The sequence below is a fragment of the Bolinopsis microptera genome, chromosome 2 (assembly GCF_026151205.1).
Source record: "Bolinopsis microptera isolate Bmic1 chromosome 2, MBARI_Bmic_1.0, whole genome shotgun sequence".
NCBI classification, from domain to species: Eukaryota; Metazoa; Ctenophora; class Tentaculata; order Lobata; family Bolinopsidae; genus Bolinopsis; species Bolinopsis microptera.
The window spans coordinates 18958955-19030076 of record NC_087073.1 but is presented as its reverse complement, the minus strand read 5'-3'; the positions used below and the strand labels follow the sequence as shown (position 1 = coordinate 19030076).

The following is a 71122-nucleotide window of genomic DNA, read 5'->3' as shown; positions in this document are numbered from 1 at the left end:
ATGTTAGAGTAAGGGTATGGAAATTCGCTCTTGTTTCGCCAACGTATCCGTGAATCGTTTCGTCGCTTTTACAACAACGACTTCCACTGCAACTATGTCTACACAGAGGTCAAACTAAAATAAAGGGTTAATATGTAGTCAGGTTTTCGTACTGTAAACAGTAGACTGTCGACCAGCCGTTTCGCCTCGACGAGACCTTCGAGAGTACTGTGACTGAAAATAGAGAGAAAAAGTGTGAGCAGAATCATCCGAACTGCACCTGGAGTTGGGATATACTTGAGTGAAAGAATGCATGACCTTGCATGTTGGGTGGACTGAACTTCTATCAATTAAGTCTGATTGAAAGGAAAGGGGTAAAATGATGATTTGGTAATGAGATGCAGGGTACCTACTTTATCTGGATGAAAAGTGGCTCTTTTTGTTCCCTGCCCGTTTCTGGTTCCAGATTTCCAGATAGCGTACCCCTCATTATTATCTGGAAAAGAGAGTGGATCAAGAAATGGTAACTTCCTTGAGTGTGGCGATCCAGTGGCGTAACGTTGCCTGTTGGCGCCCCCCTGCCGAATAAAGCGCCCCCCTGTTGGCGCCCCCTCCCCTTTTGGTGCCCCTCCCTAAAATTGAACAAATTAGGTGATTTTAAAGAATACGCCGGTAAAATCTCTAAAAAAGTGTGTATCTAGAGCAAAACGCGCAGTTTTGCTAGTACTTTAGTTAAGTTTTCGAAATTGTCCCACATTCAAACGACGATTTGGCGCCCCCCTAAGACGGCGCCCCCCTGCACAGCGGGGTCAGCAGGGCCTTTCGTTACGCCACTGTGGCGATCACAAATTTACAACCACGTTATTCAGGCGCTAAAAGATAACAAATCTACACCGCGCGTAAAAATAACTTTTGTGAGAGCTGCTAAAAAAAGCAGAATCTATGTAAAATTTGCGTCACGCGTCCCACAAGTGTATGCATCACTCTGTGACCGGGTCAGAAGAGTGCACTTACCCTCGCTTGTGTTGTCTTGACTATGTGCCCAATAAACTGCCCGTTTGGCCCCTCTATTTCCTGTTTAATGTTCCAAGGTAGAGGCTGGTCTTCCATATCGCAGTATACTTTTTCAACAAACGGAACCTGAAATAAAACGATGTCACAGTAATACGTGGGTTTATAAAGGAAAAAGACCACAAAATCACAAGTTACAATGGAATACATTATAAAGTTTGAGATTCCACAGACCGTCGATTCCTCGAGATCCCTAGCGCAAATTTCCAACAAGATAGGATCAGGGTATTTTTCCAGCTGGAATCCCTTTGATCCGGATGGAACTTGATTTTGTTTAAGTACTGCCAACACATAGTGTATTGCTTTCTCTGTGCAGCTCCAATCTTTGTTCACAGCTTAAAGAAAACGGTTGTTAACAAATATCCTGATACATTTTCTTATCCACATTGTAAACCAGGCTAAATTGTGTTTCAAGATAGTTAATACGAAGTACATACCAGAGATGTGGATGTAAAGTGGCCGTTCTAACTTAGTCATAATGTCAGTCTGCCTGTGCCTAGGAATGTATCTGCCCCGGGTTACCAGCGTTGTGCCCGTCCACTGTCCGATCTGAGGAGGGTTAGATGTCAGTTGAAAGGATAGTCCCGACTGATTCACATTCAAGTTCAAAGAAAGTACTGAAAACAGCCAGACTCTAAAATGTGTACCTGATCCTGAATGTTGCTCTTCAATATGAAGCCTCGGTTGTCAAGATCATTTATTTCTATCTCTGCACTGTGTACTACTGGCATTTGCTGCTGTTTTGGTACTGTCTTCTGAAAATATACTCGTATAATAACTAAAAACCTGTAAAGCTGTAATTTACCTTATACTTAAGGCCAGAGGGGGGGGGGGGTAAAATTGGTTTTTCCAGTTTTCACATATTTGATCAGAGCTGCTAGAGACAAACAAGAAGAAAAAAACCGGACCGAAATCTGACCTTGCGTTTTTAAGATATCGCGCGCCAAATATTATACATTTATCACATGCCTTCTCATGCGATATCAAAACTTTCGCCCACGAGGCTTGCCGAGATAGCGAAAGTTTCGATATTTCCCGAGGCTTGCCGAGGGTTATATCGACATTTTCAATCACGAGGCTTGCCGAGTTTTGAAAATGTTGATATCGCATGAGAAGGCATGTGATTAATGTTTTATCACACTTTCTTTGGAGCCAAATTTGGCCGGGAAAGCAGAATTTGATCAAACGTTAGTTATAAATCTCACCAAAGCAAACTAGACATGTCGAACTTATTTATGTTTATAATGTCCAAGCTATATATAGCTCTCGATCATGAGTTAGTATTTCAGATATCGAAGATACAATACGTACAATTAAGATCTCACGTGCTCATCACATTTATGACACAGTGAATGCTGTATGCCGCGCCCAATTTGCTTTATACAGATAAGTGATACGTAGTGCATTGAATATTAATATATTTATCGAGAATGGGACTTGTACTTATTGGCGTCTAGAATATTCCGCCACGAGCGCGTTTGATACGTAATTATTACATCCTGCAAATCAATCGATGTTTGGTGATTCTAATACTTTATTTCTATTAGATATTTTTGGAGTCATAAAAACTGTAGATGTATGATGTATAGAACATCCGTTGATTCTACATCACAGTCCTTATCGTATAATCTGTATCTGCGATAAGGTGAAAGAATTTCCTAGTTCTTGTATTTGAATAGAGCTGTGGGCTATTTATCAGTCCACATTATACACTACACACCCTAATTTACATGAACAATATCATCGTCCGTCTTGATTCTTGATTGTCTGTTATTTCAGAATGATTTAATCAATGCAATTTGTAATCGTTGACTTAGAATTTTATCGAGTATAGTAGCTACTTAGTTCTTAGTCAGTATTCATCTTTACTTGCCATTATTTGCCATTATCTGCTTCGCTAGAAATCATCTGAACTGGAAATTATCAGAACAGTTGTAATAATTAAATGTATCTCTTCAACATTTTAGAACGCAGTACTCCACCAGCCTATAACCACCCTGGTCATGGCCAGGTAGTTCACCCGTACTGTTACCAATATTGAATTGGTCTAAAGAATGGCAGCACATTAATCATCGGACCTGTTTGCCCCAGTGCCCAGACTGATTTATAACCAGATTAGCTGATTAAGTTACATCATTCGTCCCTTGATATATTTATATAGATAATATATTTTATAGGATGTTTTTATTGCACTTATTTGCACTAACTAAAATTCAAACTGGTCCTGGGATAGAATTTTCGCTCTTTATTGTACAGAATCTATAAATCTCTTTATCAGTCTGTTTATAGATCAGCCACGAATTTCGCAAGCTAATCTAGGCGAAACCGGTTTGGAAAAGCCAAGTATAATTTCTGCACAATTTCTATATGGAATATGGCTCAAAGAAGGGATCAGAGGGGTTAAAATTGAGGTCTGAAATGGCTGAAATCTGGCTTTGTTTTGTGTGTTTTCTTCGTTCGAATTAATCAAACATCGTTTAGTGTTTACTGTTTTTTGTGAGGGTGACTGTAGTTTGTTCTGACACTTCCTTTTTAATTTCAAGTAAGCGATTAAGGAAATTAATTAGCCTGATTGATTGTATCGCTGACAAGTACCAAAACTTTGTGCAACTTTTAAGTCTGCTTGTAAACTTTGATCTCGTTTTCAGTAACCTTAAGTCATTTAAGCTCGTACAAGCCAGGGAGTTTTTACTTAGTTTCATCATCCGAAGCCTAATTAGGCTTTGAACTATGAAGTGCAGTAAAAAAGGAACAGCTTGAAAAAGTTTTACAACAAAAAATTTTATTTCGCTTGACACATCTCAAACGCAAGGAAATATTTTTAAAACCAAGTATAAATATAAATTTTTCCTAATCCTGGAAAGATTATCTGATCATTGCATTTACGGTCATAGACTACTTCAGGTTGTTGATTTAAATCTTTATTTAAATCAGTACCTCACAGTAGTAGAACAGTTGTTGAGAGTGGGCTCCTTGTTCCTATGGGAATATCGGGCTCTCTCTGAGCAACTGATCGATATTTCATGCCCCCGGGTGAGAGCCAGTGCTCCCCATGGGGGCATGTAATATCAATTCTGCTTTCCTGCCAATTTTGGCTCGAAAGTGTGATAATAAGGTTTACATGTAATTACATGTAAAATTTTAACTTAAACTGTAAAAAGGTAAAAGTCCCTAAGTTGAGAAGACTGGCTACACCCAAGGCCTGAAACTTGGCACAGTTGTTCCTTGGGCTGTCACCCACAATTCTATTGTACAGAATTTTGATATTTGCCTCTGTTCTCGAAATATGAGGTTAACTTTACCCCAAATTCGACAATTTTTTGAAAAGTGTCGAATTTAGGGTAAAGTTAACCTCATATTTCGAGAACAGAGGCAAATATCAAAATTTTGTACGATAGAATTGTGGGTGACAGCCCAAGGAACAACTGTGCCAAGTTTCAGCTTCTGGGTGTGGCCAGTATTTTCAACCAAGGGACTTTTAACTTTCTACAGTTTAAGTTAAAGTTTTACATGTAATTACATGTAAACCTCAATATTTATCGCGCGATATCTTAAAAACGCAAGGTCAGATTTCGGTCTGGTTTTTTTCTTCTTGATCGTCTTCAGCAGCTCTGATCAAATATGTGAAAACTGGAAAAACAAATTTTACCCCCCCCCCCCCCCCCCTCTGGCCTTAACAATTGAAAACTTTTACTGGTTGATATCGTAAAAATAGAGATTTGTTTTTGGATTCACCTGCAAACAAAAATGTATTCTAATCACCTGATGTCCCTGTTTAGGTAACAAGACTTCTTGTTTTATAGGAACACCTTTAGCCAGGAGCTTTGCGTTTATCTCGGCAGCTTTCCGAGCAGCCATTTGGGCTGCCGCTTGTTTCGCTCGGCCCGACATTTTCTAATGGACCAGTGGTTAAATATCGAACGATTTTTGAAGCTAAATAAATATTATTAACTATTTTACCAGTGATTTAATGTCAAACCAATTTTTGAAGCTGGATAAATATCGGATTGTGGGTAACCGTGTGATTAATTTCCAAGTGAGACTTAAAAACTCAGTGAGAATGAAATCAAACACCTTTTAACCCGTGGCAATAAGTTAGAATAAAATGATATACGTAACGTAACCAACTAATAAATTAATGAAAATCGAAGCTGCAAAAAAAAATGCTAAATATTTTTAAAATCATATTTATATAATAAAACAGTGGACATGTCACATCTCTAAAACCCCTCCACCATAAATCTTAGTCAATTAAAGTACGTCGTGTAAGCCAAATACACGACAATACTATCGGGACATATAAAAACGGACTTAAAAATGTTTAAAAAGTGAACTAGGGGAGATACAATCGTGTCAATCTTCCGCCACTTTAATCTTCTTTGTTGTTATCTTTGCCTCTTTATTTTTCCTTTTTCTTTCTTTTCTCAAATTCTTCTTCTCCTCGTCAGTGGAAAGTGTAAAATATGATTTTCCATCAGATTTCTTCTCCTCAGGAATAGTAACTACAGCAGCAGGGGTTTTTTCTGTTCCACTTGGAATCTTGCCAGTAACAAACGGACAGTATCTTCTCTTGTGCCCGGGCTGCTGACACCTGACGAAAAAAAATATTAATAATAGTGTCATACAACTTATACAATAATAAAACATAAACCTACCACAGACTCGATTTGTACGTGTGGTTCACATGTTATAACAAGAGTATAATAAGAGTCACCAAACCAACGAAATGAATAATAAAATAATCAAATAAATACTAACCTGTGGCAGACAGATGGAGATTTACAGTGATGAACACTAGGACGACACCCCTCACACACGTCACAGTGAAGATAATGATCTCTAACACATCTCTCACACTTGACACAGTGCTTAGTGGTCCTGTTTATCGGAGGGCAACACCCACACTTGGTGCAGTGTATCACCTCTTTGGGTACCCCAGACTTGCACTTCTCGCATTCCTTATAGTTCTCATCTGGGAGGGTTATCTCAGATAGGGGCTGGTCAGTGTGGATCCTGACAGGAGATTTGGTGCTGTTGTTTTTCTTGAATACAGGATGGTTCTCATACTCCACCATGAAGTGGCACATCTTAAGAGTAGGCTGTACTTCTGTGATGTGCTTCGAAAGGAAATGAGGGAATATCCAGTAAACAACGATCTCAGCCTCCGGGTTTATTTCCTTAACCAAGGCTTTTAGTTGGTCTATATTGTTACTGATAACTCGTGCCAGCGCCCCAAAGGGAGGATCCAACACCAACGCCACTTTCTTCGACTTTTTCAAAAACATCCTCAGATACTTTTCTCCTTCCTCTTCGAAGAAGAAGTTAGAGGCCATATTGTAGTGCTGGAACACAGTTGGAGGGTAGAACTGAATGAACCTGTCATCTAGATCAAGTAGCATGGTCTTTGGTTTCTTTCCTGTACTAAATATCTCGTGGATACGAGGTGTCCCCAGACAAAGCAGATGAGAAAACTTCTTTTCGGTAATCAGTTTTGTGATGAAGTCAGTGGTTTCAGGTGCGAACAAATACTGAGCATTTCCTTCGTTGGCAGTAAGAGCGTTCATCAGAGTAGAGGGGTTTGTAACAGACTTGTAGTTGGTCCTCTCAAGAGTGTGATCGGTGTGCAACCCAGGCTCGTCTGGTTCAACAACAAAAATAGAGCAAGTCTGGCAGAACTGCATATTAGCTGCCGTTCTGATGGTCTGAACTCGGGCTGATCTCTCGGTGTTGCTCACGAACCACTTCCTTTTCTTTCTCTCTTCTTGGAATATATTCAATCGTTCTTCTAGCTTTGTTTTGGACCAAGGCTTATCCAACAAAACGTAAAGTGAGCAGTCTTTTCTGTTTCTATATGCACTGCAGGCAAAAAACTTCTTGTGTTCATCGTCTCCCTGAGCAAAGCGCTCAAAAAGCAAAGCTGGACCATGTACACAGTGAGGTGCGTCAGCAGGGGTCGGAAGGATTACTTCCACCCCAGTTCCCTCTCTGCCATGTTCTGCTTTTATATGCATACCTGATCAATATATTAGTTTTATTTTATCAGCAGCAAAAAAACCTAAATAAGAAGCTGACAAGGAATCATCACTTATTATAGCATTAAAATCGTTATTTTATACAGTGTAAACTGTAAACTGTAGTTTTATCTTATTTTGAAACGAATAGAAACGTTTAGTTTTAAAATCATCATTTAAGTATCTACATGTACACCAAAAATACTGTTGAAATATCAAATTATACGAAGTCAACAAAATCCAGCATATTCTATAAGGACATTGCCTGAAAATCAGGAGACATAGCAATAGAAGTTTCACCAATGACATTATCCCAATCTTCAAAGTTCTCGGATATTTTATATTGTCTGAACTCAGACTGAAATTCATTTGAACATTCCATATCTCTAAAATATGGCTGAATAAATTTTGAAGTTAAATTAAGTAAGCAGCTTTTAAAAGGATACTCCTCATTTCCAATCAACTGAGTTGAGGGAAGCAACATCCGGGAATTCCTCTCAATAACAGGGGAACACGCTACAATCTCGTACATATTAGTGAGCTTGTTGAACATTCTGAGAATGTGCTGATTGCAATGTTTTAAGGGATTCAGTTTACAATGAACTATGAGATGTAGATCTACCTTGTCGAGGAACATTTTGTATTCTGAAGAAGAGAAAATTTCTTTGTGTCGGTAACAAAACATGTAAAACAGAGACTGACAGGCAGCGTAGAAAGCTGTGTGATTACATTTTACTGAAATCTCATCATTGTTCGAGATGTAAGTGTGGCACCAGGTAGCAGTTGAGAGCATTATCTTCTTCAAATCGCCCTTCCCAACTGACGCTGACCGATTTGTAAAGCTTGCTAGATACATAATACCACTTTGTCGTATGATGGCTGGCTGGTTTCTATCAGCAAACACCGACCAAAAATAATCGAGCACCACCGTCTTGAGACTGGAATGAATGTTGAAAAAGTAGAATAAAATGAACGGCACATTTGGAGGAATGTGGGCTTTGAGAATGTGTGCATCGAACCCTAGAAGTAGGACCTTGCACCATCGCCCCACATTTTCCTCAGAAGTGTTGTCTCTCATGTACTGTAAAAACTGTGACAGAATCACGTCCAGTTTTTCCGTTATTTCATCATCAGATGACCTCTGGCTTTCCTCGAACGAAAAAAGTTCATCTTTCTCGACAGCAAATGGGGACCGGGATATGTCAACATCAATCTTTATCAATCTTTCGTTGATAGTCATGATGATATCATTGAAATAGGAGGGTATCAGTTCACCCAGTTTCAAAATGTTATTAATGTAAGCCTGATGATCCAGCAAGGGCTTGGATTTGTGAGGAAAGTTCGACAAGACTTTTTGCTGGATGAATTTCATGTAAGTGGGCATATTTTCAGAGATAAACTTAAGAAGCTCTAAATTTGTACCATGAATAATTATCTTCTCATCATTGTCAACAAGAGACAGATTTCTGATAGATCTATCAATAACCTTATTGGTATAGAAAGGCTGAGAACTGATCAACGAAATTAAAAACTGCTTAGTGATCCCCCGGAATTTGCCATCTAGTTTCTCCCACTGAAAACTGGTTATCTCTTGAAACACGTCCTCACAATCCTTATCAAACAGAGCTACCACCATGGTAAGATTCCGCAGTATTGCAAGGTACGTGTTCTTATCATCTGCTGAACCGCTCGTTTTGAGAAGGTAGAGAAAGGCACGGTAGTTTATATCTTTGACCTTTTTCTTGTCTTTGATTATTTGAGCCAGTCCCTCGGGTGAACAGTTGGCCAGGGTAAGTTTCTTGAGGACCACCGTGGACATGTTTCATTGGCTGACCCTGAACAGGTTTTATATTAGGCTTATAATAAGTGTGTTCTCTTATAAAGTTAGAGGCTATCAACAGAGCCGACAGGTTTACCGCGAACCCTAATTTGAATGGCTGATTCTTGAAACTCAATTTGCTTAATAACTACCATGTGTATCGTACCTCAACCTGTTTGCTGATAGTTGCATATATCATGAACATTGGGTTTGAAATTTATTACGGAATAATATGGCTAAAATTCGAATTCACGGTTTTCTATGAAGTTTAATGTTCAGCTACAGACTACAGTACTGAAGGCACCCCTGCAGATTTCGTCGATTTCAGGTGCCGTCGGCACCATAAAAATTAAAAGCAAACATAAATTTTTCCCCTAAAATCGAACGCTTTCTGCGCAAAGAATTGACCTCAACAGAAAAAAGTAAGTTACATGGCTTCAAATCCAAATTTGAACCAGAGATTTTTCACTTCCTCTCGATAAACTCAATTTTCAACCCAAAATAAAGTCTCAAAGGGATAAATTACTCAGGTCAGGATTGTAGGCAATGATTATGCCAAACCATACATTTTTGTAAATTCATTAAACTTTCAATTTAGCTTAAAACACCCTATTTCGCAAAATTTTTCCGGGGGGCTGCGCCCCCCTAGCCCTCGCCAATGGGGTCCGCCCCTTACCTGGACCCCGCTGGGGGCCGCGCCCCCAGACCCCTGCCACAGCTTGCAGCTTCGCTTGCCGACAGCCCCCCCCCCCCCCCCTCCAAAGAAAAATCCTGGCTACGTGCCTGAGCAAAATATAGGTTTAGGGCTTTTCAGATGATTTGGCTCCTCAACAGATACCGACGTACATAACGGTCAATATAATATGTAGTTTAGGTTTACCTGGCCAGTAGGTTACGAATGTGCCCGAGGAGGAAAAAAAAAGCAAACTTAAGAAAATTTCTCGGGAACTTAAAAGTTCACCTCAAAACGAAATCTGCACCTATGACTGAAGGGATAATATTGTCTGAATATTCATGAGTTTGAACTACCAATCAAGTTCATCTCAGCCATCTAATTTGCAGACATCAAATACGCAATATACGATTGTTACCACAACCGATCACATTATTGAATGAACTAAATACACACAGTGCCATGTATAAAACTTGCAGTATAATACAAGTATAATACTTGTTTAACACAGTCAAAGCTAACTTTAAATTCACAACACAAGCTTTGTTACACGACGACCACTAACAGTGATCATGATTTGATGTTCCAGCTCGAAAGTAGAAAAAGTAAGCACACTCCTGCTATATTCTTTAAATCTTCTCAAAATTCTCATAAATATTCTTATATCAGCTGCCTTCAGCTGGTATCATCAGCGGTGAAATATTACAGTTGTTATTCTCCCAGTTGTTTAAATGGTGAAAACTTTATTTAAAACTTGTTCAAGAAACACCAGTAGATTTATATTTGATAGTCAAGTCGGAAGTGTCGCTGAGGGTGGTGCCCTTGTCGAATATCTTGTTGAGTGTAGAGCTGACAAGCTTTGTGTGAGGACTCCGCTGTTTGGTCGTCTGGAGACACTGCGCTCTCTCTATATTCATCAGTCCTATCTTCTTAGATTTTAACTTGTGCAATACCTGAGACATGTGGCTCCTTAATTAATCATTAAATAAAATTTCCAAATATCGAATACCATCGTCGATCGTGTATGGTATTGTTGAAGATCTACGTTTTAAATAAAATTTGACAAGAAATGAAATTTGTAACCATGTTGTTATATGCGTACGTGTGCGGTGTGACTAGATAAGAAAAGCTGAGATGGTTAAAAATAATTATACATGACTTTAATATCGTTACTACTAACATCACTATTCACTATTTATATACAGTTAAATAGAAGCTCACCTGAATTAAATGTGGAATGGTGATGTTAGTTTTGCTGAGATTCCTCTCCTCACATATACAATCTGCCATCTTGTACGTTCTTTCGGAGTTCCTGGATACATTTATAATTTAACTTGGAGCCCATAACTACTTCTACTAATACTACTACTACTACTACTACTAGGACGGAACTAAGTCCGATCTACGCCAGATCACACCTCCACTTTATATCCATGTCCCGCATCGGGGTTTGCAGTTTAGAGTTTGTCCCAAATTCCTCATAATACTATGTATATTTCACAGTCAGCTGTAGTTTTGGGGATTTGGTTACAATGTTTTACGTGCTCCGTGATGAATGTTATTTTACATTGATCACGGATTTAAAGTTTCGTTTACACATCAAACAATCTTCTGACAATTAAGTGTGTTCCTGCACATGTTCAGTTATCAGGCTTGATATCCGTTGAACCAACAATAAAGTTTATAAATGTAATGACAGCAAGGTAGTCGTGCCAAACTGATGGTTCCTAGTATCTGATAAGAAGATATAAATAACGTTCTCACCACAATTTTATTATCTAATTTATTCGGAGCTTCACTTTTCATCACCCTACTCAATTTTAGACAGAATCCAAGACACTTAACTTATCTATACTTTGAAAAAGTTGGATGATAACCACATAATGTTTTGATAAATCTTATGGTCGAATGTTCTATTTCACTGCACTTCATCGAGTAGGCGATCCCATAGTAATGAAGGGGGATGACCTCTCAACCTTATCAGCCTGAGAAGAGGAGAATCTGTCTTAACAAGTGCCAACAAGATGCTATATAAGAACGAGCACTTGTTGACGGTAGCAATTTTGTTGCTAGAGCCAATCTGATTGACACTGTTTTGTGAAGTATAAACTTTTCCTCAAGTACAGTTATGTTGCGCCTGATCGTGGTTTTTGCATTTGCTTTGGTGATTAATATGGCCACAACTGAAGAGCATGATGAGGTCTGTGATTGCCTTCACTGCAGCCAATGCGACATTAATTTAAGTCATTATTCCCCGTAAATAGTGTTAAATAAATGCTACAAAATCCATGCATCCAGAATTTTACAGGCCATCTTTGGATGCTCTAATTTGTTAACTGCCTATTTAAAGGTATAACAAGTGGTATAATACATCTCCCCAGGAACTGTTGAACCGTGCGAGGCCGCCAAAAGAGGCCGAGGAGCTACAAGATTTGCTGGTTGTGTCTATACAAAACATTGTGTCTCTGAACGACCTCGTCACCCAACTTACCAACAAAATCGTTCAAGTCATGCTATCGTAAGTAGAACATCTTGGCAATACGTAGTTTTATCATTTAATCATGTATTCAGGTATTTATAATAATAAATAATAATAAAATTTGGTAGCTTAAACACAAACTCTAAGCCCAGTGGATAAACCACAAAACTTATGCTCTATTGTGTGAAACAAAGATACTACTACTAGATCAAGATAACTATCAAGGAGTGTATGCTAGGACATAAAAAGTTTTGGAACGAAGATGACATGCTTATGAAGCGAGCTAACAGTCTAATACTTTAATACACTATCATGAATTATTTTATATGCACAATGTTGGTTTGTAAAGCTTTAATAACGACTAAGTTGCAATATTATCAACAACAACAAAAATGATAACTATGTTTTTATCCCTACTCATATTGCAGTGTAGCTGAACGTAAAACGGAGATCGAGGTTTTGAAGAAGTCGCACTCGGAAGCCATTACTGAGCTGAGGAATAAGATCGATAATGTGGAAACAGAACAGAACTCAACACTGACAGCATTGGCTGATGATGTACGGGCAGTTACAGAACATTTCACCTCAACTGATGCTGCTATTGAAGAAGTCAAAGAGGATCTATCTCTGATGTCAAGGTATGTTGCCTTAGAGCCCAAGATATAGGTTGTGACAGTATACCACTGTGAACGAATGGAGTTTATATATAAGGAATAACACGTGCTTTAATCAATTGAATCTAATTTAATTCATGCTAGGAGAGTTCTGCAAAAATGCAGATGTATTGACGACTGATATATTGAAATATATTATTTTTAGGGAGGTTACAATTGTAAGTGCTGAGGATGGAGTGAAAGATCAGAGGTGTGCTAAAGTATGCGCAGGAACAACAGGTAAAGATATCATGTGAATATTTAGCTATTTGATAGATCATGAGGTACGAATTGGAACAAAAAAGTAGCAGTTGCAGTGTACGGCAAAAGCTATGTAAAATTAGGAGATCGTCTGAGAAGCAATTTACTGCATGATCTGATGAACAAATTTATTATATTTTTAACCAGGTAAGAAGACAACGAATTGGGTCAACTTCAGCTCAACTGGAATCTATACAGATGTGGATATGAGCGGGTGTGGTTTCGTCAGCATTCCCACAATCACAACATCCCTTGACGGAACAACTGCTCACTGGGACACTACTGGCAGCTCAGAAATCTACAGTAGCACACCCACCTCATTTCGGATATACATTAAAACTCCGAGCGCTGATCGGCGTGGCCGGGCTAATGAATATTCATGGAATATTGAGTGGGTTGCTGTTGGCTTTACTTGCTAGAGACAGTTTGCAAGAATGATAAAATGCTGTAACGACGAGCAATTGAGCTTCACAAGAAGGCAATTTAGACTATTTTAATATTTAATGCTAATATTTTTCACAACAATATGACTCTTATTATATGTTTCCTTACAAGTTACTATTATCTATCTTTTAGACGAACATAATTATACTGTAGCCATTAATTTCAGAAAAGAGGTTTTAATATTCAAGTCGATTGGACGATTGCTGAAGATCTTTATTAAAAATAATGATTCACTATTGTTTACTGTAGAAATAGTATTCTTTTTTTTTTCTTCAAATAACGACCTTGAATTATCAAAAGTTAAAAAAGAACGATAAAATATTAGCAAAAATGTAACTAACCGTTTACTAAGTACAATTAAACTGGGTAGTTGCTCAACACTATCAGTCGGATGTGGCTGGTTGAATCCAAAAGGAATGTTGTGCTCGTCCATGTGATATGCTTTGCATACCTTTGTGCAATCCGTCAGTATCTTCTGCATATACATCTGTGATTGAAAAGATTAAATCTAAGAATCGAGTTTGTAATGTATGCAATCAATTGTCATTAACAATAAGTTTACGTATTGACTGTGAAAGTCAAAATAATTATAAACCTAAGAGCTATTATATTAGTTAACAAGTTATGAAATTATCAACAACAACAAAAAAACTTGAAGAGTAGATAGTACTAACTAAGTTATTAGTAACTAAGCTGTTTTATTAGTCACTAAGATATGAAATTATCTAGAATAAACTAACTTGAAGAGCGCTCTTTATCAGAGGCACAACATCCATGCTGACGACATCTAGGTCATGTTCCCAGGCCCCTGTAAGACATCTGCTGGTTATGGTGTCTTCGTCTGGTAAAACTCTGTCTTGAACCGCCAGACCAGCCCTGCCAGGCAAAGCTCGAGCCTCAAGTGCTCTCTTTCTCACCAACATGTGTCCCTGATTCTCAACACAGGAACCGTTAATGTTGAGTGGTATACCTGTTAAAGTTAAATGAAATGGTAGGACTCATTAAAAAAAATCTAACACTTACATTCCAACAGCAATATTAATTACACGGGTGTTACCAGCCAATTACAGGAAACCGAAGGATTCAATTATACATTAGGCTGGTGACGGTTAAGGTAGTGTGTACCATACTTTCTTCGCCTGAGACTTCAATGCAATGGACAGCTCCCCATTTAACCCTCACACCCGATTTCTCGAGCACTCAGGATCCTTAGCTGAGCATAGACGACGCTCACCCCATGGCTAGAGACAGAGCGGGGAATCGAACCTGGTACCTCGTGAAATGCCAGGCCGATTTACCAACTGAGCCACTAAGCAAATAAATGTTCATTGTTGAATTCAGGCAACCGAAAAGAAATAGTTTGATGATACATTGATACACTATACAGTACCTAAATGCATTTCAATTTTTCAAAATTCAAACAGTAATTGTTCCTAGCGATCCAAGTTATATGATATTTAGAAGTTTTTTTTTTTTAATTTCATTTCGAAAAGGATAAATGGATATACGTAAACATGATTTTAAATTAAATTATCATACCTCTTTTAAACCCACGATGGGTCTGCTGACATTTTAACAACAAAGCCAATACAAACTCATTGTGGACATGAATATTTGTATCACCTAGCAGCTCTTTGGCTATCTTATTGAACTCATCTTTGCTTATCTGAAAGGATGAGGGGTTGTCCGAAAATTGGCTAAAATATAAATTTACTTGTTTTATCGAACTACATGTGATGCCATTAAAATAGGTAAATTTTTATTCACTTAAAAAAAAAACTTTTTTACTTTTTTACTAACAATAGAAAAGCTATGGAATAATATGAAATGCCATATCATTTTGATATAAGATCCTAGATGTGTATAATTGTCCTAGCTTTCAAAGTGTTGATATGATGCCAAATCCTACTACCATGGTCCATGTTACTTCTTAAAAAGCACTGAACTGGATCCTTTTCAGCAGAGCTTTAAAGGTACAAATTTCTTATGATATGCACTTGAACTGACTGCCAACTATTAAGCATCCGCCTATCATGTACTTACACAATTCCTCTTTGACTGCATCACATCCATGTCCGCTGATCCTTACAACAACATGAACAGACGCATTAACTATCTCAATGAATTACTTCTCAAACTGTCACTCAGAACTCCAAATTTCAAACTCTTTGAGAACATATGTTTCGGACTTCCTCACCTGTCACGTGACGGCTTACACCTGAACCACGCGGGGAAATCAGCAATGACTGACTGCTGGGTACACTGCATACTGCTAGCACTCGGCTTTAGACAAGGACCATTGCCACTACACCGTCAATTTATTAGTATAGTTGAAGAGTTTTACTGCAAATGAGTGTTGTAACAAGATATTATCATGTACTATGAGATATGAGCTAAACATCATTCTGAATAACATACCATGAGATATGAGCTAAATTTTATTCTGAACAACATACCACTTTTAATCCCAGAACTTAATTCTATGCTTGCCACAATCTCGCAACGAAACAAAAGAATTACCAAATCTAAGCAACTAATTCTCATCTTCATTTTGGAAAAATAAACATCGATAAAATCGCTTATCTTATCTTATCTTAGCTCAATTTTTCGTTATACAGTCCTTGATTAAACTTAAAAAACTTTAAACTTAAAAACTTAAACTTAAAAACTTAAAACCTCGCCACACAGCTGCGTTCTTCTTTATACATTGTACATTACACACTACACATTGTACATTACACAACTGACAGTAGACGACTAACACAACTGACAGTAGACGACTAACATTAGACTAACATTAGATTAGCGGTCGCCCCACCCTGTACAGTGTTTACATAATTTCGAAGTAAAAGTAAAGTTTTCTCATAGTTAAGAACAGAACAGTTAGAACAGCAGGAGGTAATTAACTGCAGGAGGTATTAAGGTATAGGTACAGGAAACTAGGAAATCACGGGCTGATTTACAAACAGGGCTGAGCAGTCCTCGCTAAACAGTCCTGATAGGATTACGTGCTATATTAATACTATACATCATATCATTTTATTTTTACTTTTACTTTTACTTTTACTTATTGTTCATCTATGAAACCATGTGCGAGTTATGTAGACCAGATCAGGCCAAACCACTGTGACAAATGTGAAAAACGGGTCCCAAAGAACCACCCTCATCTTTACTGTGCACTGTGCGAACGATTGAAACATTACAAATGTGAAAAGTTAACTAAATTAGAAGCCGATGAACTTGCTAAAACTTATTGGACCTGCTACGAATGCCTTAGTAGTATTTTGCCAATAAGAGCCTGCGATGAATGTATCTTAGATTCGCACAATACTTCAAAAAAATACAAGCAGCAATGTCACAGTTGTCTGGGCTGGTCTTACTCTTCAAGAAATGTGAGAGAGTGTGATTGGTGTGAACTAGCAGTACACAAGAAGTGTTATAGATATGAGCTAGGATGCGTCAAATGCTGCGTAGAAAACATACCTGGTTACAGCACTAGCAGTATAGATCTAAATGATGATTATAACTCCTCCTCAATCCGGCACACTTACAACCCTTACAATAAATCCAGCCTCATAAATTCAATTGGTAACCAAATAGAGGAACTTGAGCACGACTCCATGTATTGGAAAGATCTTAGTGAAATGCTAACAAGATGTGAGTACATTCAACAAGTCCATATCTCACCATCAAAAACCAATGAACTAAAGGTATTCTCATTAAACGTACGATCTTTACACAAAAACATAACTCATTTCCGTGAAGAAATTCACACGTATCTAAATTACGATATACTGAGTTTCAATGAAACAAACTGCGCTCTAAGTAAGCTACCTAACGGTATTAATGACATACTTCTAGAGGGATTTCATGAGCCGATAATACAGGAACCAGCACGTGCATCTGGCCGTGGGGGTGGACTGGTGTTATACGTAAATAGACAGGTATGTACAGAGGAGCAAATAGAACAGTACAGGCCAAACTTCAGCTGTGAGGAAGAAACAAGTGGTGAATTCCAATTTATAAAAATCCACAACTGCAAAGGTTTTAACAAGACCAAGCTACTAATCAATGTTTACCGCTCACCATTGCGTAATGTTGATAAGTTCATGAAACTGCTAGATAATGTACTTAGAAGCCTAGACAGGCACTCACGTAAACACATTTTATTCACGGGTGACTTCAATATTGATCTTATAAAATACGATAAGGACGTGCACAGTCAGAACCTTGTTGCAACTTTTGAAAACTACGGTTTCGTTCAAATGATTTCAAGGCCCACCAGAATTATAGACCACAGTGCAACACTCATAGACCACGTGTATTCTAATGACATCAAGAACACGGCAAGTTGTCAGGTGCTTACTCTACACGTATCAGACCACCTAGCCACCCTTACTACGCTTCTACTTGGGGACAGAGAGGGGCCATGCGGGAGGGTTACAAGTAAAAAACCAAGTATGAAACAGGCACGGAGATTTGGCGAAGCTAACAATGCTAAATTTCAAAGTTTGATCGAAAGTGAGGACTGGAGTGAAGTGAGTTTACACGAAAATTGTGAAGTACAGTACGAAAAATTTTGTGAGATTTACACCAAACATTATGATGAGGCATACCCCTTGAACAAATCCAGGCCGCGGCGTAAAAATGAACGAAGAGATCCAAAACCTTGGATTCTTCCCTGGCTAGAGGATGCGTGTGCGCGAAGGCATGAGCTCCACCACCTAAAAATTTCAACCAAGGCCAATGATGAAGGGTGATGAAGCGTATGAAAAAATTGAAAAATTCTGCAACAAGCACATTGACTTAGCTAAAGCAAAATATTATAAGAAATTTTTTGACGAGCATTGTGAGAACTCTAAAAAGCAATGGCAAATGATTAACACGCTGTTGAACAGGAAGTTGAAAGAAAAAAATTCTATAAAACTGAAAGGCGACGACGGATCTATTATCAGCAATGGCACCGATGTTGCAGCAAAATTTAACAACTACTTCTCAAATCTTCAAATATAGCTTCAAACATTAAAGCACAGATCAGTGCTAGACAAACTTTTGATCCTGGGGGTTTTAGTAGATATCTTAGGAACCCAACATCGAATTCGATGTATCTTAGGCCGGTAACACCAACTGAGGTGAGTGAGGTGATTCTAAAATTTAAGAATAAGTCAACACTGGATACCAAAATTGGGCCGATGAAAGTCGCAAACCATGATAGCAAGTTCACCGGTGTGATTTCTACTATCATAAACTCATCATTTACACAGGGCATATTTCCAACTGCTCTTAAAACTGCACGCGTAATCCCTATCCACAAGGGAGGTAGTAAGACAGATGTCACTAACTATAGACCCATATCTCTTCTTAGCTCATTCTCAAAAATTTACGAAAAGTTAATGCACACTAGAGTCATTGAATTTCTTGATAAAAACGGCTCTCTGTTCGAAAGCCAATACGGCTTTAGACCGGGGATGTCATGCGAGCATGCTATTCTTAATGCACAGAACTCTATCCTTCATTACCTTGGCAGGAAACAAATTGCAGTGCTCCTACTGTTAGACTACTCCAAAGCTGTCGACCTACTTGAACATAAAATTTTGCTTAAAAAACTGGAACACAACGGATTTAGAGGTATAGCACTAAGCTGGTTCGACTCCTATCTTCACGATCGTCATCAGTTCGTCACAGTCAACGGGGTTGATTCCAGTCCCAAGACGATCAATTATGGTATTCCTCAAGGCTCTATTCTGGGCCCCCTACTCTTCGTCATCTATATAAACGACCTCCCCGGAATCTCAGACCTGGCCAAGTTCATACTTTACGCCGATGATGCAAACATCATAGTCACGGGCCATAACGAGGAAGAAATTCAAAGTAAGCTCTCTATGATTGCAACACTTCTAGTGAATTAGGTAAGTAGCAACAGGCTTTCTTTAAACCTGAAGAAGACCCACTATAACGCTTAATGTGAAGCGTTTACTCTTCCCCCTCGGCAATTAATTAGAAAGTTAGATTAATGACAATAATTGCCAAATGACGTAGTAGATATAGATGTTCAATGTTGTAGAGTGATTTCAAGAGTAGTGGTCCACAGGGGTCCGGAAAAGCCGTACAGGCACTTGGGTCCTTATCCTTGTCACTAGTCCCAATTGGATTCACTTTACACAAAACATGAACGTTTACAATTTAGACGTACACATTGGCACAATATTTATTAGAAAGCAAACAGTATTAAATAATACGTGCGCCGCATAACAATTTATGCGTTTAGGGGCTGGAGTACGCGTGTTTACAGATTAATGAATTGTTGCATTGTAAATATTTAAAGTTGACGATATTTTATGATTTATTAGTAAATTTTTCAAAGCTGGCTTTGGACTTAGGTAAAATTATAACTTATTTATTTTAAAGAAAAAACCACGGATAGTTTTAAATTTACATAGTCGTACAACTATAATCAAGTTAATCCTGTTTTCAAGAATGCGCGGCTTTGGCGGCCAGTTATTGACTTGTACATAAAATTGAATTTTAAATAGAAATGTGAATGTATTAAAATTTAAAACTTTCAAAACGGAGGCTTATAAATATTATTATAGTATGATTGTAAAATAAAGGATAAAATTTTAAATTTGTTTCACTAAAAAAATTTGTTTCACTATATGGTCTTCAGTAACCGTAAAGTAGATTATTCCAAAATAAGTCTCAACATATCTGGAACAAACATTGAACGGGTTACTGAGGCACGGTTTCTGGGTGTTATAATTGATGAGAAACTAACATGGTGTAAACATATCACAGCGGTAAGATTAAAAATGAGTAGGTGCATAGGCATCATGTTCAAATTAAAACGACATCTGCCCCTAAAAGTGCGACTACAACTCTACCATAGTTTTATTGAGGCACATGTTAACTACTGCTCGTTAGCCTGGGTATTCGCGGCAAAATGTCACATTGAGACATTATTCCGTAGACAGAAGCAAGGAATGCGGATGGTTATGCCAGGATATGTAAATTACTTTTACAAAGACGGCAAATTGCCAGCTCACACCAGAGAAGCATTCTGCAAATTTGAGATTTTGACAATACACGGCATCATCGTAAAGAATGCGCTTACATTTATGCACCGCATGAAGCACTTTCCTAACACAGTACCTGTATCAATTAGAAACTTGTTTCCAGATAACATACCCACGCATGGTTCAAATCATGAGAACAGTAGCGAATGGCTAGATACGTACAATAACCAATGTTTCAAAGCATCCATCTTTTTTAAAGGACCTTTACTAGCTCTAACAGACACCAACAAGAACATCACGTCCCTACCTAGCTTATTTTCAATAAATATTTACAAATCGAACGCAAAACGCGTGCTTCTTGAGCAACAGTCAACACTAGCTAACTCAGAGGACAGCTGGCCAGCATTTCTGCTACACAACGTACCTGGTTTGAGGAAGTCCAATAGATGAGGGATGATTGAGTAATACAGCGACCAATAATCGCTAAATCATGACATCATATCATAACATAACATAACATAGGACGACAGCAAACACACAATAAACGAGCAGTAATAAACAACGTTCGCTTAATGGTCTGACATATCTCAGCATATTTTTCACTGCCAAAGCGCTGATAACAGCAAGCCTTACCCCACTCCGCGCGGCTTTTTAATGCACAAAATCTTAAAGATAATTCTCGCGATAAAATTTTCATTGTCACGCTTGAAAATTTCTAGAAATTAGAATAGCCGTATATTATAACAAACTATAGCAAGCAGAATTAAGAAATAAAAAGTTCTGGGACTTAAGTGGTACAAATAAAACGAAAGGCATGCTAATCATGCTCACGTACTGTAATGTGTCGAGAGTTTTCTTTAAAATTTTTACTATTTGACAAAATAATTGATCTTTTTAGTGTGAGTGTGATTTCAACTTTGAGTTTGAAAATATTTTGAAACGACTTTCGATATTATTGATTATTATATTTAATAAACTGTCTCAAAGCCCTTAGAGGTGGCTCTATACGGGTCTTTACAACAACAACAACATTATTCCGAAAGTCTGTTCAGTCTAGTACCTGATTTTTATACCACAGTCTGGTGGTTTTCCAATATCGCTGACTGTTTGATCCAAGAATATTTTCAAGGTTTTCTTTCGGCTGAACCAAACTTATATCAGAAAAGGTCATAACCTATAAGAGAAGAGTTATAATATAATTTTATTTGAAAATTCAATCAATTCCTACACATATGAGAATCAAGCGTTATATTTCAATCGTTATGCAAATTCAATGAAACAAGAAATTAACAATGAAATAATTGCAAAATTACATTGATATTATTTTGATGTTAAACTAAATTAAACCAGTATTTTAATACTTTCAACACTACTATATAACAAATAATTTGAGGACCCCGAAACTCCTGAGTTACATATCTTACAAGATTTTTCATCTGTCTCCATCTTCCCAAAAGAATGGTAGACTCCGATCAAAGCTCAGGGGGGCTGGACTCCTCAAATAATGTCTTACAGGGGCAACATGACAACAATGGTAATGATAATGACAATGATGATAGTGCCAGCCCCCAGCCCCCTTGTATTGTTGTGAACGATCTACGTATGTTAGCTGCTGATGGAATCTGCAGAAACTGCTCGTCCGATACTAAAGGAGAAGTGTTATGTTGTTATGGGGGGGGGGTGTCATGTCCGTCTATGTCCGCCTATGTCCTGTCCTTTTTGGATTCTATGAGACAACAGACGTGTTTTTTGGGACATTAGCGGACACGGACGGACATTGGCGGACTCGGACGGACATTGGCGGACTCGGACGGACATTGGCGGACTCGGACGGACATTGGCGGACTCGGACGGACATTGGCGGACTCGGACGGACATTGGCGGACCCGGACGGACATTGGCGGACTTGAATGGACATTGGTGGACATTAGCGGACATTTGTGGACATTAGCGGACAAACATTTTGAGGACTGAACAGTACTGAAGAGTACTGAAGAGTACTGAGGAGGATGGCTGAGGAGGATGGCTGAGGAGGATGGCTGAGGAGGATGACTGAGGAGGATGACTGAGGAGGATGACTTAGAGGGAGGAGGAGGAGGAGGAGGAGGACCCATAAGGAGGACCTAGGAGGAGGAGGACCCAGAAGGAGGACCTAGGAGGAGGAGGAGGAGAACTGAGGAGGATGACTGAGGAGGAGGAGGACTCAGGAGGAGGACTGAGGAGGACTGAGAAGGAGGAGGACTGAGGAGGATGGCTGAGGAGGATGGCTGAGGAGGATGACTGAGAGGGAGGAGGAGGAAGAGGAGGAAGAGGACTGAGGAGGAGGAGGAGAAGGATGACCCAGGAGGAGGAGGACCCAGGAGGAGAAGGACCCAGGAGGAGGACCCAGGAAAAGGCCCCAGGAGGAGGAGGAGGACTGGGGAGGAGGAGAACTGTTGAGGACTGATGAGGAGGACTGAGGACGAGGAGGAAGAGTAGGAGGAGGACTGAGGAGGGGAGGAGGAAGAGGACTGGGGAGGATCAGGAAGACCCAGGAGGACCCAGGAGGAGGAGGAGGAGGAGGACCCAGGAGGAGGAGGAGGACTGAGGAGGACTGACGAGGAGGACTGACGATGACTGAGAAGGAGGAGGACTGAGGAGGACTGAGGAGTACTGAGGAGGATGGCTGAGGAGGATGGCTGGGGAGGATGGCTGAGGAGGATGACTTAGGAGGATGACTGAGAGGGAGGAGGAGGAGGACTCAGGAGGAGGACTCAGAAGGAAGAGGAGGAGGACTCAGGAGGAGGACTTAGGAGAAATGAGAAGGAGGACTGAGGAGAACTGAGGAGGAGGAGGAGGAGGAGGACTGAATAGGAGGAGGAGAAGGAGGGGGACTGGGAGAGGACTGGGGAGGAGGAGGACTGATGAGAAGGATGAGGAGGAGGACCCAGGAGGAGGACTGAGGACCCAGGAGGAAGAGGAGGAGGATGAAGAGGAGGAGGAGGACCCAGGAGGAGGAGGACTGAGGAGGAGGACTGAGGAGGACTGAGGAGGACTGAGGAGGATGGCTGAGGAGGATGACTGAGAGGGAAGAGGAGGAGGAGGAGGAGGAGGACTGAGAAGGAGGAGGAGGAGGAGGAGGACTGAATAGGAGGAGGAGGATGGAGGACTGAGGAGAAGGATGAGGAGGAGGACTGAGGACTGAGGAGGAGAGGAGGAGGATGAAGAGGAGGAGGAGGACCCAGGAGGAGGACCCAGGAGGAGGACTCAGGAGGAGGAGGAGGACCCAGGAGGAGGAGGACTGTTGAGGACTGATGAGGAGGACTGAGGACTGAGGAGTAGGAGGGGACATTAGCGGACACGGACGGACATTGGCGGACTCGGACGGACATTGGAGAACTCGGACGGACATTGGCGGACTCGGACGGACATTGGCGGACCCGGACGGACATTGGCGGACTTGGATGGACATTGGTGGACATTAGCGGACATTGGTGGACATTAGCGGACAAACATTTCAAGGACTGAAGAGTACTGAAGAGTACTGAAGAGTACTGAGGAGGATGGCTGAGAAAGATGGCTGAGAAGGATGGCTGAGGAGGATGACTGAGGAGGATGACTGAGGAGGATGACTGAGAGGGAGGAGGAGGAGGAGGAGGAGGAGGACCCAGAAGGAGGACCTAGGAGGAGGAGGACCCAGAAGGAGGACCTAGGAGGAGGAGGAGGAGAACTGAGGAGGATGACTGAGGAGGAGGAGGACTCAGGAGGAGGACTGAGGAGGACTGAGAAGGAGGAGGACTGAGGAGGATGGCTGAGGAGGATGACTGAGAGGGAGGAGGAGGAGGAAGAGGAGGAAGAGGACTGAGGAGGAGGAGGAGAAGGATGACCCAGGAGGAGGAGGACCCAGGAGGAGAAGGACCCAGGAGGAGGACCCAGGAAAAGGCCCCAGGAGGAGGAGGAGGACTGGGGAGGAGGAGAACTGTTGAGGACTGATGAGGAGGACTGAGGACGAGGAGGAAGACTGAGGAGGACTGAGGAGTACTGAGGAGGATGGCTGAGGAGGATGGCTGGGGAGGATGGCTGAGGAGGATGACTGAGGAGGATGACTGAGAGGGAGGAGGAGGAGGACTCAGGAGGAGGACTCAGAAGGAAGAGGAGGAGGACTCAGGAGGAGGACTGAGGAGAACTGAGGAGGAGGAGGAGGAGAACTGAATAGGAGGAGAAGAAGGAGGGGGACTGGGAGAGGACTGGGAGAGGACTGGGGAGGAGGAGGACTGAGGACTGAGGAGGAAGAGGAGGAGAATGAAGAGTAGGAGGAGGACCCAGGAGGAGGACCCAGGAGGAGGACTCAGGAGGAGGAGGAGGACTGGGGAGGAGGAGGACTGTTGAGGACTGATGAGGAGGACTGAGGACGAGGAGGAGGAGTAGGAGGAGGACTGAGGAGGGGAGGAGGAAGAGGACTGAGGAAGATCAGGAAGACCCAGGGGGAGGAGGAGGAAGAGTAGGAGGAAGAAGCATCTAAATGTTATTTCCATTTTTGTCCGTTTTTGTCCATTTTTGTCCGTTTTTGTCCGCTCTATTTTTTGTCCGTTTTGAAAATATAGAGGTACCGAACGGACAAAAACATGATCCCCCTATAACAGCAAAAATTGAACATTTTATTTAGCATTTAGGTGTCCATTAATGTCCGCCTATGTCCGCCTATGTCCGCCTATGTCCGTCTATGTCCGCCTATGTCCGCCTATGTCCTGTCCTTTTTGGATTCTATGAGACAAGCGGACATAGACGGACGTGACACCCCCCCCCCCTGTTATGAATGTAAGAGCAATTTTCACGCTACTTGTTATGAAATGAAGGACAATAGACGTGTTAACTTTACTGATAATGTATGCTCTCCGTCCTTACTGAAATCTTTCAATGCTAACACTGAATCAAAACAGAAAAGTAAACGTTTTGGAAATTTCCTCTTCCATTGTGACTCTTGTGTTACATTAGAAAACCTGAGAAACGCTGCTGATTTAAAAACCCATGTGCACACCCTTGAAACCAAAATGTCAAAACTAGATGCTGACATAGTCACCATAAAAAATCTCTTGTTAAATCCTGCCACTTTTCATGGGTTAAGTATGGCAGCAGAAAACAGTTCTACATCACCGACCCTCCCTCCAGTTAATAGTATCCCTGAACATGGCGTCCACAGTAGCGTCATTGAAAATCCCTGGTGTGACAGCAACAGAGTAGAAAAACTGAGACACCCAGCTTCAGTAATAGTCTCTGATGCAGGAGAAAAAGTTCCATTATCTGACCTAAAAACTATTATCACAGAAAATAACATTTTTGTAGATAATACCTTCGAAAACAAGAAAGGTGAGACAGTTATCACTACATCTAGTCAAGCTGATCGAACAAAGCTAGTTAATTCTATCTCCAAAAAATTTCCCCATTCTGCTCTCAAGCAACCTATAAACAAATTGCCTACGATATCCATCTCAGGGATTAGAGATGAAATCACACCTGATGATCTCTTTGAAACCATTATGAAACTTTACCCTGACATCAAGTCCCTCATTGATTCTGGTGAGACATTCTCTGTACTCTCAGTGCGCAAACAAAGAAATCATCAAACAGAGAAACCACTGTTCCAAGCTTCTGTTAGAGTGAGCAATGCCATACGGAAGTTGATAGAAAATCGTGACAATTTCCTATCAATAAGACTGTACCGCTGCAAGGTATATGATCACTTTTACATCAAACGATGTAATAAATGCCAAAAGTGTTATATATTGTATTATTACTATAATTCATATTGTTATATTTACTAATCATATTTACTAATCAATGAACTTCCCTAGCCTCTTATGGCTAGTTCCAAATAGACTGTTCCTTGTTATATCAACTGGCGACGAGATGGCAAACAAGTTGGAGAACCTGTCACTAATGGCGGACGTGAAAAGTTGGTTAGAAAGGTTTGATTTTCACGCCCTGGCCAATTCTTGGATGGGGACAGTGCCGGACCTAGCAGAAGACAGCAGTAACGCAGCAGAGCGAACCTTGATCATAAAAAAGAATGTAGCGGTGTTCATATCTAAATGTGATGCTGAAATATTCAAGCTTTTAAAAGCTTTGTGTGCGCCGGAGAATGTAGCTGACTCGAACCATCCTAGACTGAGGAAGTTGTTATTGGACCACCTGGCACCGGCACCTACTAAATTCGCTCAAAGGCACAAATTTAGGAGTGGACGTCAGCAGTCAGATGAGTCTGGAGCCAGCTTTATATCAAGATTAAGGTCACTGGCAAATGAGTGTGAATTTGGCACAAACTATAACGAAGCTTTGCTAGATCAGATTCTGTGCGGTCTGAAGGACGAGAAACTGGTATCGGAACTGTTGGTCAAAACAGATTTGGATCTGGAAACAGCCATAAGAGAAGCGCTCAACAGAGAGCAAGCTCAGAAAGAGGCTCAAGGAATGCATGGTAGTATGTCTGCCACAGTGAACAGTGTTAAGTATAGTAAACATCCAACATTCAAGAGAACAGTAAATAACCCTTATCTGAAGAAGGGGGAGTCATCTCAAATGGACAAAAAACAATATCAGCCGGAAAATCGGGACTCAAACAACAAATCAAAAACCAAGTGTAAGAAGTGTGGTTTAAGGGGTCATGAGGCTGATAAATGTGAGGTGAGATGTTACAAATGTTCGGGACTTGGGCACATCAGTAGCAAGTGTAGGAATAATTGGAACAAGCGAGATGTCAACAATGTAGACAGCGATGCAGAACTACAAGAGTTTGACGACAACTGCAACAGCATTCTCGACGAGGAGTTTTATGGGCTTCAGTGTAACTTCATAGAAGTTAATGAGCGATCACAGTTGCATGATAATTGTTCCATAATTGTAAATTCTTTGGGGATTTGTACGATTTCTCGGTTGCATGAAAATATTGCTGATTCCAAGTTTAAATTGAATAGTGCTGAATCTACTTCTAATTCCGATAAATTGATTTATGATGTAAACCAGTTGGAAGGTAAACCGACAGTTGATGTATTGATTAACGGTAAAATCTTAAATATGGAATTTGATTCTGGTTCGGCGGTATCTGTTGTCAGTAAACGTGTCTTAGTGTCCTGTGGTTTGTCAAGTTTAACATTACAACCCAGCCCAGTGGAATAAATTTTAAATATGACTAGGAATCCATTTTGGGAAGAAAAAAAGGCTATATATTTTTCGGCCGCTTTGCGGCCGACTTGTCACTGGTCAGCTCTTCTCCCAGGTCAAGATTAGTTTGAAATGCTTAGCGTATCCATTAGAATAATTACCGGATGAATATGCAATTGCAAATTTTGAAATTAAATAAAAAATTTCTGAGAATTCTTTAATTTATTTGAAACGCAAGGAAATATTTTTTAAAAGAAGTATAGACCCTAGCCCACAGACATCTGCATACTATTCTTCATACTAACTCGGTAGATCGAGTTCAAAGATTTGACTCTCATCAGCATGATGAATGATTCGCTACTCTGAAAGTGGCCCATCGACCTTGTGTCGATATTTATGGCCTGACTTTGGATCTGAAGCTTGCTTCTGCCAGGTTAGATACAATATTGGACAATAAACAATGATAAACTTCGGACTTAAAGCGGGATAGGGATGTATAATGGAGGGGGTTGTCTGCACTGTACTCTAGATGATCTAGGATGTGAAGCTTGCTTAAGCCTAGAACACACGAGTTCCCCTGATATAGTAGCAATGGCTAGATTCACTTCCTTCCCACTTGCACTGTTGTTGACTTGTAGCTACAATATTAAATTGATTCGTGGAAATCGGTCTCGGATGTGAAGCTTCCTTAAGCGCCAAACCCTGAGAATACTGTATTACTCGAACTTCGAGAATTTTCTAAATGAATCTAGACTAAAGGAGCCAACTTGAATCCATAAAATTTTGAATGCTACATTTTAAAATACCGCTCTATATTTACACCGTTCACCAGTTAATATGGCTGGGAGGATTGGGAGGATTCATATTAGATTGTCGATTGTTTAAGATTAACTTGATATTTTAGCGTATCAGAGCTGAAATTTTGCATGACTATTTCAAATGACTATTTTACATGACTATTTTTTCATATTCCGGGATGTTGAGGAAGGAGGAATGGATAGCTCGCGTTTTCTGCGCGTTTTTTGGTGTCTGAATGCGCAAAAAATAGTCAAGCAATCTTATAGGTAAGAAATAGTCATGGAATCTAGGAATGCGCTCGATTCGAACTTCGAGTCGATAAAATGATGTAACATCGCGTTAGCCCTGAGAGCGACCAATTTTGATTTAATTTTAAATTAATGTGAATATTTTTTCCACAAGAATCTTTTTTTACCGGTTATCAACAAATTTTGACTAGGTGTTAAATTCCTGGACGCCTGACTATTTGCCACTGGGCAACCCAGCAGGAAAACACTGAGAGTGGCTAGTGGACAGCAGGTGATCGTGGATGGCTATGCAGTGGTGGATGTGACAATGAATGGTAAAAAAGTTCCGGACTTGCACTTGTATGTAGCCGAGGATTTCCCAACTTTGTTAGGGAGACCCTGGATAACAAAGTTCTGTGGTGAGAACTGGCTAGACAAGCTGCTAAGTACCAGGTTGGTCAACCGTTTGGCAATTGAGACAACCCAGCGTTCTGAAGATTCTCAGCAGGTGAACAACTGTGAGAAATGTGCAGGTAGCGACGGTAGAGGGGGACCAATGATGCAAACTGATGGGACCAACGTGAAGAATGATTTAAAACTGAATGATGACTGTACCAGAGTGGATCAGTGCAGAAGTTTGGAGGAGCTCAAACTGAGTGATGTGTTCAAATCGGGACTTGGACTAGTGAAGGATGTGGAGGCGAGTTTGGTCCTGCGAGACGACTCCAAGCCTATAATGTTGAAGGCTAGAAACCTGCCGTATGCCTTGAGACACAAAGTTGAGGATGAACTTAACTCAATGGTTGAAAGCGGTATCCTGTCCAAAGTAGATGATAGCCCGTGGGGGACTCCTCTAGTTCCAGTAAAGAAAGACGGAGGTGAGTCTGTTCGAATATGTGGAGACTACAAGTCAACGTTGAACAAGTGTGTGAGCACCCGACAGTACCCTTTGCCCACAGCGGAAGAGTGCTTTAATACAGTTCGGGGTGGCCTAAAGTTTTCAAAAGTGGACATCAAGAAAGCTTACAATAACATCCAGATTAGAGAGGAGGACCGAGTCTTGACGACACTTAACACACACAAAGGACTGTAACAATGGAATAGATTACCCTATGGTATCAGTAGTTCTGCAGCAATCTTTCAGTCAATAATGGATGATACCCTACGCGGTGTGCCGATGACTTGTTGCAGAATAGATGATATCCTAATATCGGGTAAAAATGACGAAGAGCACTTGATTAACCTGAACAGAGTGATTTCTCGCTTGGAGAGACGTGGATTCAAGTGCAAACTCGAGAAAACCTGCCTTATGGAGAAAGAAGTGATTTACTTGGGACACCGAGTATCAGCAGAAGGGATACAACCGGTACAGAGTAAAGTAGACAGTTTAAAGTTGGCTCCTGAACCCAAAAACGTGGACCAACTGGTCAGTTTTCTGGGTGCAGTGAACTACTATCGACGATATTTACCGAACCTGTCATCTGTTATTGCTCCCCTAGATAGGTTAAGAGCAAAGGGAGTGCCGTGGAAGTGGTCCAATGAGGAGCATGAAGCGTTCCAAAGTTTGAAGAACTTGTTGTGTTCTCGTCGTGTGTTGACATTCTACAACCCTAAGCTACCTCTGAAACTCGATACGGATGCGTCTAAATCTGGAATAGGAGCAGTATTATCTCACATAATGCCTAATGGAGAAGAACGCCCGATCGAGTATGTGTCACGAACCTTATCGTCTGCAGAAAGGAACTATGCACAAATGGACAAAGAAGCTTTGGCAATAGTATGGTCAATAAAGAGACTGCATATCTATCTCTATGGAAGGAGATTTAAACTGGTCACGGATCACAAAGCTTTAGTTCGAATCTTTGGAGACAAACCAATTCCAGATTACCTGAAATGTGAGGGAGAACTAGCATCTTTTTGGAGCAGGAGAGACGAGCTGACAGTGGAACTAGGCTGTGTGACCTGGGGAGCTCGAGTGGTCATCCCTGTAAAGTTGAGAGATACTGTGATACGTATATTACATTCGACCCACATTGGTATGTCAGGTATGAAGAGCTTAGCTCGTTCTTATGTATACTGGCCTCGTCTTGACACACAAATCGAGGATACTGCTCGGACGTGTGAGACGTGTGGCAAGTACGGTAAGAACCTACCCAAACTGGTAGATCATCCGTGGGCTAGAGCAACAGCACCATTCCAACGGGTCCATGTAGACTTTGCTGGGCCTTTCTTAGGCAGTATGTGGCTCTTACTGGTAGATGCTTATAGTAAATGGCCTGAAGTAATTCAGATGAATGCTAATACAACATCTAGAGCAACAATTTGTGCATTAAGATCGATATTTGCACGAACAGGTATTCCTATGACACTAGTATCCGACAATGGACCCCAGTTTGAGTCTGAGGAAATCGAGAGTTACCTACGCTCCAACGGAGTGAAACACGTCACAGTTCCGACCTATAGCCCAAAGTCAAACGGAATTTGTGAACGCTTGGTGCAAACCTTTAAAGGAGCTTTAAAGAAAATGAATGAGTCGAGTAAAGACGTGAGTAAAAATCTATATGATTTCCTGTTAACATATAGAAACACCCCGCATTCGTCTACTGGACAAACACCAGCAGTTTTAGCTTGGAACAGATCGCTGAGGTTTAGTCTACACCAGATAAAACCAGCCGACCACATGAAGGTTCAAGCTTTACAGACAGAGAAACTGCAAAAAGTCGTAGATGAGCAAAAAAAGACACGAGAATTTATGGAGAACCAACAAGTTTTTGTACGAATGGACAATCGAGGACCGTGGGTACAAGCTCGAGTGATCAAGAGATACGGTGATAACTCAAACAACTACGCAATCCAGCACGAAGGCAGAGTGGTTAAGAAACACGCAGATGTGCTAAAACCTAGATACTCACCGGTAATTAGTATGAAGAGAGATGATGTACCCGAGAGTCAAAGACGACGGTTGACAGAGGACGGGGACCGATATTTAATGATGAAGGGTCAAAAACTAAACGAGGTCCTGGAACGTAGACGACAGAGAGCGGAGTCACATATACCTGTTTCCGACCACATGACAACAAATGTTATTCCTCAGCAGTCAGCTCGATCAGCTTCACCTGTGGAGCAACCAGGTAGGTTAGTCCGTGAGTCCCAGTCGAGTCCGATTGTAAATAGTGAGTTAGTGTCTGGTTCGTCCGTGATTAGTAGCTCTAGCGTAGCGTCTAACAGTCCGTCTGTAGTCCGTCCGTCTGTAGCCAGACCAGATGAAAGGCCGAGTAGAAGGGCTAAGACTAATGCACTGATAAAGATGAAAGAGATGACGTAAAGGTATTTGAGCTAAAATATGTAATATTTTGGCCTTGTAATTGTAAATAATTTTTCGGACAGATGTTATATTAAGACATTATTTTTATCGTTACCGTTTTATAGATGTTATAATAAGACAGAGAAATAATTTTACAGTTTTTTTTACTTTAATGTTTATTGTGAACCGTTTGATAATGTGAGTTTTCAATATTTGAAATGTGGAGAGTAATAGTGACAGTCAACCGAGCGCCAAGTGAGGGCCGGTATTGGACTGGAAAGAATATGTATGTAACGTGCGGACGCCAAACAGTTCTTGACCGAACAAAAGCAATAGCGCTAAACATTTAGCGATTGACTTTTGGTCGCGCGCGCGCCGCAGACCAGGCGAGATCAGAACTGTTCGGTTAACCTAGCGAGGGGAATTGTTATATATTGTATTATTACTATAATTCATATTGTTATATTTACTAATCATATTTACTAATCAATGAACTTCCCTAGCCTCTTATGGCTAGTTCCAAATAGACTGTTCCTTGTTATATCAAAAAGTTTGGTCATTACTCAGCCCAATGCAAAGCATCTAACCATGTCTGTGCTCATTGTACTGAAGATCATGAAACTAACTCATGTACAAATAAAGACACAAATTCATTCCATCCCTCCTGTGTAAACTGTAAAAATTCTAAGAGAACTGATGAGCAATACACTCACTCAGCCACAGACAGATCATGCCCAGCGTATATCTCTGAACAGCACAAGCTTAAAAGCAATCAATCTCATATTACACCCACAAAAACTGGTGAAGAACAAGACTGGAGTTAAGAACCTAAGCATGAGATGTGCAAGCTGGAATGTTCGCTCTCTTAATAACAAAGTTGACCATGTTATGAACTTTTTAGAAGATAATAATATCTCTATTTTCTTTGTCACTGAAACATGGCTAACTGATGAGAACAATAATACCACTGCACAAATAAAAAACCATGGCTATAAACTTTACCAAATGCATCGCAAAGACAAATCAGGTGGAGGTGTTGCCATAATCTACAAATCATGTGTTCGTCTAATCAAAGTTTTTGCCAACAATGACGGTTCATTTGAGGCAATTAATGCAAAACTGAAACTGGTTGATGGGTCTGTCGTATTCTGCTCTTGTATCTACCGTCCACCTGGGTCCTTGGGAAAGTTCCTTTCTGATTTTGAAGATTTCTTGACTGATGCATTTTCTAAATACAAGCATTTCTTGTTATGTGGGGATGTTAATATGCACCTAGATAGAATCTCTGCTCATGTGAGTGAGTGGAGCACCATACTATCATCTTTTGGGCTTCATCAACTTGTCTTCTCACCAACACATAAAAAAGGTCACATTCTTGATCCTGTCATTGCTTCACACAAAGTAGTAGATCAAAATTCCGTTGAGGTGATGCAAAACATGGCCAAAAGCTTTCCATCCTGTGACCATTATCCAATTGTATTTCAGCTTCATAAGCCTCCTGACATTGACAAATGTGAAAAAGTCATACGCTTTAGAAAGATCAGAGACATAGATCAGGAACAATTTAAAGGTGATTTATCTGTTGCTCTATCTGAGTTGGTTTTTGAAGGAAAGAGCTTCTGTGATGTTGTGACTCAATTTGATAATGGGTGTCAACATATTCTCAATTTACATGCTCCAGAATATTCCAAAACCATCAAAGATATTCCCACAGCCCCCTGGTTTGATGGTGAATACAAAGTTGCAAGAGCCGAAAGAAGGAAAGCAGAGACAGCCTGGAAAAAGTCAAGTCTTGACATTGATCTTCGTTCATTTGCGAGAGCACTGTTCAGAGCTAGCTGACAAAAAGAAAAAGCTGTTTTTCTCTAATACTTTCCAAAAATTCAAACATTCACAAAAGAGCCTCTACAAATTTGTAGACACTTTCCTGGATAAAGAAAAGAACCTCACATTACCATCTTCAGAAAATCTTCAGGAAACTGTAAATGACTTTAACCATTATTTTACTGAAAAAATTGAGAAAATCCGTGCGTCATTTCCCAACACTACTGTGACTAATAGCTCTCCAAACTTTAATGGCCAGGCATTATCTGAATTTAGAAAAGCTACTATTTTTGAAGTTAGAGAAATGATCAAAGAATCTGGCATCAAAACCTCATCGATTGATCCACTACCTAAAGAACTCCTGTCAGAGCACCTTGAGCTAATCCTTCCTACCCTTTGTGATATTATCAACGTTTCCCTTTCAACCGGGAGTATGGAGGGAATCAAGCTAGCACATCTCACTCCTCTTATCAAAGGTGATTCCCTAGACACTGAGAACTTAAAGAATTATAGGCCCATCTCTAATCTTACATTCATCGGTAAACTCATTGAGCGCTTTGTATTAAAATGCCTTAATGAACATCTAACCAAGAATAATCTCAACATTGACCACCAGTCTGGTTACAAAAAGCATCATAGCACAGAGACACTCCTCATTACCATAGTCAATGACCTCCTTATAGCCAGCAATGAAAACACAGCTACAGTTGTAATGCTTTTAGACCTGAGTGCTGCATTCGACACTGTTGATCACAGCAAATTAATCAACATATTGAAGTATGAGATTGGGATTGAGGGAACTGCCCTAAAATGGTTCACCAGCTTCATCCGTGGCCGTTGTCAAAAAGTCAAGATCGGTGACCTAGAATCTGAAGAAATTGTTATAAAGTTTGGTGTCCCACAGGGCTCAGTCCTTGGCCCTGTGTTGTTCAATATCTACATCCGCTCCATTTATTCTTCTGTAAAATCAAAGCAATTTCTGATCCATGGCTATGCTGATGATCATCAGATTTACAAGTCATTTTCGTCTGCTACAGAATATGAGGTCCTTAGCGAAGACCTGCCTTCCTGCTTTCAAGAAATTGAGAGCTGGATGACGGATCACTTCCTTCTACTGAATCCTACAAAAACGGAGATTATAGTTTTTGGTTCAAAACGTTTATTGTCGGAATTAGAAATTGGTGGTGTCTTCCTTAAATCTTCTGTCTGTATAAGACTCGTTAATGTTACTAAAAACCTTGGCTTTACATTGGATTCCTCACTGTCTCTAAATCCTCAAATAAAAGACCTCAAAGCTGCAAACTGCCACAAGATGCGAAACATTGCAAAGATGAAACCATTCCTCTCTGAAGCCCAAATGCAAATCATCGTACAATCTCTTGTTATTAGTTCCCTTGACTACTGCAATGTACTTTACTTTGGAACGAATCATTCTGTTTTGAAACAGCTACAATCTCTGCAAAACAGAGCATGCCGCTTAGTTAAAGGTCTAAAGAGGAGAGAAGAAGTTGAGTCCTACTTAAAAGAACTTCATTGGCTCAAGGTACAAGAACGTATTGAATTTAAAATACTCCTGCTAACTTTCAAACTGCTCCATGGGCTAGCACCTTCATACCTGTCAAACCTTGTCAAGTACAATTCCAGTGGTGGCAGAGATGTGTCTCTTCATTGCCCCATAAACAGTCCACCCAGAGCCTTCTCTTCATCTGCTCCAAGATTATGGAACAATCTTCCTCAAGAAATCAGGAAATGTGTAAACATCAAGGACTTTAAGGGAAAACTTAAAGCTCACCTGTTTAGAAAGTCCTTTGATTTGTACTGAGTAACTTATCCATTATAGAAGGTTTTAAAAAACAATTTACATCTATAGCAGGTCATTTTTACGCTTTAAATTAAATTATTTTAGGCTTTTAATTTTCAAGGATTTTTGGGCAACATTTAAGATAATAATCTTTTTTGCGTTTCATTGTGTCTGCCAACAAAATTGTATTGTAGGTCAGAAGAGGAGGCTCTATCCTGGGACACCAACATTTTTTGGGTTGGCACCCGGGAGAAAGCTACCTTATTCTTTGTATTTTGTCTCAAGTACTAGAGCATTTTTTTCCTCTCTTTATTTCACCGTCTCTACTTTTATGTTGCCCAGATTGTTTGGTATGACTGTATTGGATCTTCAGATATAATTTTTATCGTCAGTTACTGTTCTGCAGTAATCTCTTTCAATCAATTTTTATTGTATATTGGAGTATTCAGATTGTTTGTATATTTGGAGTCTATAGAATTTCTATAGAATTTTTATAGAATTTTTAATATTTTAGGGAATTTCATTTTTATTATCCTGATTTTTACATTTGATAGGCTGATGAGTTTCATAATGTGATTTCTTGCAGTCATCATCCTTTCCTCAAGTCCTCTGTTAGAAAACCTGCTAAGCCTGCTTGTTAGGTGCATCTGCCTTATTTAGTCACGATTTTATTAACAGTTTTTAACGTCTGTTTTCTGAACAGTTTCTTGTTTCACCTAAGGCAAAGATGCACACTCTCGTTAACTTAAGTATCATTTACAGCTGAGCATAAGGGTTAAATTTAAATTATTTAACCTTTTGGTGCTGTATAAAAATAACATTAATTTATTATTATTATTATTAATATTAGTAGCAGTGGAAAATTTCCGATACCAGTGTATTGTGCTCTGCCAATTGTATTACTTGATTTAATTGAATTTGTATATAATATTGTTTGAATGACCTTTCATTTATTGATTGATTTGAAAGTTTTCAGTAAAAAACTTGCAATATACAATTTCACTGGTCTGGTATTTCGTAACTTATGAAAACAGATCTTTGAAATGGTAATATGGATATTTGAACTAAACATGTATTGATTGTGTGTAAAAAGAATTTGTGTTTTACTTAAAAAAATCTTATATATATAACAATTAATTTGGTTAACCTAACCGGTGATTTAACAATGACCATTTGAACGTAGGACAATTTTGAAAAATTTAACTGAAGCGTCGAAAAATATTACCTGGCACGCCAATCCCAATTTTGTACATACATTTTGAAAATTGTCACTTGGGGACCCCAGGCTGTTATATTTATAAACTGTAATGAACAGGAATCCGCAAAGTTAAAGTTGCAAACTTTAAATATTCGGCCCAAATAATAAAACTTGTCTGGATGACTCAAAATCTACGTTTTCCCAAATTGTGCTCGATCCTGGAGAGTTGATTGACGATGTTAACCCTTTTCTCTAACCAGAGCCCTCTCGCTTGCAGTAGCGCGCGACCGCCGAAACAAGCGCGTCACGCAGTACGCGTATACACATGGCTATGTGAACTTCCAGATCGTTGCTCTGCGAATTAACAGAATCGAACAACGATCTTGTCAGTACTTTAATGCGAAGCTTAAAAATAATAGTTTGCGCGACACGTCGAAGCGGTGAAGTCCTCCAACTGGAGAGCTAAATTTAAATTTACGAAATGAACATGAACATTTTGACAAAAAGCGGAACGAAATTAGCTTCTCTATCCCTTTTACTTTCGGAGAGCTAGTAACCTCTAGGGGCACATTTATGCTACCAAAACGCGCGCCAATAATACATATTTTAAGAGCTATATCACACGTTAACTGGTTTAGCGAAGAAATTTAGGCGAGTAACATCCGTCCGCGTCAAGCATGAAGCAAGTAAAAGCTCGACAAAATACCGCGGGTGGACATAATTTCAATTTCGTAAGCCCTAAAATGGTTTGTCAGGCTCCAGTTTTTTGTCGTACGTTGTATGACCCATTAACTGTTAATATAATATAACGGGTGATACTCGTAAAATATTTGTGTCCTGGTAGTATTAAAAACCTACAAATGACCCACCGCGTCGAGTGCGCGGCTCCTCCTGTATATCGTAAGAACTTAGTGAAACGACCGTGGGGGTCACGGTCGTTTCCCTAAGTTCTTGCCTAGGTTGACGGATGTTACTCGTCTAAATTTCTTCGATCAAGTAGTGCGCGCTGAGTTGCTCTAACCAGAGCCCTCTCACTTGCAGTAGCGCGACCGCCGAAGGCAGTACGCGTATACACATGGCTATGTGAACGCGCTGAGTTAGTCCATTAACAATGAACAATACTTGTCATACGTTGTATGACCCGCCGCGCACGAAGTGCGCGGCTCCCCCTGTATCGTCAGGACGATATATAGTGAAACAACCGTGGGGGTCGCAACGTGATACAAGACAATACCTGGTTTGCCAATCCCTGTGCGCGATGCTCTTTTCAAGCTTCTTCATGAGAGGAGCGAGTAATAGACTAGCTTGTCCATTGTTAATGGATTAGTGTTGTAGGGTCATTTTGGCATCTGCCAAAATAACTATTTTGTTGATACATGTTTCGGCGGCGCGCGCTTCGCGCGCGAAAAGTGGCATGCAACGTATGTCAACTATTTTGGTTGACGGATGTTACTCGTCTAAATTTCTTCGAAGTAGCGCGCGCCGCTTTCTTCTCGAAATGGCCCGATGGCAAGTGCTACGAAGTAGCGCGCGCTGGGCCAGATCATTAACAATGGTCAAATGCACAGAGGATTCACATAGCCATGTGTCTACGCGTACTGCGTGACGCGCTTGTTTCACAAGTAGATCTTTTGCCGCCTACGGCGGTCGCGCGCTACTGCAAGCGAGAGGGCTCTGGTTAGAGCAACACAGAGGAGATCGCGAGAAGAGGAGTTGACGGATGTTACTCGTCTAAATTTCTTCGAAGTAGCGCGCGCCGCTTTCTTCTCGAAATGGCCCGATGGCAAGTGCTACGAAGTAGCGCGCGCCGGGCCAGATCATTAACAATGGTCAAGAAGAGGAGCCCTAATTGCAATGAATTCGATAGACGGTTTAGATTCTAATATTGATTGACGTTGGGTTTTATATCTTAAGTTTATATGCATGTCAGTATTACTATTAGTTCAGTATTTTAGGGCCTATATTAATGTACGACATTTGGTACAGCATTGTATCACGTGGTGACCCCCACTGTCGCTTCACTGTCTTCGACGATACAGGGGGAGCCGCGCACTTCGTGCGCGGGTCATACAACGTATGACAAGTACAGCAGGGTGGTGCAGAGAGTTTAGTTTAACACCTCTGTTTTAGTTACAAGGAGGATAATTAAAGATATTGTTAAGAGCAGAGAGCTTTGGGGAAACAGAGAGTTCAGTTTAACACCTCTGTTTTGGCTATGGGAGGATAGTTTAGGAATTATTTAGCACAGAGAGTTTTGGAGGAGCAAAAAGTTTATTTTGACATCTCTGTTTTGGTTATCAGAGAGTTCAATTTAACACCTCTGTTTTGATTACTAGAAGCATAATTTAGGAAATTGTTTATAGATTGCTCGGAAGAATGGGAGATTGTTTATACTTTCTGGTATAATTAGGGTGGAGCTATCGAAGGGAGGTTACCCTTTTTGGTTTGAGTACAACTGAAGTTGCGGTTAAAGTTTACAGTTAAAGAACTAGGATATTGGAATTATTGACATAGTATATTGAGGAACACTGAGATATTGTAATTACAATTCTTAACGGTTTATTCAAATTGAAGTATTTTCCCTTGTCACCTTCCTGAACAAAATTGTAAGGAAAAGAGCCTTTTACATTTTATCTCGGAGGACTTCGCCGCTTCGACGCGAACTAGCATTCTTGCTTTGCATCGTCGATCGTTGCTCTGCTCCTATTCGCAGAGCAACGATCTCGATGGGTTGACATCGTCAACCAACATTTTATCATTAGCCCGGCGCGCGTACAGCACTTGCCTCAGCGGCGCGCCCTACTTGATACTTTGAAGAAATTTAGACGAGTAACAAGTAACATCCGTCAATAGACTAGCAAGAGTCTATTGGTAAGTGGTAAGGGGAAAAGTCTCGTCCGTTATCTTTAACGAGTTAAACATGACACAAAACAGTACGTGAGGTAAGTATCCATTATCCAAGCACCAAGTTGACGGATGTTACTCGTCTAAATTTCTTCGAAGTAGCGCGCGCCGCTTTCTTCTCGAAATGGCCCGATGGCAAGTGCTACGAAGTAGCGCGCGCCGGGTCAGACCATTAACAATGGTCAAGCACCAAGTTATTCTTTTGTCTTTAATATAATTAATATTTACCTTTGGGCTGCTCGTGGTGCCTGGTTCACCAATCCCTGTACTGTGCGCGGCACTCTTTCCAAGCTTAACTTCCTCAGGAAGAGAAGCGGACAAAAGACTAGCAAGCTAGGTTGTAACCTTAATATCAAAGTAGCTCCACTGTCCACACTGACATGATCCAAAGAAATCGGTAGATTAAACGGCCGTTGGTCGGAAGGATGATAGAAAGATACCGTATTTTTTCAATATGTATAACTTTAACAAGCAATAGGAATATGATAGGGCGAGCATTTCGATCGATTTGCACACATATGTGGTATTCTATTTTGGTAGACACATTATGCATTACATACCTAAATTGTAAATGATGATGATTAACAAAATTATACTCTCATAAAATTCATTAACTTCGAATGACACTATGCCATCAATTTTACATTACAATAAATGGGAATTAAAATTAGATCAATTTGCAATTAATTTTCAATAATATCAAATCCATACAATCAACATCCAAAATCCAAATCTAATCGTATTGAAATCCGCGGATCCGGTATCGATTAAAGTCAAGAATTAAAGCAGAAATGAAAATTTTACACTTGAAGAATAAACAAATAAAAAAAGACACAAAATACACGGCCAGCGCACTAATTTTTAACATATACATATATATTAATATATATATACTCAAACAAAGATGGCAATTTTAATAGTCATACTGAAAAATGTGGTCAAGAAGCTGTGTTGTGACACGTGATTACTACTGGCTAAGTGCCAATTAATCTGGACAAATCAGCATCTCACGATCACAACTCAAGTGTCTCGACACAAACGACCAGCAACTTCACGTCCAGCGTGAGAACAATCGGGTAATTTCTAAACCGAACTGCAACACAGTTCCCCATTAAACAGTTGAAACGACTCATAAATAATTTAAATGTCCAAGTTTATCTTTTCACTGTCATACACCTCTCAATCTAGCACTAATAGGAATACAAATTTCCAACTTCATTCTGTTTGTAATAGAGGTGTATTTATTATCAAATATGTTATTTCGTTAAAATAAATTAACTGAACTTCAAGCTATGGATGTAGATATTATTTCCACTTTTATAGTTATTAAAACTCTAGCTTGCTAGAATATTTAAACGGGAAAATAACCATTGCATAGAACTGTCTAATTTTATCTGAAAATATAATATCGCTACATCCACAGACTTGCCAGGCATTAAGTTAAATTTCATTTGAACACTGACTGCTCTCAGACTCATATTATTAAGTTGATAATAATAATAAAGCCAATAATTTTCATAATGACATCATCTAATTTATTGCTTACTAATAATAATAATATTTGCAAGTGTGTAAATACTATACTGGTTGCACGCTTTCATTAGAAATCTATGTACAGCAAAAAGCAACCAATCCGCCTGAAAATACCTTTTTCGAGGGCTGTAATCCATAGCTTTTAAAAATCAAAATACTGTTTAATACCTATGAAATACTCAGGCTTGATAAAGTTTTAATCTTCCGGTTATTTAACTTTAAGTCTCATTTAAATGCCTATGATAGTCCGAAAAGGAACGGCAACTCTCTTGTCTCTTCAAAATCAGTTATCATTGCGTTGTAATATGAGCCATGGAAAACAGTCATTTTTGTGTCGTTCCTTTTTGGAAAAAATAATGGATCTAAGTCTAAGTCTACAATGGTTTTAGAATTACAAAGAAGTGGTATAGTCTTCAATTTGGCGGAGGCAATATTTACAGAAATCATCGCCAAATAGCACAATATTAAATATGGGTTTTATTCGTTCAACCTACTGACTAATGAGGGTGTTAATTGTTCACATATAAACAAAGTTTGAACAAAATACACTTTTCTCATCGATTTTAATCAAGAACTGGCGAACAAAGCTTTAACTATCGATAAGAATCTGAAGCCGATGTACAAGCTGCCTCGCACTATTCAAAATCTTTCTGCCATCATGTTTTTCAGCCATTTCGTTGAAAAACTTGATAATATCAGTAAAGTCCATATTGTTGTCAAGTATGATGTCCCTGTAGTGTTCGACCAGTGCTAGCGCTATAAAGTGAGTGAAGTGATTGGAAGTACAGTGGTATGCTGACCAGATTCCTTCCCAGACCCTAAATACATCATCATACTCCAACTCTCGCTTGAAGTCCAGCAAGAACCACCTGTAGGAGAAGTAGAAGTGGGAGTAGTCGCTGTTGGACTGCATGTGCTCGAACAGTTCACTGTCCAGTATCTGGATTAGTGACCTCATGTTCGCAAAGTGGTCGTCCATCAGCGTGCTGTGTAAAAAGTTCATGTTCATTCGGACCATGAGTTTCTTGAAGCAGGAGTAAGCAAGAGTCTCGTCGTCTAGAATAACTAAGAGGGGAGCCAGGATGTCGCACATTCCCTGCCGGTAACCAACCTCAAGGTTTTCCCAAACATAGGTGCACATTATTCGTCGGAGTATGGACAGTTTGGCGGATGTGAAGTAGTAATAGTTCCGATCACACCTCTGTACGTCTTTGTCAATCCTATGAAAGTTCAAATCAATAGAAGCGATCTTGTCATCAGAATATTCAACACCGTTTATCAGTACCGTATCTGGTGGTAGGCAACCGTTTTCAAGGATTATAACACCATTCTCAATAACATCGACTCCATTTTTTCCCGGGGGATCAACCCCATTCATGACACATTCCTCAGGCATCTCATCCCCGTCCTCATCTTGGGTAGCAGATAGATACGCGTCGCTTGCAGGAGACGTCAACCCGCTGCGGGCACTCTTAAGCTCCTCATCTTCCTCCTCCGGTTCCAAGCTGACTACACTGTCAACTTCCTCTTTAACGACACTCTTAACTGAAGTAGTATCAAAAGTCTCATCTAGCACCGCAGTAAACTTGCTCTTATCATTAGATAATATGTATTGCTCCACTTTCTCCCACACACAAACCTGCCTCTGAAACTCCTCCCTCTCCTCCTCGTCCTTCTGGCGCCGAACCGCCGGGGTGTCTCCAAAACTGTAGTGCCCCAGGATATACTTCCACACTTCCGGTCGAACTGAGGGATCGATTCCTCCGTAGTATGTGTAGTACATGACCCGTTCCTTGTCGTTCACTACGTCACAATCGTGTAGCGATTCCCAAAGTTCAGGGGTGACACCCGCCTCTAGATCAAGATATGAGATAGTTCGTGTTTTGTAAACCATGATGGAGAGGTGTTTGCGAACCTCACTGAGATGCCGACAATACGCTAGCCAGCCGTAAAAGTTTCTCGAGAGAATCTGATATCGCATGGTCTGGCACACTTCGCCTATTCGTGTAGGTAAATGAAAATCTTCTGTTTCACAGCTGTTAATGGACATACTCTCCTCGCTACCTCCCTCTTTGGTCTTCTTGACACTCCCCTTGTCCTGATTCGAATTGAGACTCTGAACACTCCCTATCGAATCTCGTTTCCTCTTAGCATCTCTGGTTTCATCCGGTTGCTCGGGAATGAAAGTGATTATTTGGAACACAAAGAAGCTGGCTTGCTTGGCTGTTTTCTTCTTATCGCTCTTCGGAGGAAAGGTTCCCTGAGGTGTGAGGTACATACTGACACGCGGTTCCATACTGAAGCTCTCAGACAGTAACCCTCCTTCTAGACAGGTTAGAAAGTCGACCAAAGCTGTTTGCGAGGGGAAGAGGACCGGTGGACGCTGAACTCCATCGTGACCAATGAGGACCACACTTCCCTCGCGTTCGTAGGGGTGCGCGTGGATATAGGCCACATCGTCCAGATAAACTACCCATGAGTAGTCCCAGTAGAAAGTGGGGTCCACTTTATGGTCTACAAACCTGGCGATATGAGATGTTATTCAAGGCGGTCAATGGTAGTTACACTCGAGGCATTATAAATTGTGGTCAATAAAACTTAACTTCTTAAAGCGTAAAAATTAATTGGGGGGGGGGGGGGGGTCCAACTACAAAAAATACGAATACGAATTTCAAATTTTAGGGGTGCGTTCGTATTTTTTCGTATTTTTTACCAACATTTTTTTACTCTAGAAATAACGAAACATCCCAGAGAAATGGATCTATAAATCCATTGGTATTCTCCGTTGTATCTTTGTATATTACACTGTATGACATCAGAGAAGATAAATAAGACGCAGCAAAACTGGTGAACAAATGAAAATACAATACTACGATTACCTACTAATTAACACATCGTGTGTAGTGTGTGTAGCTTACGTTGCAATTATCGAGCTCCCTTATCTTTTGTAACTTAGCGATAAGTTCAGTTTGCTGTTACCGCGTAGTTAGCCTTTGCGTGTGTAATTGTACATTATTATACAAGTACACCATGGAGGATGATCTGAATTTGACCCGATCTCAGAAGAAAATCAAGGATTTCAACTACGAAGAAAAGGAAGATGTAGAGGGCTGTGCTGAAAGATGGTTCACTTCGATGGCAAGAGAACTGAAATTAGAAAACTTCGAAATTCGTGGAAATATGGACCAGGAAATACTCATGTCTCCGTCTATCTATAAAAGGTATATGGCAAACTGGGTTATGCAAGCAGCAGACCTCGTACGACGGCAGAGTAGTCAGATGAGCGCTATGATGGAAATCGTTGAGTGCCTCAAGACGGAAGCACTAGCAGACAAGGAAAAGATGGTCAGGTTGCAGGACCAGTTGCTAGTGCAGAAGGACGAACAACTACAGTTGTTTAAGACGTCAGTTGAAGAGACAGTACAAACAACGGTGGAGACAGGAATTAAGAGCTACAGTGCAGCTGTACAAAAGAACAGCACAAGTGGCGCGGTCTGCAACAGCAAAATTCTGAAGAATGTAATGAAGAGTGTGGCTGCAGAGGAGGACAGGAGCAAGAATCTGATAGTGTTTGGTCTGAAAGAAGAGGATGAAGAACAGCTACCAGCTCTGGTAACCGCACTATTGGAGGAGATCGGGGAGAAACCTCATTTTGAAGCGACTAGAGTCGGCTGGAAGAGGCCAGGTACGGCTATCCGACCAGTCAAGATCACCGTCCCAAGCTCAACAGCAGTTCATCAGATTCTGATGAAAACAGGGAGACTGAAGATGGCTGATGCACACAAAAATGTATGGATCTGTCCTGATAGATCCAGTGAAGAGCGTGCAGCAAGGAAGAACGTGGTAACTGACCTGAAGAAGAAGAGGGCTGAACAGACTCATCTCGACCACTACATCCGTAACGGGAAGGTCTGTAGCCGGGTTAAGAAGACACCATGATGACGTAATTCATGTTTCTCGGACACCACCGATCAGTATAATATGTACTTGTAGGGGTATTTTAAGAGTTAACGGACGTTATCTGTATTTGAGAGACAATTATATTATATACATACATTATTATTTGATTGTTTCACACTTTTCACATTTCATAATTTTATTACTAGGTGGAGGTGATGTTATTGAGACTTTGGGCGGCCAAAAAACTCTTGTTCTGAAAGTTGTCCTCTGTACTTGTTTCACTGACCCACGCTTTTTAGCATTTATACATTTCGGCCCATTTTATATGTTTGTTCGAATTGCTGTACATTTGTATACTTGCTATTTTGTAAAAGTTTCAAATCAAAAATCAATAATTGGAGTTTAGCTGCTTGTCAATCTCACGTAAGCGTAAATGTCAAAATAACCGGGATATTATCACAATTCAGATATTATGATGTATTAATTGTGATTTATAAAGGTCTTTGAATGCTACATCACAGAATATTATTGCCAAATACGCATACTTTTAAAATCTAGTAAGTTGGGTCCCTAGTTCTGATGGGTAGAACAAAAGGAATTAGTGGGTACACAGCAGACAGACGACCTGTCAGCCTTGCTGAATATATGCGATGTTGACATGAACAGAGCCTGCCGGCGGAACTTGACAGCTTGCTTGAATTTTTTCTTGTCGAACCAGCCCTTGTGGTAACACGACTCCTGTCCGACAGCGACATCTGTCCGACAGCGACATCTGTCCGAATCAGGGTACCAGAAAAAAACGACATCTGTCCGAAATTGTGACCTGATTTCAATACGACACATTTCCAATTAGAGACATGATCTAAACTGTTACTTGCTAAATTGTATACGTAACATGTCCAATTTGAGATATGATCTGAGCCATAGTTTACTACCACAGTTTATTTTCATTTGATGTCGATAAATTGGACAATAGTTCACTGTGAAGAGCTGATGGAAGAGATTAGGTGCGGATTTGAAGGTACCGTCGACTACCCAATGCTCCGCGTCCACCATATGATCTGCGTTCTTAGGAGTCCCCCAAAGGAAAGATCGACGAGTCTGTTCGTCCCATCCAGAGTCCCAGAGCATCATTGGTTCGTTGTCGGTGGAGAGGATGTAGTTTGGAGGAATGGAGAGCGTTTCCAAGATCTCTCGGGTTAGAAGGGTGTCTGTTAGCTGCTTTTCTGCTTCTCTGTACCATTCTGTTGAGGGATGATAGCTGGCAGCCAAGCTTTGCTCTAGATTCGTAACCCAATCCACCGACTGCTTCAGATACGAGGTATTTCGTTGGTTGATCTCCGCCAGAAGCCTTTCTTTTCAAGTCCTGTTTGCTGACGTGGACGGTCGTTTCAGCATGGTGGACAGCGTGAGTGTGGTCAGGAGTAGGAGTGATCATTTGTCTGTCCACGGTACGGATGCGGGCTCTGCAACCCTTTCGGAAATCCGAACATTTCCAGTAGGAGGTGTCGTCTCTTCGCTTGTCGAAGACGTATCTGAAGCCATTTAGGACAGGGTTGTCCGAGCCTTGTTTGCGTCCAGGGATAAACTGAAGATTGGTTGCCATTGTGGATTGCGATAAGTGATCTCCATACTGCTGTCCTATATGTACTCATGTCCTGTGATGTGATCGACAGCTTGTTAGGGTACGGCTAGCACGATCCTGTTCTCAACTAGTCAATCACGTATCGATGGATCAGATCTTAAGCGATCACATCAGCTTTAGAACGTCACGAGATTACATGTGAGCTTGTGAAATACGAATGTGAACCGAAATTACAATATGATCCAAATTTCGGACAGATGTCGCCAAACACGACTCCTGTCCGACAACGACATCTGTCCGAAATCCCTAATTCAGCTTTCGGACAGATGTTGCTGTCGGACAGATGTCGCCCAATCAGCCCTTGTCACCAACAGATACACGTTTACAGTCTTTTCCAAGCGATTCAAATGGCTGAGAAAGTGACACCCTGGCGATACTGTAGCCTTTGATTCTCCTTTGGCGTGTATGACCTGCCATTGATGACCGACCGTCGTTCATGAACTTCTCAGCAGCAGTATCAACATGGTACCAACGGCCGTCGGTTGTGAGAACTCCAGTTGACTGGTTGTACATCTCCATTTCATCATCATCATCATTGGGAGCCTCAAGCTCAGCCTTTTCCCTGTCATCATCATCAACTAGAGTGTAACAGTCAGGTTCAGTAGGTATATCGAGTTCGCACCCGGACAGCTTTTTGTGAGCACGAATCATATCCTTCCCCATGTCGATGCCTTCCCTGAGTGCTTTCCTAAGTTTCTTGAGGCTGGTGTCTCTGCCCTTGTACACCCGTGTTTGGTTGGGATCGGGAATCAGTGTCTTCCCCCGAGTGTGTGCAACGTCATGCGCAACAAGATGGCTGCCTTTCGCATCAAGCTCAAGGCACCGATTTTTCCTTGCTGCCCCGTGCACAACCGAAGCACTCGATAGGTTCGTCTGGCGTCCTTTGTGGAAGCCAGTGCGAAGGAAAGCAAACAATTGTTCGCAAGAGTCGGAAACAAAATGCCAGGGAGCAATATCACAGTCCTTGTACTTAGTTGCACATTGGACTAGATAATGAACCATCCCTTCAAGGCCAGTTATGAGGTCCTGGAACGTTGGAGCCGTGATAAAGTGTTAACCTTTAGCCTTCCACTTTTCGCAAACATGATGCCCTGAAGAGGAGGAGGAGGACTGAGGAGGAGGAGGAAAAGGAAGAGGAGGAGGACTGAGGAAGACTGAGGAGGAAGGGGAGGAGGAGGAGGAGAAGGAGGAGGACTGAGGAGGAAGGGGAGGAGGAGGAGGAGAAGGACGACCATGAGGACTCAGGACTGAGGACGAGGACTGAGGAGAGGAGGAGAACTGGGGGGATGACTGAGGAGGAGAAGGACTGAAGAGGACTGAGGAGGAGGAGTAAAAGGATGAGGACTAAGGACGAGGAGGACTGAGGAGGAGGAGGAGGACGACTGATAAGAAGGAGAAGGAGGAGGAGGAGGAGGACTGGGGAAGGACTGATGAGGAGGAGGTCTAAAGACGAGGAGGACTGAGAAGGAAGACGAGGACGACTATGAGGAGGACTGAGGACGAGGACTGAGGAGTGGGAGGAGAACTGGGAGGATGACTGTGGAGGAGAAGGAGGAGACTGAGGAGGACTGGGGAAGGAGGATGAGGACTGGGGGAGGACTCAGGAGGAGGAAGAGGACTGTGGAGGAGGATGAGGAGGAGGACTCAGGTGAGGACCATGAGGAGGATTGAGGACGAGGACTGAGGAGGGGAGGAGAACTGGGGGATGACTGAGGAGGAGAAGGACTGAAGAGGACTGAGGAGGAGGAGGAGTAAAAGGATGAGGACTAAGGACGAGGAGGACTGAGGAGGAGCAGGAGGACGACTGATAAGAAGGAGAAGGAGGAGGAGGACTGGGGAAGGACTGATGAGGAGGAGGTCTAAAGACGAGGAGGACTGAGGACGAGGAGGACTGAGAAGGAAGACGAGGACGACTATGAGGAGGACTGATGACGAGGACTGAGGAGTGGGAGGAGAACTGGGGGGATGACTGTGGAGGAGAAGGACTGAGGAGGACTGAGGAGGAGGAGGAGTAAAAGGATGATGACTAAGGACGAGGAGGACTGATGACTGAGGACGAAAGCGAGGACGAGGAGGAGGACAACTGATAAGAAGGAGAAGGAGGAGGAGGACTGGGGAAGGACTGATGAGTAGGAGGTCTAAAGACGAGGAGGACTGAGGACGAGGAGGACTGAGAAGGAAGACGAGGACGACGAGGACGACTATGAGGAGGACTGAGGACGAGGACTGAGGAGGGGGAGGAGAACTGGGGGATGACTGAGGAGGAGAAGGACTGAGGACGACTGAGGAGGAAGAGGATAAGTAAAAGGATGAGAACTAAGGACAAGGAGAACTGAGGACTGAGGACGAGAGCAAGGACGAGGAGGAGGCCGACTGATAAGAAGGAGAAGGAGGAGGAGAAGGAGGAGGAGGACTGGGGAAGGACTGATGAGGAGGAGGTCTGGTGGAGGACTGAGGAGGAGGAGGATGACTGAGGAGTAGGAAGAGGAGGAGGAGGAGGAGGACTGAGGAGGAGAAGGAGGAGACTGAGGAGGAGGATGAGGAGGAGGACTCAGGAGGAGGACTGAGGAGGAGGACTGAGGAGGAGGACTGAGGAGGAGGACTGGGGAAGGAGGAGGAGGACTGGGGGAGGACTGATGAGGAGGACTGGGGGAGGACTGATGAGGAGGACTGGGGGAGGACTGATGAGGATGAGAACTGGGGGAGGACGGAAAAGGAAGAAGATGACTGTGGAGGAGAATGAGGAGGAGGACTCAGGAGGAGGACTGAGGAGGAGGAAGAGGACTAAGGACGAGAACGAGGACGACTATGAAGAGGACTGAGGAGAAATACTGATGAGGAGGAGAAGGAAGAGGAGAAGGAGGAGGAGGATGAGGACTCAGGAGGAAGAAGACTTAGGAGGAAGAAGACTTAGGAGGAGGATAAGGAGGAGGAGGAGGAGGACTGGGGAAGGACTGATGAGGAGGAGGTCTGGGGGAGGACTGAGGAGGAGGAGGATAAGTAAAAGGATGAGAACTAAGGACAAGGAGAACTGAGGACTGAGGACGAGAGCAAGGACGAGGAGGAGGCCGACTGATAAGAAGGAGAAGGAGGAGGAGAAGGAGGAGGAGGACTGGGGAAGGACTGATGAGGAGGAGGTCTGGGGGAGGACTGAGGAGGAGGAGGATGACTGAGGAGTAGGAAGAGGAGGAGGACTGAGGAGGAGGAGGACTGAGGAGGAGAAGGAGGAGACTGAGGAGGAGGATGAGGAGGAGGACTGGGGAAGGAGGAGGAGGACTGGGGGAGGACTGATGAGGAGGACTGGGGGAGGACTGATGAGGAGGACTGGGGGTCCGGGGGAGGACTGATGAGGATGAGGACTGGGGGAGGACGGAAAAGGAAGAAGATGACTGTGGAGGAGAATGAGGAGGAGGACTCAGGAGGAGGACTGAGGAGGAGGAGGAGGACTAAGGACGAGAACGAGGACGACTATGAAGAGGACTGAGGAGGAAGACTGATGAGGAGGAGAAGGAAGAGGAGAAGGAGGAGGAGGATGAGGACTCAGGAGGAAGAAGACTTAGGAGGAAGAAGACTTAGGAGGAGGATAAGGAGGAGGAGGAGGAGGACTGGGGAAGGACTGATGAGTAGGAGGTCTAAAGACGAGGAGGACTGAGAAGGAAGACGAGGACGAGGAGGACGACTATGAGGAGAACTGAGGAGAACTGAGGACGAGGACTGAGGAGGGGGAGGAGAACTGGGGGGATGACTGAGGAGGAGAAGGACTGAGGAGGACTGAGGACGAGAGCGAGGACGAGGAGGAGGCCGACTGATAAAAAGGAGAAGGAGGAGGATGAGGAGGATGAGGAGGACTGGGGAAGGACTGATGAGGAGGAGGTCCGGGGGAGGACTGAGGAGGAGGAGGAGGACTGAGGAGGAGGAGGATGACTGAGGAGTAGGAGGAGGACTGGGGGAGGACTGAGGAGGAGGAGGAGGACTGAGGAAGGAGGAGGAGGACTGAGGAGGAGGAGGAGGACTGAGGAGGAGGAGAACTGGGGGAGGACTGAGGAGGAGGAAGAGGACTGTGGAGGAGGATGAGAAGGAGGACTCAGACGGAGGACTCAGGAGAAGGACTCAGGGGGAGGAGGAGGAGGAGGAGGACTAAGGACGAGAACGAGGACGACTATAAAGAGGACTGAGGAGGAGGACTGATGAGGAGGAGAAGGAAGAGGAGAAGGAGGAGGAGGATGAGGACTGGGGAGGAGGAGGATGAGGAGGAGGAGGAGGAATACTTAAGAGGAGGAGAAAGAGGACTGATGAGAAGGAGGAGGAGGACTGAGGAGGAGGAGGAGAACTCAGAGGACTCAGGAGGAAGAAGACTTAGGAGGAGAAGAAGGAGGAGGAGGAATACTCAGGAGGAAGAAGACTTAGGATGAGGAGGAGGACTGAGGAGGAGGACTCAAGCCAATAATAAGCATGTGTCACGATACAAATGTACTTGACTATAGGGGGGGGTGTCATGTCCGTCTATGTCCGCCTATGTCCTGTCCTTTTTGGATTCTATGAGACAACGGACGTGTTTTTTGGGACATTGGCGGACACGGACGGACATTGGCGGACTCGGACGGACATTGGCGGACTCGGACGGACATTGGCGGACTCGGACGGACATTGGCGGACTCGGACGGACATTGGCGGACTCGGACGGACATTGGCGGACCCGGACGGACATTGGCGGACTTGGATGGACATTAGTGGACATTAGCGGACATTGGTGGACATTAGCGGACAAACATTTTGAGGACTGAAGAGTACTGAAGAGTACTGAAGAGTACTGAAGAGTACTGAGGAGGATGGCTGAGAAGGATGGCTATGGAGGATGGCTGAGGAGGATGACTGAGGAGGATGACTGAGGAGGATGACTGAGAGGGAGGAGAAGGATCAGGAAGACCCAGGAGGATCAGGAGGAGGAGGAGGAGGACCCAGAAGGAGGACCTAGGAGGAGGAGGAGGAGAACTGAGAAGGATGACTGAGGAGGAGGAGGACTCAAGAGGAGGACTGAGGAGGACTGAGAAGGAAGAGGACTGAGGAGGATGGCTGAGGAGGATGACTGAGAGGGAGGAGGAGGAGGAAGAGGAGGAAGAGGACTGAGGAGGAGGAGGAGAAGGACTGAGGAGGAGAAGGAAGACCCAGGAGGAGGAGGACCCAGGAGGAGGAGGACCCAGGAGGAGGACCCAGGAGGAGGACCCAGGAAAAGGCCCCAGGAGGAGGAGGAGGACCCAGGAGGACTGAGGAGGAGGACTGACGATGACTGAGAAGGAGGAGGACTGAGGAGTATTGAGGAGGATGGCTGAGGAGGATGGCTGGGGAGGATGGCTGAGGAGGATGACTGAGGAGGATGACTGAGAGGGAGGAGGGGGAGGTCTCAGGAGGAGGACTCAGAAGGAAGAGGATCAGGAGGAGGACTCAGGAGGAGGACTCAGGAGGAGGACTCAGGAGAAGGACTTAGGAGAAATGAGAAGGAGGACTGAGGAGAACTGAGGAGGAGGAGGACTGAATAGGAGGAGGAGAAGGAGGGGGACTGGGAGAGGACTGGGGAGGAGGAGGACTGATGAGAAGGATGAGGAGGAGGACCCAGGAGGAGGAGGACTGAGGACCGAGGAGGAAGAGAAGGAGGATGAAGAGGAGGAGGAGGACCCAGGAGGAGGAGGACTGAGGAGGAGGACTGAGGAGGACTGAGGAGGACTGAGGAGGATGGCTGAGGAGGATGACTGAGAGGGAAGAGGAGGAGGAGGAGGAGGAGGACTGAGGAGGACTGAGAAGGAGGAGGAGGAGGAGGAGGAGGACTGAATAGGAGGAGGAGGAGGGGGACTGAGGAGGACTGAGGACTGAGGAGGAAGAGGAGGAGGATGAAGAGGAGGAGGAGGACCCAGGAGGAGGACCCAGGAGGAGGACTCAGGAGGAGGAGGAGGACTGGGGAGGAGGAGGACTGTTGAGGACTGATGAGGAGGACTGAGGACGAGGAGGAGGAGTAGGAGGACTGAGAAGGGGAGGAGGAAGAGGACTGAGGAAGATCAGGAAGACCCAGGGGGAGGAGGAGGAAGAGTAGGAGGAGGAAGCATCTAAATGTTATTTCCATTTTTGTCCGTTTTTGTCCATTTTTGTCCGTTTTTGTCCGCTCTATTTTTTGGCCGTTTTGAAAATATAGGGTACCGAACGGACAAAAAACATGATCCCCCCTATAACAGAAAAATTGAACATTTTATTTAGCAATTTAGGTGTCCATTAATGTCCGCCTATGTCCGCCTATGTCCGTCTATGTCCGCCTATGTCCGCCTATGTCCGCCTATGTCCTGTCCTTTTTGGATTCTATGAGACAAGCGGACATAGACGGACGTGACACCCCCCCCACTATACATTTAAGGTGCTGTGTACTATAGTGATATTATGGTATGTTTAAAGACCGGACCACAAAATATAACCCGGTACCTAGTGTTGTACTAATACATAATAAGTAATAACAAGTAACAGGGATAAAATCAATGAGCAGAAACAATCGATTTCACAAGAGACGAAAGCACTCGGGTCTGGGAGTACATGATAACTCTAACTAGTAGTGAGCATACTAGCCCCTGCAGTGGAAAAACACATAAAACATACTAATGGAATGTATATGTCCAATTGAATGGACCAATTTCCAATAAAACATAAAATGGATCACAATATATCCCAAATTTTAATAAAAAAACGATAAAAAGGGAGCGAATTTCATAATTTTGTGTGGGTTCATCGTTTTTGTTGTTGCACCCCCAGGTTTTATGTATGATACATGATGGTTTACATATTATTTTAATGTTTCTTCACTGCTAAGTTGAGCTTAGATCTGATTAATTACGAAGATGTGTGATCTTCTATTTATCAAAATGACGATTTGTAAAAAATACGAAAAAATACGAAAAAATACGAATACGAATTTGAAATTTTAGGGGTGCGTTCGTATTTTTTGTAGTTGGACCCCCCCTTAATTATAAAATTGAAGATAAAACAAATAGTAACCTCTTGCTCATCCATTTCATGAAGAAGTTCTTGCCGGACTGATGTAGTGCCAAATAACCCGTCTGATAGTCACCCTCTGGTTTTTGTACCGTAACGTTGTTTTTACCAAAGAGAAGAGCGCTACTTGAGCTCTGATAGAGAGACTGAACAAGATTGCGAGCGTGACAGGAAGAAGGGTCGTTGTCGGTGACATAGTGCAGAGCGCTTGGAGTACACACTGTCAGAGAGGAGTTGGGGTGTTTTTGATGCCGACGCTGGTCTCCCTTCGCAGCTCGCCTCTCAATCAGCTCCTCAGCAGGAGGGTCACTCCAAAAGTGATCTGGTGTTTTGGTCTTGGTGTAATCTAGCGCCGATAACCCGCTCAACAAGTCCACAAAAAGATGTCCAGTAACATAGTTTCTTATCAAGGACTCCTCCTGGTACAGCTTCAAGCAGTGAACCATGAGAGATTTCACCAGGTCCACAATAGATCTCTCGATCAGTGATATTCTGATCCAGTTGTAACGCGGGGTGTGTCCCACCAGACTCTTGCTCTTGAATCGAGCGCTAAGGTTATCCGAACTGTTCGCTTTTCGGTAGCTGAAGTTAGAGCTGGCATGTTTCAGGGTTTTCTCGGCAATTTCATCGTGTTTGGCTAGACATGTCAGTACATTCATGGAAATCGGGAGACTGGACAGAGAGACAGTCGGTTTTTTGTACCTGAAAGGTGCGAATCAAAACTTTACTCAAATTATCTCCATGAATTATACCATATAAGGGAATAGGGGCGAGAGGGGTACTAAATATCACACTATGTCAGAGACATCAATCTAAGAATATTCAAAACTTTCTTTAAAGAAGAAGCATTACTTACCCGTGAATGAGGCACTGCTCCAGGACAATACAGAGGGAAGCTATCGTGGAGCTGTCCTCGTGGATTATCTTCTTTGTTACGCTCTCCTCCATCAGCAACTTTATCTCCTTCTTCAGACGGCTCAGCAGCCGCTCTCGCTCAGCCTCCATCTGGAGGGAACATTTACTTGGTCAGAGTGACCCTTCTGTGCGAATTTTATTCAAAAATATGGTAAAAGCAGGAAAACGTGACAATAGAATGTTAGAGGCACAGCTATTGCAACAAGCAGATAATGGATGAATAACATTTTATTGTATCACAATTAATCGGATAAAGCCTTCCAGTTGATTCGTTAAATGTTCATATTATGACGCGTCATGACGCAAGTCGCCACCGTTATTTTATGATGGGAATGCACAAAGATTATCGATCAATGCAAGTGACACTAATGGATAGAGCCGCATTATAAAATTGTGTATTTCATCACGAAGTAATCATTGCGCAATATAGTAATTAGGAACCTCTTGCATAAGAAGGAATAGCACAACCATGTGTTTCTACAGAAGATAATCTTATCACAAGAGAACGATCACAACAAACTGGCACGCGTGTACGATTTGTACCAATTCATTTATTGAGTAGCTCTCATAAAAATATCTATGACGTCACAATCTAAACACACTACTCAATAACATTACCTGATAGGTGGAAGGTTTAGCTTGTTGAAGTTTCCACGTTCATAGTGCGAGGTGTTGATCAGTAGGCAGCTACATCCTACAAGAGATATTATCATGTTCAAACAAGAGATATTAACATGTTCAAACAAGAGATATTAACATGTTCAAACAAGAGATATTATCATGTTCAAACAAGAGATATTATCATGTTCAAACAAGAGATATTATCATGTTCAAACAGGAGATATTATCATGTTCAAAAAAGAGATATTAACATGTTCAAACAAGAGATATTAACATGTTCAAACAAGATCACACCACAGATCAAATACCAGCAAGGATAAAAGTAGATTCTGCAAGAGATCATAAGTTTATTTTACATGAGATAATCATACACGAAATATAAGTGCACGATTCACATATATCTACCACAAAGATACAATCGAGTAAGGCTGACAACATTTATAGACGATACAGGATCATATATACAAGCTACAAGCACAAGGAGAGGCTATCGGAGTACGAATCAACCAACACTGAGCTCGCAACACAGAGCTAGCAACAGTGTGCTAGTAACGACACAAGAATAGTATGAATAGAGCAATCACCAAATTAAAGTGACTTGTTAAGTTACTAGTCTACATGTGGGATGATTGTGTGCACTTGTTATGATGATCTTAAAGCACTATATTGTATTATATAGTGCAATAACACCGCCGGCGCTTTGGTTGAGAGAAATTTCGACAAACTGTAACTGGAAATAACCCAAAAAAAGTAGGTATCTTCAAATAGGGTGGCAAGAGAAAGTGCAGCCTGGTTTTGGATGATGAGGACACCTGCTACAATAACCAGTGGCCATTTAAAATGTTAGGACAGTCCCTCTCAACCTATCGCCCAATAAACGGGTAGGTGCAAGATTCGGCGAGAGTCACTAAAGCGACCACAATCTAACTGAACCAGTTATTCATTGCGCTGCAATTCAATCTGAGTAATGAGGTGAGCGTGCACACACACACACATTGCAACACCTAGTAGCCCGCCCTGCAGATGAAACGTTCAGCCGAGAACACAAAACCACACAACCTATCTGAACAGATTATCAGAAGCTCAGAGCGCATCGTTCTATTATTGACCGTTTAACTGTAAGCATGCAAGCCGGTCAGAGAGAGAGAGAGAGAGAGAGAGAGAGAGAGAGAGAGAGAGAGAGAGAGAGAGAGAGAGAGAGAGAGAGAGAGAGAGAGAGAGATCGAGAGATCGAGAGATCGAGAGAGAGAGAGAGAGAGAGAGAGAGAGAGAGAGAGAGAGAGAGAGAGAGAGAGAGAGAGAGAGAGAGAGAGAGAGAGAGAGAGAGAGAGAGAGAGAGAGATCGAGATCGAGATCGAGAGAGAGAGAGAGAGAGAGAGAGAGAGAGAGAGAGAGAGACAGAGAGACAGAGAGAGAGAGAGAGAGAGAGAGAGAGAGAGAGAGAGAGAGAGAGAGAGAGAGAGAGAGAGAGAGAGAGAGAGAGAGAGAGAGAGAGAGAGAGAGAGAGAGAGAGAGAGATCGAGAGATCGAGAGAGAGATAGAGAGAGAGAGAGAGAGAGAGAGAGAGAGAGAGAGAGAGAGAGAGAGAGAGAGAGAGAGAGAGAGAGAGAGAGAGAGAGAGAGAGAGAGAGAGAGAGAGAGAGAGAGAGAGAGTCATAGTGGATTATGTCACTCAGATTGAGAGGACTCTCTTACCTCAAATATAGGCCAATAATAGTACAGGACCCGGACAAGGGCGGACAATAGGGGCGGGAAAGGGAGTCATCGGCCGAACAATGTACAAAATGAGGGAGCTGCTACAGCTACAGAGCAGGGAGCAGGTAGAAGAACATGCTCCATGTAAGTGGAGTTGACAAAACGTTTATCCCAAACAAGGAGATGCTCTGATATTGAAGTGCACCGACACGACCACCCACCTCCCTCCCACTCGCTCCGGAGATTGAGTTAGACTGTCCATCTCACAGGGCTGGAGCAGGGGAGTTAAGAAGACCCCCCCCCCCCGGCCCCCTTAACCGGGGCTACCTGTGCTGGAATAATCCCCGTAACGTAGACAAATTGTGCAGGTATAAATGGGTTTGCTGTTTGCTAAGAGCTTTCAACAGAAGAAATGTACGTCAAGTGGGTTGTACGTGTGATAGACGGACAATGGCCAGCAAGTAGACTACTCCCAACAAGAACCACATTAAAATTAACCACTCTCTCTCTCTCTCTCTCTCTCATTGCAAACCTTAGGTCTTGTAATAACTAGACCTAAAACTGTAATTCTGCAAAGTAAGAAAACAAAAACCTGCAACCGATGAAAATAATATTCAACAACTGGCGCACAATCAGAATAAAGAAACCGCCAACCGAAGAAAACAAAATGGACGCAGCAAGCCTAGTTGCCGGTTGGCGGAGACCCAAGGATAACCAGATCACAGCAGCAGGCTCGCACTGATATGCTTACTACTCAAGCTAACTAGCGACGTGCTGCCGCACATTCCTCGAATAGTGTACATGTTCCACTATACAATTGTACTGTATAGGCGGGGCCCTCTCTACATAAAGGAGCTAATAATATCAGTTCTTCTCCTTACAAACTGCACCGAGTAAATGTCGCTGGGGTAGCGGCTATATTATAGTATATATTATAATGAGTATAATATATATAAATAACTATATTATATGTGAGACATGAGTACACAGTATACACCTACATAGCATTTACATAACATGACTCTCTCAATATTGACGTAACACAGAGCAAGAGTACGGAGTTATCAATTAGCAATTAGATCAGTCAAGAGTGTAAAACGTGACCTAGTTAACTAGTCAGGTCGCCGAACAAATAGGCAGCCTGATAGTTAGGCAACACAGTCGTTTTGAGGCGGAGGAAATGTATAGGTAACACAGGGGGTGCATACAACAACTCTACAACTGTGTACAATACAAGTGACGTGCGGGGAGGAGGGAGGACGACCCTCACTTTAACTCACCAACAACGTAATACAATCACATGGAAACACACTAGCTATTAGCATTCCGGCGCCACTATTAGCGTTCCAGCTCCACCCCAATATCCTCCCCAAATCAGGATAATTTGAGGGAATGTGGGCCGCATTATACCACTTACGTCGACACAACTGAGAGTTTACCTCGACAATCACTTAATCTCTTTCTCATTAATCAGGCCTCGCTCGAACTGGTTATACATATAATAAAGCTAAATACTGAACAGGCGGTCAGGCGGTGTGCCAAGTCAGTCGGAACGTAAATCAGCAAGAAACACTGACCTGCTGACAGAAACAATTGAGCAGATCGTGGGAAAATACCCGCCTGGATATCCTGGGCACAAAATAATGACCCGACCAGGGGAGGAGAGGAGACGGTGCTATCTTGAGGTCAGGAGGTTGTTAGCCCGGGGTAATTAGTAATTACATCCGCCAATCATGAGCGAGCAAGGCTCATTATAGTGGGATCAAGTCAGAATCAGGGATAATTTATAATGATAATCCCCCCATGAGCGAAAATATTGAACATTATTATATAAACTATTATTTAAGTTGAATGGTTATATCTAATACATATCTGTGAACATTATCAACAACAATTATCTTTTAAACTGATAAACTCGACTAAAAGGTTCAAAAATGTATTGAAAAATCAAAAACTCCTTAATTATATAAATAACAGCTATCAAAATAAAAGAGGTTAAGAGCTCAATTAATCATCCATTTTCACAGAAAAAGACTTTAAATTAACATACATCAGTATTATACCAGACAAAGGCATTACAAAGACAAATAATTGAAATTCGCATCGATACGAAGAAAATCGCTCGATTGTTATTGGCCACTGTTTCGGGAGGTTAGCGGTCAAGGACAACATTAGAAGCAGACGTTTTGTAAGTAGTCTGAGCAATGAGCATTGTATGTGTATTATTTATTTAAATCTATACTCAATCGGCAACTTAACTCGTTATACTAAAGTAGTAATGAATCACTTCCCCTTAACAATTGCCGCAAGATCCGGATCTACTTACATTTGTTTATGATGTTGCAAATAATCATTATCATGATAGTAATCTTCCGCATTCACAAATCAAATACAAGAAGCTACCTAATAAGTCATATAACAATTACAACTAAATGGCCATGCAATAAAAAGCTGTTTCAAACAAACGTGAACATGGTTAAGTTATTCACTTTCACAAAACTTCACCATTAGAACATTCCACACTCTAAACCCTACCATCTGTCAGATGGACCGTCTAGCCGGTCTCGGATCTGATATTCCGAAGAGCCAGTAAAGGGAATATTGGCCCACTACACACGGGACAAACCGGTTTCACCTGAGCAGCCCTATTTAAACACTCCCAACACCCGACATGTCCACAAGGACTCGCAGTCACGTGACCTAGGACTATGTTCTCCCTACAAACTGAGCACTGAATATCTGTCCGGTCTTTTGTTGAACTAACCGGGCATAGTTCGAGTTCTGGGGGAGGGGCCTGGGACTTCTTAGTGTTCCTTTTGTAAAGCTCAATCAGAATATATAGCATGTCCGCCAATATGATCACGTAAAAAGGGTACAAAGAGGCCTGGTTTCTTGAGAGGATGATTTTTCAGACCAAGCGCAGATTGTGTGATGACGCTTCCACCGTGCATAACCAGGAGAGAAATAGGCAATCTCATTTGTTTGATTAAACCTACCCCACAGCCCGGGTACATTTTACCAATCATATCTAGGAGTTTATGTGTCCCGAAAACTTGGAGGAGGACATACAGTGTTTTAATGAGTAAGCCCGGGATTTTCCGGTCCCGATGGAGTACAAGCAAGTTCACTTCCTCTCCCAATGTCTGTAGACCTGAGCCGGATGTAAAGGTGAAGTAAAGAAGAGTGGATAACACTGACTCGACTACGGAGTCGCTTAGTTTAAATGGGAGAATTTTACCATAACTTTCGTGGAAATGAGAAGTGAAGTTGCGGATTAGACTGGTTAGTTTCGAAATCTCTTCATCATCTTTATCGCTTGAAGATAGGAGTGGTCCAACTAGGGTGCTGAAACTCATTTCACTAGAATATATAAGTATTACTGTAGCTGGTAAATTTAATAGGGGTGGGGGAATGGGGGATGTTTATTAAAGTTTCTTTAATAAACCCAGTAAAACTTAAATTCTATCTATTTAAGTGGGCGTTGGCGATTTTAAATATTGATAAATAGCTTGCATTTAATCCATTTAAAGAAATTTGCAACCAGAAATTATACTACCAATCGCTCAAATACTTTTAAGAGATATGAACTAGATAACTTTAATATCAATATTTTTGGGTGCAGCCATAACGCAAATATAGATATACTAGTACAACCCGGCCCTCGGACGGACGGACTGACATTATTGTTATCTCCAAAAGGCCTACGATGTTCTTCCCCGAAATGTCAAGTAACATTTTTATAAAAGTCTAATGTTCTGCCAGATTAAATGTCGTCTCCCGGGACCAAATAATGAAATTATGGCGTATCAATAAGTTTTGGTGACATTTCATCGCAAATAATTGTTGACCGAAAATAAAACTCCGCACACAAACGTTTCAAATAGGTTTATTGGTAATTTTAAAACAGATAGTCAACAAATTTGTCAAAGAACGAGCCGCTTCTTGTAATTTCTATTCTACTCTATTCTACTCTATTCTACTCTATTCTATTCTATTATACTCTATTCTATTCTACTCTAATACTATTTACTAAATTATAAAGGATCTTACACGCCAAAAAGGATGAAAAAAACTTTGATTTCCTAATGGTGTAATCTGTATTCTGTACATTTACTGCACTTCGCTGTATCTCTACGTCTAGGAATTTAGCAATAAATGAAAAACCATGAAAAACAGCTAACAAAACAGTTTGGGGAAGGGGAGAGGTACAGTGAATCGGGGTTTACGATGAAAATTGGCAAACAAATTGATTACAAACGATCACTGAGGTCTTTATTCGGTTGCCAGGATGATTAGAGAAGTTTAACCTTGGTTCATGCCTGGGGTCGTGACCTTATTTTGGTTTTGCATATTTTAATAGCTTCTTAAGTCCTACACATCAAAAGGTCGATTTTAAATTATAATAGATGGGCTAAATGCTTTCGCTCCTCCGGGATAGGTCGGCAGCCTTAAATTAATGGAAAATATAAAGAATACAAATTTGAGGAACACAAATTTGAATTTTGATCTTTATTACACAGATTATACATATAATAGTAGATAACCATAAAAGCCGCGCGTCGGCTGATTGCCTCAATTTGGATAAATGATAATTCTCAATGGCAGCTCAAAAGGCCCATTGCAGTGGCGTAACGAAGGGCCCCGCTGGGGGGGGGGGGGGGGGCACCGTGTTAGGGGGGCGCCAAATGGTCGTTTGAATGTGGGACAATTTCGAAAACTTAACTAAAGTACTAGCAAAACTGCGCGTTTTGCTCTAGATACACACTTTTTTAGAGATTTTACCGGCGTATCCTCTAAAATCATCAATTTGTTCAATTTTAGGGAGGGGCAGCAAAAGGGGAGGGGGCGCCAACAGGGGGGAGCTTATTCGGCGGGGGCGCCAACAGGCAACGTTACGCCACTGGCCCATTGCACTGTCGATTGGCACAGTGGTCCTAGTGAGCCGCACCCTACCGCTAAACGGCACATGATGAATTGTGTTTTAATGCTTATTAATTTAAACGATTATTCAGTTGATGGTTACAAATTAAAAGTCATATTTCCTTTCCTTTTATTAATCAAGGCTCGAGCATTCAGTCATAATACAGTGTTGAAGCAACCAGCTTCCGCAGTTCAATAATTGGAGACTAAATAAATGTAAATTATTATACCGGATAGCCTATGGATTAGTTCAGTTCAGTAGTCATGAGCCATGGCCTATACTAGGTACTGGTTACATAAACATTTTCCTTTTATAAAACTAGAGCATGTGCACAATGCCATATAATTAATATTGCGTCGTGCGCTGCAAAGGACTGGCCAGTTAATTAATTTAGACAGCAAAATATTTTCGCGCGCTACGTAAATAATCATGAATCAAGGTCCAACAATTGTTTGCAGACAGAGCAGTTGCGCGAGTTCGGTGTTCTACCTAGGAGTTCTGACGAAATAATATAACTCGTAAGGCCACAAGATAAAAGCGGCTGGACATGGCCTTGCTATCATAATAACAAATTGAGCAGCTATCGGCATACCTGGTCATCACAGCTAGACGAATCCTCATGATAGTTAACCATTGCACATATCTGAGATGATATTAAGATTGTACACAATATAATCTTGAGCTGAGTAATCAGCATTGGTTCGAACAAAGCAGGCATTGATTCGATGAATTGAATTGAATTTTCATTGTTAAGGTTATGTTGCTATTTTTGTATCTCTATTGAATTTCAAGATAAGAACTCGCTGGACTTCGTTAGCAACTCAATAAGACAATCATAACTGGTTACTGTAAAATATCAGACAAATTTAGAAAATAAAGTTAAGTTACAATGTAATCAACTAAAACTCTGCATGAAAAAGATATCACGTTTAACGGTAAAACTCTTCCACATTTGAGAGACAAACAGGGGTCAGTGATGGAACCAACCAAGAACAGTGTTAAAATAAGGGCAGTTTTAAGATCTGGGCAGAAATTTGTAAAACAGGTATAAATGATAGGGAGAGCGATTCAAGGAAGCCGCATGTCATAGGCCAGATTGTTTGATTATGATTTTGTCTGCCAAAGTGTTAACTCAAACCTCATGGAACCACCACTTATATCCTAACCACTTAAATTACGTGTTATCAGATTAAGTTGACCACTGAGATTTATCGTTTTATTTATATTTTAGTTGTCATTTGGGGGGGGGGGGGGGAGATGAGGGGTTGGAACCCCGCCCCCCCCCCTCATTTGGAGTACTTACTCAGGGGTAAACTTTAAAAGACAACACTTTAACAGCAAACTCACCTTTGCCATCTTTTATTTAACTAAAAACAGTTGAAGTTTGCTGCCAAAGAATACCAGCAACATGGTCATTGACATAAAACAGAAAATCCTGCTTGTGGCTTGTAAATGTAATGTATGAAGCGGTAGAGTCAAACCCACGAATGCTTACTGAAATTCATCAAATGTTGCAAAAGTGACGATACAAAATTATAAATATGGTCGCACAAATCCCAACTCACTTATGTTAGTAAATATCTCAAGTAACTACATTAAAAGTGAGGCGTTGAAAAGGCCTAAGTATAGTTGGTCGTACAAGGGTTGGGTTTACACCTAGAAAATAGTTCACAATAGCAAAAGAAGTCTTGCATTGTATTTTAAGACAGTGCAGAAAATTATTTTATTGAGAATAAAAAATTCACGCCACGATCCTCCACAATGCAATGGAATTCCACCTTCAACTTAGTACCATATTGTGCACTGTCTCTCAAGTAAACTAACCAGAGTTAAATAAAAACTTTACAATGGTGCTTGATAATGGTAATGGTGATTTAGGGACCGTTCACATATTACGTCATTTCTTGGCCATTTTCAGACCCCCTACCATCTCCAAGTTAAGATTGCTATTATTCATAGTTACTGTGTAGAAATACCTCCCTAGTGACTAGTCCCTTTTAGTGACTTCGCACGTAATATGTGAACACTCACTTACGGTTAACAATTCCTCGTGGTATGATTTGAATTGTTGGATGAAAGAAATTGATATTCTGCTGAGTCAATAACGGCCTATTTCACTGAAGAAATCGATGACGCTCATGCCAGGACGTAACCAGGGGGTCAGCAAGGGGATTCAAGAGTGAATCAGTTTAATAAAAAGAAAAGATTGGTAAATTTTCACTCAACAATCTTTTGCTCCTGTTAATTGTTGAGTGCTCCCAACAGGCTGCTGCCCTGGCTACACTCTGGCTAAAAGTTGAGCAGGAAAATAACAGTTTAAATTCATATAATTCACTCATTTAACAGAGAGTTGGTAGCCTAATTACCGTGATTGTATTTTGTATCTTTAACACCAATTGTTTCAACTGTTGATACAAATAATTTAATTTTAATAGATACTGCAGAGATCTTGCAAGATTCTCACACTCATTGAATGAGTTGATTGTTTATTTTAGACCTCTTCAATTGGTCATTTAATTTCTCTTAAAAGATCTATCAACATGCCCTAGACCTAAGATGAATCTACCCTATAATTTTCACAAATAATCTGTAATAATTGCATTATATCATATTTCAGATATCCTGGTTGAATTGTGCCGAATCTTCTTCATTGACAGGCTTCAGATCATGTTACGGTGCGTGTAGCCTTAACCTAGTTATCAGGATCGGTATACAATAATTATCAAAAAGCTCTCAGATGGTACCATAAAATCGTTAAAATAGCTAAAAGCCAGTGTCACATGAGGCCGATTCGTTTATTATAGTCTGATAAATTGATACGCCTCCGACCTGGTGCTGAACTGTCTGGGGAGGGTGATATAGCTGGAGCTGCGTCCACAGGCCCGATATCTATATCAATATCACAGCCGTTGTGAAGTTCAAAAGGATCTACAACCTTACTTTCCTTGGCAAGTTCAGCTTTTTTAGTCTCTGCATCTGTAACTGACTTCTTAGCTGAATCATGCTTGTCACGTTCTTCAGCAAGTTTCTTCAGAATATCTGAATGTTTAGATGCATCCTCTGTAGCTTGATAATTTGGTGTAACAACAGAGGGAACAGTTTTACGACGTTGAAATGGATTGGGAACAGCTGATTTCTCCTCCTGATATTCATTCTTTAAAGCTTCCTCAATCTGTTCAGTTGTTCGCAGCCTGTTTTTGTCGTTAATGTAACTGATAGCAGTCAAACTTTTATTCCTCTGTTTGCTAAGCTTATCTGCATCCACTTCAATATCTTCCAGGTCTGCTTTGAGTTTTTCCACCTCAGCATAATCTCCAAGAGTTTCTGCTAACTGTTTCTGAGTGAGGATATCACTCTTTTTAGCAGCATAGTTCCGAGGATTCTTACGGAATTTTTGCTTTTCCTTAACAATATACTCTATCTCTGCTTCAGTAAATTCATGGTTCATTGCCTTTTGAATCGCCTTATGCTTGGTATCAACAAACTTAATTGGGGGGAGTTTTAAATTATTTTGGTTTAATGTTGTTTGCCACTTCAAAAACTCTGAATCAGTAAAATCCTGGTTTGAAACAAATTCAAGACGATACATGTTTTCTGCCAAACCATGCCTAACTTTGAGCCCTTTGTTCGTTTTGACATTACCAAGAGAGTAAACTTTGGGAGTTGTAACAACATCATATATTTCAGCAACCCTGTAAACTTTTTTTCCCATTTTGTCACCGATACCAATTCTGATAAAACAGCCACAAACAGTGTCCTTGAAGAAAGGCAGATGAACCCACTTTTCTAATTTAAATCTCGATAGTCTGATTTTAGAAAGCTGCTCTTTCGATGAAATGTAGCGAACAACCTCAGGAGTTGATTCTCTGTCACTGTCTTCCCCTGACTCAGCAGAACTTGCTGATGATGATAAGGACTTGTCATCGTCATCATCATCATCAGTGTAGACATCTTTTGTTTTGAGTAATGGTTTAGGTTCTGGGCTCCTGGATCTTCTTTCAGATGATTTCAATCTAGCTTTGTGAGCCTCTCGCTTTGCTCTCAGTTCATCAATAGCTTTTCCTTTTCCTTTGTCATCTAGCGGAGTCTTTCTCATGCGCTGAGCTCTAACTGCTGCTTTAGTTTCTTGCTCACTTTTCTTTCTGTCTACTTCTAGTTTTGCTGCCTCCTCTTTCTTTTTCTGAAGCTTCAATTTACGTTGAATTTCCTGCCTTGTCTTCATACTTTCCCTCTTTTCCATTCGCTCAAAGAGAACTCTCTCCCTCTCAGCCTCTGTCATATTCATAAGTTTATTCCGATCCTCTGAATCTCCCACACAGTTTTCATCTAATCCATCATTGAAAGTAGCATCATCTGAGTCCTCGCTGAGTGATTCATTCTCACTCTCAGTCAGTTCCCCCTCATCTGAAGCAGATTCCATAGAGCCTGCACTGTTAGTGGCTTTCTTTTCATCTTTCTTACCAATCTTCTTAGGCTGGGCTTTACGACCCTCTGTATTTAGAGTCCATTCCTCTTCCTCGCTCGATTCTGAAAGGCTGTCGGAAGAATCCTTATTTTTTGAACTTTTTCCAGGCTTTTCATCATCACTATTGTCACTATCAGTGACAAACTTCCTTCTTTTTCTGGTCATAGTACTTTCACCTAAAGAATAATATGAATCAAAAATTTAAGTAAAAATTGAATAATACAATTTTTCAACACAAATGAATAGATAGATTTGCAATAAAGACTGTCTTGGCCATGTCAAATGTGTATGGATACTGGCGCAGCAGCCATGGAGAGGTGAACCATATTTGTTTAGCCATGTGACAATGATTTTGGGTATTGCTTGGTTACCACTGAATTGCTGCAAATGATTGGTTACTCACTGTGTTGTGTCAGGCAAAATATGGTTTGCCTCCCGCCAGTATCCAAATCTAAGACTATATAATAAATGTTTAATCAAATACACAATCTATCTATAATAAACTCTCACAAGAACCATTCAAGCGCCTGAAAAATGTCTGTGATCTGTAAAATTTATTATAACCAAATTTATTTCATTACATAATTAACTGGCCATCAAAAGACAAGGTTAAAAAGATCTTCAAAGTTATAACATTATGTTCTGAAAGTTTCAGGGTGATCGTTCAAAAAATCATTGAAACAATAAGTTTTTGTCCCTAAAAGTGATTGCTGCACCACTATCCACCAATGCCCAATAGCTGAAGCTTAGCTACCAATATTTCTTCCTACGACTTGTCCTTCCATGGATCTTTCAGGACTAAAGAGAACCATTTCAACCTCTCGGTGTCAAGCAAAATAGCAATGTGCACTCTCAGGAAAACATCTGCACTTTGTCCTTTGAAATTGAAGTCTGGAAAATTTTGTTTCTGTACTCTGGCTCTTGAGTTTTTAATCCCAAATCGCCAACATATCAAGGAAAGACCATGCCACAGCTCTACACTCTGCACGAGAATGAGAGAAAGAACCAGTACATGAACCGAGTGCTACAATTGGAGAAGGGTCATTCGTCCCCTTTTATTTACCACTACAGGAGGAATAGCACCTGAGGCCAAGCGTTTCATAAGGAGACTTGCTGTGTTGATAGTCACCAAGACCAAGGAGGACTATATCCAGGTGATGTGTAACATCAGGACACTCCTGAGCATGGTGATTTACGATTGTGCTCTGCCAATTGCATCACTTGATTCGATTTATTGTATATATACTGTTTGATATGTACCTCTCTATTTAATGTGGTTGAAAGACCCTGTTTATTAGGCACAGAACTGACCCTCTAAAAGATATATTTCATCATACTTTTAACGGCACCAAAAAAAAGAATATTCCATACCAAAGTTATCGCAGGCTGAATGTGAGTACTAGTCATTTATGTGTATTGAATGAGCAATTTGCATTTGCCATCGCATTTACAGGAGATGATGCTGATCCATGACAGGTACCAAAAGGAGCGGGGGGAGGGGGGGGGGGGGGTTGAGGGTGAACTTATGTTCTCATTTAACAGTCTTGCTTTATTATTAACTGGAGTCCTACCCCAAACAATAAATTAATATCATAAGCAGTGGCGTAACGGAGGGCCCCGCTGACCCCGCTGTGCGGGGGAGCGCCGTGTTAGGGGGGTGCCATATCGTCGTTTGAATGTGGGACAATTTCGAAAACTTAACTAAAGTACTAGCAAAACTGCGCGTTTTGCTCTAGATACACACTTTTTTAGAGATTTTACCGGCGTATTCTCTAAAATCACCCAATTTGTTCAATTTTAGGGAGGGGCACCAAAAGGGGAGTGGGCGCCAACAGGGGGGCGCTTTTTCGGAGGGGGGGGGGGGGGGGCGCCAACAGGCAACGTTACGCCACTGATCATAAGTACTAACGTAGTATAAAACAATTTAAAGTGAAACTGGTCATTCAAACAATATATACATTCAATTAAGTCATGTGATGCAATTGGCAGAGCACAATTGCACATGCTATACACAGATAATGGAAATTACCCATTGCTACCAATATATATTTTTTTTAATTATTTGAAAATTCAATTAATTATCATATATTATATAAATCAAGCGTTACATTTCAGCCATGCAAAATTACAATGACATATTTTGATATACTAAATGATAAATGGTACTGCAATATAAGTTGCTTAATGTTTGGCCGGATGACAACTAACTAAAAGAGAAAAATAAACTTGATTACATAATAATTAATTCGGCTGAACCAACACATAGCAAGAGCCACATTAACGTTGGGGCCGTCTACCAAATTTGAATGACATACAATAACAAGAAATCAAACATATCATAAATAATTATATGGATTTTGTTCATTACAATTCCGTCACAACTGATAGAAGAAAAAAGGGGATGACAGGCGGATAGGAAATTGGACGGACAGAATTGTAACCAACAAAAACACATTTCTGAGACTCATAAGACTGATGAGCTAGTCTGGCCAGACTGTATCGGCAGCCCAGAGGTGATTGATTAGTTTGGCCTTAAAAGTAGAAATCCGCTCTGAATAAAATCTATTACATTTATTGAGGACCCCTAGTGGGACATCACACCTCAATAGAATGTAACAACAATTGCAGATTGTTGTATGTTGCATGACTAAAGTTTGGCAGAATACACAATAGTTTTCTTGTTCCTCACTCACTCATCTCAGCAACCACCCCAACTCATACCTAAACGGTGAGTTTCACAGCTGAGATTAAGAGTCATTGTCATTCATCTAAACTCAGAAAAGCTCTTTTGTCAGCACTGCTGGCAATCCCTATCACACTTTTCTTGTGCCCATATCCTTTCAGGTGTTGGGAAATCGATCTCTAAACGAAGCGCAAAGCAAAGGCTGCAAAGACAATCAGACTACGTCCAAAGAGAACAAAATAGCTACTTTCTACTACTTGGTACTGTAAACTGTAAACTGTTAATCAATTCGGAAACATTTGGAATTGAGTTTGAAAACGAACAGTGTATAGACATTAATATTCTACTCAAATGAACAACAGGAAAACCAGTTATTTGTTTGCTGTATTTTGGACATTAACAAGGACAATCACTTAGCAAAACTAGTTATAGTAAAGTTTAGCCAAGTGTTGCCTGTTTCAAGAGCTCGTTTTTAAAGCTCTTTCTGGAAAGTTAAGCCAGTTCAATAAAGCTTAACACCCCATTACTCTGACTAGACATTAATCAAGTCAGATATCATAGAATTGTGACAGTTAAAGCTAGTTTTACAAAAGCTCTGAGCTGTAACAATTCTACTTGGTTTGGTTTCTTGTGACGGCACACAAAGATGTCTATTAAACTGAAACCTAACAAACCAAAGGTTGTGTCAATTGCAACAGTTGACACTGCAAAAAACAACCAACTCGAAAGTTTGTATTGTAATCTATTAGAGACTACAGACTCAGTTGTTGTGTCAGCCTCAAACAAAAAGATGCTCACAAACTGTATAAAAACAAGTCACATATACAAACAGTTTCAACTATTGAGTCCAAGTTTAGAAGTTTTATTTTGCTTTGATGGGCAATCAAACTTTCTTTGCTCCTTTGTTGAACTTTCAGATACTGCTCACCAAATTTCCCTGCCTAAAGTTATTGTTCTTGCATACTCTGGCAAAACATTGAGCTTTGAAGACAAAAAGAAAGTGCTATACCAGATGCACATAGGAGAAAAACTACACGATGTAGCAGATGTCCCATGGTGGGCCTTAACACTCCCACAGATGATTGCAGTTGCTCAAGAACGACTTGAAAACATCGTTGAAACAAAAGTAAGAGCACTTTCTTACCCCTACACCTGGCTGGCAACCAAACTCAAGTCTGGTATAGAATTCAAACAGCAGTTTGGAGCAACTAGTAACTTTGACTATGCACTCTTTGCATTTTCTATGAAAACTCCCTTGGATTGTTCCTGGTCCTGTATCAAGTTTGCCGAGAACAAAGAGTATGTCTCTCAAGTCAAGACTCTATTCACAAAGATGCAATCACCACCTCATACCCTTTTAAAGCCACATCTCAAAATATCCTTACATAACTCTGCAAATCAAAAATCAGGACCCAATAACAAAGTGGGAAATCAGCAACTCATAACGGAAAGTCCTACATCTGTGAGCACACTGAGCACATGCACATTTCAGATCGATCTTGAATCAGACTTTTCGCTTGTCCCGTCCATATTAAAGAAAGACTCGCATGTTATCCAAGAGGACTCTGGGATGATATGCTGCCATTGCCAGAATGAATGCAAACAGGAGTTGCTCACATGCGGATACTGTGAACTGAAAGTACATTACAAATGTTATGATTCACAAACAACAACAACAACAACAACAAAAAGATCTGGTGAAACTAGAAAGAAGCCAATGGCAGACTCCACATATAGAAATATATGCAAAATTGAGAATTTGCATTGGCTTTGTAATTCGTGTGACTCTCCAAGCCTACTAAACCATATTCTGGATCTAGCCACCGTAAAAGTTAAAGCTAAAATCGCAGAGTTGACCAAAAAGGATGGGGAGTACACAACTGTAATGAGAAAAGATGTGGACACGCAAACAACAATTCACCCCTATAAACAGCTGTCTGATAGCGCCTCCATAGATGACTCGGCCCCAACTGAACACATCTCAGATCTGTCAGCTTCAGATACATATGATAACCTCTCTATCTTGTGCAGCAAATCTGACAGAATTTTCAGCAGCAGTCTGTCCTTGAGATCCATTGAGTCCAATACACATCTAGAAGGCTCTATAATCAAAACACCA

The 71122-nt window shown here is 41.5% G+C and overlaps 7 protein-coding genes across 7 annotated transcripts in view; 1 reads left to right on the top strand and 6 right to left on the bottom strand.

Annotated features, from left to right (window-relative positions):
- Positions 1-4940, bottom strand: part of LOC134811867 (KH homology domain-containing protein 4-like) — a 6694-nt gene extending 1754 nt beyond the window's left edge. Inside the window, exons 1-7 of the mRNA XM_063818977.1 lie at positions 4813-4940; positions 1698-1805; positions 1488-1599; positions 1225-1385; positions 994-1119; positions 393-475; positions 153-213 (exon numbers count right to left, since the gene is read on the bottom strand). Of these exons, the coding sequence (XP_063675047.1) occupies positions 153-213; positions 393-475; positions 994-1119; positions 1225-1385; positions 1488-1599; positions 1698-1805; positions 4813-4908 (747 nt within the window). The 5' untranslated portion in view covers positions 4909-4940. The remainder of the gene's footprint in view (positions 1-152; positions 214-392; positions 476-993; positions 1120-1224; positions 1386-1487; positions 1600-1697; positions 1806-4812) is intronic.
- Positions 4941-5271: 331 nt separating this feature from the next.
- LOC134811863 (rRNA N6-adenosine-methyltransferase ZCCHC4-like) lies at positions 5272-7085 on the bottom strand. Its single transcript, XM_063818972.1, has 2 exons — positions 5809-7085; positions 5272-5641 (listed from the first exon to the last, which is right to left on the bottom strand). The coding sequence occupies exons 1-2, from the start codon at positions 7059-7061 to the stop codon at positions 5404-5406; spliced, it is 1491 nt and encodes a 496-aa protein (XP_063675042.1). The 5' UTR covers positions 7062-7085; the 3' UTR covers positions 5272-5403.
- Positions 7086-7217: 132 nt separating this feature from the next.
- Positions 7218-8947, bottom strand: LOC134811859 (RNA polymerase I-specific transcription initiation factor RRN3-like). The gene has a single exon (XM_063818967.1). It carries the CDS (start codon positions 8878-8880, stop codon positions 7312-7314), a length of 1569 nt encoding a protein of 522 aa, XP_063675037.1. The 5' UTR covers positions 8881-8947; the 3' UTR covers positions 7218-7311.
- A 964-nt stretch (positions 8948-9911) lies between these two features.
- Positions 9912-21573, bottom strand: LOC134826552 (uncharacterized). The gene is made up of 6 exons (XM_063838950.1): positions 21464-21573; positions 14930-15056; positions 14131-14360; positions 13732-13877; positions 10775-10865; positions 9912-10506 (listed from the first exon to the last, which is right to left on the bottom strand). The coding sequence occupies exons 3-6, from the start codon at positions 14311-14313 to the stop codon at positions 10312-10314; spliced, it is 615 nt and encodes a 204-aa protein (XP_063695020.1). The 5' UTR covers positions 14314-14360; positions 14930-15056; positions 21464-21573; the 3' UTR covers positions 9912-10311.
- LOC134826551 (uncharacterized) lies at positions 11574-13659 on the top strand. Its single transcript, XM_063838949.1, has 5 exons — positions 11574-11753; positions 11935-12071; positions 12461-12670; positions 12852-12925; positions 13094-13659. The coding sequence occupies exons 1-5, from the start codon at positions 11682-11684 to the stop codon at positions 13363-13365; spliced, it is 765 nt and encodes a 254-aa protein (XP_063695019.1). The 5' UTR covers positions 11574-11681; the 3' UTR covers positions 13366-13659.
- An 18626-nt stretch (positions 21574-40199) lies between the features above and the next one.
- On the bottom strand, positions 40200-55314 carry LOC134826676 (small G protein signaling modulator 2-like). Its single transcript, XM_063839148.1, has 4 exons — positions 55237-55314; positions 54560-54708; positions 53707-54405; positions 40200-43651 (listed from the first exon to the last, which is right to left on the bottom strand). The coding sequence occupies exons 2-4, from the start codon at positions 54706-54708 to the stop codon at positions 41719-41721; spliced, it is 2781 nt and encodes a 926-aa protein (XP_063695218.1). The 5' UTR covers positions 55237-55314; the 3' UTR covers positions 40200-41718.
- An 8977-nt stretch (positions 55315-64291) lies between these two features.
- LOC134811854 (RNA polymerase-associated protein RTF1 homolog) lies at positions 64292-66537 on the bottom strand. The gene has a single exon (XM_063818949.1). It carries the CDS (start codon positions 66483-66485, stop codon positions 64632-64634), a length of 1854 nt encoding a protein of 617 aa, XP_063675019.1. The 5' UTR covers positions 66486-66537; the 3' UTR covers positions 64292-64631.
- Positions 66538-71122: the final 4585 nt, after the last annotated feature.

Coding starts and splice junctions, on each gene's coding strand:
- LOC134826676 (XM_063839148.1), bottom strand. CDS start 54,708: ATGGAGGCTGAGCGAGAGCGGCTGCTGAGCCGTCTGAAGAAGGAGATA. Junction 54,406..54,559: donor GAGCAGTGCCTCATTCACGG/GTAAGTAATGCT, acceptor CGCACCTTTCAG/GTACAAAAAACCGACTGTCT. Junction 43,652..53,706: donor ATGAAATGGATGAGCAAGAG/GTTACTATTTGT, acceptor TCATATCGCCAG/GTTTGTAGACCATAAAGTGG.
- LOC134826552 (XM_063838950.1), bottom strand. CDS start 14,313: ATGTTGGTGAGAAAGAGAGCACTTGAGGCTCGAGCTTTGCCTGGCAGG. Junction 10,866..13,731: donor TTAATTGTACTTAGTAAACG/GTTAGTTACATT, acceptor AAATGTATCCAG/GAACTCCGAAAGAACGTACA. Junction 10,507..10,774: donor CCATTCCACATTTAATTCAG/GTGAGCTTCTAT, acceptor CACATGTCTCAG/GTATTGCACAAGTTAAAATC.
- LOC134811854 (XM_063818949.1), bottom strand. CDS start 66,485: ATGACCAGAAAAAGAAGGAAGTTTGTCACTGATAGTGACAATAGTGAT.
- LOC134811859 (XM_063818967.1), bottom strand. CDS start 8,880: ATGTCCACGGTGGTCCTCAAGAAACTTACCCTGGCCAACTGTTCACCC.
- LOC134811863 (XM_063818972.1), bottom strand. CDS start 7,061: ATGCATATAAAAGCAGAACATGGCAGAGAGGGAACTGGGGTGGAAGTA. Junction 5,642..5,808: donor TCTCCATCTGTCTGCCACAG/GTTAGTATTTAT, acceptor TTTTTTCGTCAG/GTGTCAGCAGCCCGGGCACA.
- LOC134826551 (XM_063838949.1), top strand. CDS start 11,682: ATGTTGCGCCTGATCGTGGTTTTTGCATTTGCTTTGGTGATTAATATG. Junction 11,754..11,934: donor CAACTGAAGAGCATGATGAG/GTCTGTGATTGC, acceptor ACATCTCCCCAG/GAACTGTTGAACCGTGCGAG. Junction 12,072..12,460: donor ATCGTTCAAGTCATGCTATC/GTAAGTAGAACA, acceptor CTCATATTGCAG/TGTAGCTGAACGTAAAACGG.